The 72,089-nt window shown below is 38.7% G+C and overlaps 3 protein-coding genes, 1 long non-coding RNA gene, 2 other non-coding genes and 1 pseudogene across 6 annotated transcripts; 4 read left to right on the top strand and 3 right to left on the bottom strand.

Annotated features, from left to right (window-relative positions):
* The first annotated feature begins 27,325 nt into the window (after positions 1 to 27,325).
* On the top strand, positions 27,326 to 28,599 carry LOC147273163 (uncharacterized; annotated as a pseudogene).
* Positions 28,600 to 28,854: 255 nt separating this feature from the next.
* On the top strand, positions 28,855 to 34,283 carry LOC147273161 (uncharacterized). Its single transcript, XM_086228165.1, has 10 exons — positions 28,855 to 29,247; positions 29,311 to 29,351; positions 32,013 to 32,189; positions 32,363 to 32,567; positions 32,662 to 32,751; positions 32,861 to 32,968; positions 33,095 to 33,349; positions 33,433 to 33,474; positions 33,592 to 33,900; positions 34,014 to 34,283. Exons 1-10 carry the CDS (start codon positions 28,855 to 28,857, stop codon positions 34,281 to 34,283), a joined length of 1,890 nt encoding a protein of 629 aa, XP_086084291.1.
* On the bottom strand, positions 29,467 to 31,469 carry LOC147273162 (uncharacterized). The gene is made up of 3 exons (XR_015119766.1): positions 31,186 to 31,469; positions 30,424 to 30,482; positions 29,467 to 29,707 (listed from the first exon to the last, which is right to left on the bottom strand). It is a non-coding gene; the product is annotated as an uncharacterized LOC147273162 (long non-coding RNA).
* A 14,159-nt stretch (positions 34,284 to 48,442) lies between the features above and the next one.
* Positions 48,443 to 52,576, bottom strand: LOC147273160 (uncharacterized). The gene is made up of 3 exons (XM_086228164.1): positions 52,067 to 52,576; positions 49,563 to 51,142; positions 48,443 to 49,058 (listed from the first exon to the last, which is right to left on the bottom strand). Exons 1-3 carry the CDS (start codon positions 52,574 to 52,576, stop codon positions 48,443 to 48,445), a joined length of 2,706 nt encoding a protein of 901 aa, XP_086084290.1.
* Positions 52,577 to 52,612: 36 nt separating this feature from the next.
* On the bottom strand, positions 52,613 to 53,725 carry LOC147273158 (uncharacterized). Its single transcript, XM_086228163.1, has one exon. The coding sequence runs from the start codon at positions 53,723 to 53,725 to the stop codon at positions 52,613 to 52,615; it is 1,113 nt and encodes a 370-aa protein (XP_086084289.1).
* On the top strand, positions 53,247 to 53,350 carry LOC147273159 (small nucleolar RNA R71). Its single transcript, XR_015119792.1, has one exon. It is a non-coding gene; the product is annotated as a small nucleolar RNA R71 (small nucleolar RNA).
* A 3,001-nt stretch (positions 53,726 to 56,726) lies between the features above and the next one.
* LOC147273157 (small nucleolar RNA R71) lies at positions 56,727 to 56,833 on the top strand. Its single transcript, XR_015119794.1, has one exon. It is a non-coding gene; the product is annotated as a small nucleolar RNA R71 (small nucleolar RNA).
* The last annotated feature ends 15,256 nt before the right edge of the window (positions 56,834 to 72,089 follow it).

The following is a 72,089-nucleotide window of genomic DNA, read 5'->3' as shown; positions in this document are numbered from 1 at the left end:
TAACAAATAAACTAGATGAAATTACCCTAAGGTGGCCAGTCAACGGATGCAAACAACTAGTGACGGGTTCTAATAGATAGTGGAAATTTAATACGTGCAAACATCAAACTAACAGACCAAGAGACGGATAAACGATTTGTTAAAGCATGCAATCCAATAATCAACCTACAACTAACATGCAAGATAGAATAAATAAACCTACATAATTAAAATAGAAAAGAAAATCATAATAATATAAATAAATTCTCAATCCATGTTGAAAAGCAAACTAATTAAACAAAACAATTAAAAACTAGAATCAAACAAAAGAAATAAGAATTCCAAAACAAAAATAAAAGAACATCCCTAGAGAGTGGTGGCAGCAGCTCGACTTCTTCCTCCTCCTTCGGTTCAGCAGAAAAATAAAGAAAGAGAGATGATGGTGGCTGCGGCAAGGGAAGAGAAATAATGGGGGCTGCTAGGGTGCGTGAAAAGAAAGAGAGAGAAAGGAGGCTAGGGTGTGCGGCAAGAAAAGAGAGAGACTAGGCTAGGGTTTCTGAAATTTCAGAGAGAGCTCTTTTGAGTTATAAAGATGTATTTATAGAGGAGAGTGGGGCTGAGATTTCTCTTTCTCTTCAATGTGGGATAAGTGCATTCCTTGCACACCAAGACTTATAATTTTCGGCCAAACATGGGCCTTGGGCTGATTTGGGCTCTTTTTAGGCGTAACTCCGTTTTCAGCTCGCGGAACTGCTGCGCTATCTCCACTAAAATGACCATATCTTGAGCTAGAAAACTCGGAATCGAAATCCGTAAAATTCACTGCGAAGCTAACATCCGTATCTTTCCAACCATATATGGCATGCTACCTGATTCGTTCTGGAGAATTACAGATTTGCTGTCAAAATTGGTGCTCTATTTTCCAGGGTTTTGACTTCTTTTTAGCTAGGATTCCTTGGGCTTTCTCTTTGTAGGCGTGATGAGCTAGGGTTTCCTTTAAAAGAACATGGGCTGGCTGCAACAAGCAAGTGGCGTGATGGGCTTTAGGAATGCATGGCTTGCGCATGGCTGTATGACTTGGGCTGAATGGGCTGCAAGCATGCAAATAATGTGTTGGGCTTCCACCTCACCATTCTTATGGATTTCGACTTCACCTAGGCCCAAAGCCCAATTGACTTCATGAAATGATATGGTTGACCCTTGACCATTGACTTTGACTTCCAATTTTACCCCTCTCTCCTTCTTGGATTCGAATTTATTTCTTCCCTCCATTTGATTACATGGATGTCCACCACCTTCTAGAAGCTTCTGGAACCTTGACTTGATTGAGTTGACTTTGACCAACCTTTCCTAATCCAACTAGGATTTCTTGTAAATGAAAGATTCCTTATCCATTTTGCTTCTCGTAATGACCATATTGCCCCTGGAGTCTCCTAGTGTCATTAGGACTCCTTTCCCTAGTAGAGTTAGGTTTCCTAGTTCAACCAGGAATTCCTGTTCCAATCAAGATTTCTCATTTCTGGCTCGACAATGATGGTTCTGGACTTGATGTTTCCAAGTGTGACTATGAATCCTCATTTGACTAGGATTTCAGCTCTTTTCCTGGTTCGACCAGGAATTGACCCATTTTCCTAGTTTGACCAGGAAATGTCCTAAAACGGCTCCATTTGCTCATATTTCCTATTTATGCTTCATTCGACCTAAAAACACAAAAACAAGACAACAGACACAAAAAGATCGAGTTCTAACACTCTAGGTTAGGGAGTTAGTATCATAAAATAGTGTAAAATGAACACTCATCACCCCTGTTATGGAACTTCCAGTTCCAATCCGAACGATGGATGGCTTTGGCTAGGACATAATCGATGGGGGAGAGAGCTAGGAGGACCGGATGGGTTTAATCGATTGGGGAGAGAGGGTGGATTGCATGGGTTTAATTGATGAGGAAGAGAAGGAGGACTGGCATAATGAGTTTGGAAGAACGGGTTTGGAAGAAAGGGTTTTGATTTTTTGGTGAAAAAGGGGTTTCAAATTTTTAGTGATAAAAAGGAGAAGGTGGATTCCAGCATAAAATTTTGGTCTACATTTTGAGTTTAATTTTAACAACACACGGTGCACGTTGTTATATTTAATAAATTCCACAACATGCACGACTATGTTGCAGTGTAAGCATTTAACAGCGTGCAAAACTCACATGTTGTCAAATACTTCTACATAACACTAATGACAACGTGCATTAAAGGCACGTTGTAAAATACCTTATTTCGCAACGTGCATCAGCCGCACGTTGTTAAATGCTTGTTGTCAAAAGGCATTTTTCTTGTAGTGTTCCCTCGCACTTTCTGGAAGACAGAACGCTCATTCTCCAAGAGAGAACGCTCATTCTTCCTCCCTCCATCCCTCCCTCTCTCTGTCTCTCTCTCTATCGATCTCTAGACTCTTTGTCTCTGTCTCTGTCTCTCTCTCCTTCCACCGCCGACCAATCTGCTGATGAGTGTGCATTTTGCATCACTTTATGATACTAATTCCTTAACCTAGAGTGTTAGAACTCGATATTTTGTGTTTCTTGTCTTGTTTTTGTGTTTTCAGGTCAAATGAAGCAGAAATGAGAAAAAGAAGCAAATGGAGCCATTTTGGGGCATTTCCTGGTCAAACCAGGAAAACGAGTGAAATCCTGGTCATACCAGGAAAAGTGCAGAAATCCTAGTCAAATGAGGATTCCTAGTCACACTAGGAAACATCAAGTCCAGAACCATCATTGCGGAGCCAGAAATGTGAAATCCTGATTCGAACAGAAAATCCTGGTTGAACTAGGAAACCTAACCCAACTAGGGAAAGGAGTTCTAGTGACACTAGGAGACCCCAGGGGCAATATGGTCATTACGAGAAGTCGAAATGGATAAGGAATCTCTCATTTTCAAGGAATCCTAGTTGCACCAGGAAATGTTTTTCAAGGTTCCAGAAGCTTCCAGAAGGTGGTGGACATCCATGGAAATGAATGGGGGAAGAAATGAATTTGAATTCAAATCGAAATGAGGGGCAAAATGGGAAGTCAAAAGTGGAGGGCCCATGGGCGCTAGGGATGCCGAACCAAGTGGGCCATGCATGCACATGCATGGGCCCAAACCCTAGCAGCCCAAAAGCCATAAGCAAGGAGGAAGAAGGCAGCCCATGCATGCGCATGCATGCCATGCAAACCCTAGCAAGACAAGGGGCCATGCGCAAGCCCAAGGTGACAAGCCCAAGATGGAAGCCCATGGAGTAAAACCCTAGCCCATCTTGTGCAAGTAACTGAAGCCCAACATGGAAGCTCAACATGCAAGCCCAAAGCCCAAGGCTACCAGCCCATGCGCCAAGGAGGGACCCTAGCTAGGCTAGGCGTGAGCCACTTAAGCCCAAAGGGGGAAGCCCAACACGCAAGGCCTAGTTCAGCTAGCCCTAGCTGAAGCCGCAAGCAACTAGGAAAGGGAAACCCTAGCAACCGCAAGCTTCAGCCTCCTTGCCTCTCAAGGAATGTTCCCCTATTTAAACCCCCTTCATTCAGGACCTTTGAGCACTTCTGGCACCTACACACTCCAGCCGAAAAATTCCTTTCTCTTCTCCTAGTTTTATTTTTCTGTTTTAGGTTTTTAGTTTCAACTTCTATTTCTTGTAAGGTGAGCCGAATTCAGAGAGAGACTTAGAGAGAGGGTGGCGTGACAAGTGAGAGGGAAGGACCAGCCTGCTGCCGCAAGCCATAGCTCACCTTGCCGTGAGTTCCTCCTGCTTGCTAGGTGCCTCCTTCTTCCTCTCTCCTTGCCGCAGCCCCCATGTGTTTGCACCTCTGATTTTTGCTTTCTTTTTCCTTCTAGTTTCTATTTCTATTGATGGATTGTGCCTCTGAATTTATTTAATTAATTTGCTGGATTTATTTAGTTTGTCTCTTTATTACCTTTAGTGCATGGTTCTGATTTTAGTTAGTTGTTTATGTTTATGCAATTTAATTTATGCAATCTAAGTTAGTTGTTTAGTTGTTCCTTTAATTTTAAATTTCTGATTTCAATTCGTGTAAGCCTTTAAATTCATTAACTTTGCGTTTCTGATTTCCTTTTGCAAGCATGAATTGGGATTTTATTTATTGGTTGCTGTTTTGTTTTTATTTGTTTTATTTAATTATGTAGGTTAGTTATTTTATCTTGCATGTTAGTCGTAGGTCGATTAATGGATTCGTATGCTTTAACAAATCGTTTATCCGTCTCTTGGTCTGTTAGTTTGATGTTTGCGCGTATTAAATTTCCACTATCTATTAGAACCCCCGTCACTAGTTGTTTGCATCCTTTGACTGGCCACCTTAGGGTAATTGCATCTAGTTTATCTGTTAGGTTTAGCTGTGAAATAGTCAAAGACACTAAACCACAAGTAACAAGGGAATAAGGGATTATTCTTGGTAGTGGGGTTGGGCGACCTCTATAAGGAAATAGTCAAAGCTTATATGTTGTGCATGTTTGACGTTCTTATAAAACTTAATGACTCCTGCATGGGTAACAGCTGCCTTAGCTTGAACTAGGGAACATGTAGGTTAACTAGCTAAGGAAGGCCCAAGAAGCTCTTAGTTTATGCATTAGGAGAACAATGGCGAGAAAGTAACTAGCCAAACCTTTTTAGCTGTCAAACTTTAATATGTTGTGTTCAAATTAACTGTCATTAGCCTTGGATGGTTATTACATGCTTATCTGATTTGAAACTGAAAACTTAACATTGCAAGATAGAATAAAGTGTGTGTGCGTGTGGTGATGTGTGCGTGTGTTCCATCTTCCAAAACCCCCCATTTAGTTATGCTAGTGATTAATTGCATTGATTTATTGTGTATTAACCATTCCCTGTGGGATCGACCTCGTGCTTGTACGCTTTGCTACTGATGCGATTCGTGCACTTGCGAGTAAACTTAGAATGAGGTAATTGTTTATTTTGTTCTAAGAAAACACATCAACAAGTTTTTGGCGCCGTTGCCGGGGAATGGTGTCTAATATCAATGAATTGGTGTAATTAGTCGTTAGAATTAGGTTATATTAGTTAGATTTCAGTTTTTGTTAATTTTTAGTTTTAAATAAATGTCATGCCTTTATATGCATTCTTTCTACTGATTGTGTGTTTTCTCTTGATTAGGTGTGTTTTATGAACCCTGAGCTTGTTGCTAGGTTGGAGAGGCTCAAGAACGAAGCTTTAGGTGCATCGCAAGTCAGCCCGCAACCTAGTGCATCAGATTCGAGTAGTGAAGAGACTGAGGGTGTCGACATGGCTGAAGCAAATGAGATGGTGCCGCAGCCCCTGAGCCACTTTTCAGCGCCTTCGCTGCCCACTCAACCATCGTGCATTCGGTATGCCACCATAGCCACTGATTTCGAAATCAAGAGTGGTCAGATTCACTTGTTGCCGAGCTACCATGGGCTGAATGGGGAGGATCCGATCCACTTTTTGAAGGAGTTTTCTGGGGTTTGTGAAGCCGCACAATTGAGGGGCCTGAATGCTGATCAGTACCGTTTGAGGATGTTCCCTTTTGCGCTTAAGGACAAGGCAAAGAGGTGGTTGTATTCGCTGCCCAGTGGTTCCATTTCGACATGGGATGACCTTTCGAGCAAGTTTTTGAACAAGTTCTATTCCATTTCCAAGACAAATTCGATTCGGAAGGAGATCCTTGGATTTGTGCAGAAAGCGGACGAGCCATTCCATGAGACTTGGGACAGATTCAATGAGTTACTTACTAGCTGCCCACACCATAACCTATCTCCTTGGTATGTGATTTGTTGTTTTTATCAGGGATTATTGGAGAGAGACCAAGCCAAGGTGGATTCGGCATGTGGTGGTGCATTTATGTCAAAAACGGAGGATGAGGCTACAGAATTGTTTGAGTCGCTTTCTTTGAGTTCTCAACAATGGGATTCCAATCGGGCAAGAGGAGGACCAAAGAGAGGGTTATATGAGGTAGCTGATGTGCCGAACACCATGGAGGGACATATTTTGGAAATCAAGACTATGGTGCAGAAGTTATCTTTGGCTCAAGAGAAGATGATGAGTGCGCAAGCACAAGGGGGTGACGTGGAACAAGTGAACCAGGTTGGGAGCTATCCTAGGGTGCCGTATGACCCATATTCCAACACTTACAACCCTGGATGGAAGAACAACCCGAATTTCAGGTGGAGCAACAACAATGGACAGCAAGCTAGTGGGAGCACCAACAAGCCGTATGTGCACCCTAATGCCGAGAGGTCTAGTTTGGAGGACAAGATTGCTCAGATTGCTCAAAGCACCACTTCCCTTGCCCAAAGCACCAATGCCTTCATGAACCGTACCGAGCAGCAGATGCAAGCCAATTCGAAGGCTATTGCACACTTGGAGAGTCAAATGGGTCAAATTGCCACTACTTTGGGTCAGAGAGAGAAGGGGAAGTTGCCAAGTCAGCCCATCGTCAACCCGAAGAATGAGGAGCATGTAAATGCTATTTTGAGAACTACTCCAAGAAAAAGAGTTAGAGTGGTCAAGACTAAGGAGGTGATTGAGATCATGGATAGTGAGGAAGAGGAGGATCCAGAAATGATAGAGGAGAAAGCTGATACACGTGTGATTCCCCTCATTCCGGACATCGACATCACCAAATTTCCAGCAACCATGAGGGAATTGAAGTCTATTGAGAAAAAGGTTGAGGAGCAGGGGCATAGTCACAACGTTCCTAGGGAGATTTGTGGTTATCTCTTTGCATCTTTTCCAAGCAAGAAAAAGGATCCAGGCTCGTTGGTCATACCATGCAGCATAGGGGAGTATGAGATCGCCAATGCCTTAGTTAACAATGGCTCAGCTATCAATGTCATGCCGCTGGTTGTGTTCGAGAGGCTTGGATTTGAGGAGGCTGATTTGCAATCGTTTGATTTGGACATTCGCTTCGCCAACTCTTCAGTTCAGAAAGCTTGTGGTATGCTTGTGGATGTTTTGGTTAAATGTCGTAAATTACTAATTCCCTCTGATTTCATAGTGCTAGATGTGCCGAGACTTCCGGGCGACGTTTCTATTATTCTTGGGAGACCATTTTTGTGCACCTCTAACATGGAGTACAAAGCATTGGAGAGTACCATGAAGATTCGGCACTACACCAAGCAAGAGGTGTACTTGCTCACTTCCGAGATGCCAGAAAACGAGGAGATCACTTTTTATGGAGAGGAGAAGTCAGAGATGGAGAGCTTCTTCAGTTCGTTCCTAGGGAGTGCCGAGAGTAGTAATGGCAAAAAGAGGAAGAGGAAAGGACGCAAGTAAAGGAGATGGCAATGTCAGGCTGAAGACAGAAAAACAAGCGCTTATTGGGAGGCAACCCAAATTTTTGTTTCGAATAATGGAGGAGGAGTCATTGAGGACCAAGGAGGCCGCGCCTACCCTTGGAGTGTCCACGCTTGCGTACGCAAGTAAACAGTTTCTTTATTTCGCTTCATAAGACAATTTTTCATTTTGGTGTGTTTATTTGGTTTTGGATGTTTGCAATTTCCCGTTTCGCTTATTTTGATCATTCTTGCATTTATTTCATATACATTGAGGGCAATGTATCATTTAAGTGTGGGGGGAAGGGCAATTGTCATTTGTTAGTGTTTTTAGGTTAGAACAAGTGTTTAGAGTGTTTTAAGTGTTTTTGAGTGTTTTTAGAAAAAAAGAAAAAAAAAATTTTTTGTTTTTAGTGTTTTTAGGTGTTTTTAGGTTAGGAAAAAACTTTTTCTTTTGTTTTTAAACTTAGGGTGTCAAAACCCACATCAAAATGCACGTTTTCGTTAGATCTCATTCACCTTAGTGATGGATGTGATTCTTTAGAAGTGTGCGACATTGTTTTAAAAACAAAAAGTTTTTAAGTCATTTTGGTTGTTTCAGGTCGTTTTGAGTCCCCAACTAATTGATTTGAGTGTGCATGATTGTTATGAGCATGTTTTAGTATTGTGTGTATATTTGGTGTTCTTTTCATTCTGATAGTGTTCCATAACATATCTTGCAATTCTATGTCATTTGGCCTTGTTGATATGAATTTAGGTTGTGATTAGCATTACTAATGACTATATGCATAATAGAGTAGACTTGCATGACCTAAGTGAGCTTTTGAACCCTGTTCTTCAATTCTTGAGTGTTGCGCGCCACTCTGATTCTATCATTGTCATTTAAGTCGTTGTTTTGATCTCATTGTCTTTCATTTGGTCATTTGCTTGGAATATGCATAATCTTGAATCAATGAGCTAGAACTCTTTTCTTGTGTACACAAAGCATGTCGTATTTGCATAACTCTTGAGAAATGAATTTAGGCCCTGTTTGTGTACCCCATAGCCTGAAAGCCTACCCAATACATGTTTTATCCTTAGTTACCCATTTTGAGCCTTTTGAGCCGTTTTCTTTGTTACCCCATACCAAACCCTAAGTTTGGGGGTGCTACACCCCTTTTACCCGTTTTACCCTTTTTATGGTATTGCAAGTTGTTTATATGTTGATTGAGATGAAAAAGAAGTGAAAATGCATAGCTTGTACAAAAATGTGTCATAAAAGTATGTATACCGTGCCCAAAGAAAAGAAAAAGAAAAGAAATCAAAGAAAAGAGATGGGACGGTTTCAAAAGAAAAAAAAAAAAAAAGTGAGCAAAAAGAGTTCAAATTGAGCTATGAAGTGCAAAGAAGCAAAGTGTACCTCAGAATGTTCTACTGATGCTTGCAATTCCATGAAATTAGCCCTTTGTGTTTCCTTTTCATTTCAATACCCTATCCTAGCCTAAGCCTTCATTATAACCCTATTAAAGCCCTAGCTGATCTCAAGAGTGTGTATTATACTGATGTGGAGTCTATTTAAGAAGGGAGCCTATGGTTATTGATTCTATTTCAAGCATTTGTATTCCTTTCAAAAATGTGCCTTTATTTCATGTACATATTTGAGCTAATTGTTTTTGTTACATATTTTCTCTCACATATACTTTTGAGTGCACATATCAACCCAATTCTTGAGTGTTTATCATTAAGAGTATACCATAGTGGGGATTGGAGTTGAATCTATTATGTATGTATTGATTTAGTCTTGTTTGTCTAATACTTGGATTTGTGTCAAGGATGGCCTATATGACAATAGAGGAGCGAGGTATATTATTTGAAATGTTATTAGAATTTGAAGAATACAATTTATATGCCTTGCTTTCTTATGTGATTAATCGTTGTGCGCATGAATTCAGTTGTTGGGATGTTGGAGTCAGTCTTGAGTCTTTTCTTTCCTTTATTTGCTCGAGGACTAGCAAAATCTAAGTTTGGGGGTGTGATGAGTGTGCATTTTGCATCACTTTATGATACTAATTCCTTAACCTAGAGTGTTAGAACTCGATATTTTGTGTTTCTTGTCTTGTTTTTGTGTTTTCAGGTCAAATGAAGCAGAAATGAGAAAAAGAAGCAAATGGAGCCATTTTGGGGCATTTCCTGGTCAAACCAGGAAAACGAGTGAAATCCTGGTCAAACCAGGAAAAGTGCAGAAATCCTAGTCAAATGAGGATTCCTAGTCACACTAGGAAACATCAAGTCCATAACCATCATTGCGGAGCCAGAAATGTGAAATCCTGATTCGAACAGGAAATCCTGGTTGAACTAGGAAACCTAACCCAACTAGGGAAAGGAGTCCTAGTGACACTAGGAGACCCCAAGGGCAATATGGTCATTACGAGAAGTCGAAATGGATAAGGAATCTCTCATTTTCAAGGAATCCTAGTTGCACCAGGAAATGTTTTTCAAGGTTCCAGAAGGTGGTGGACATCCATGGAAATGAATGGGGGAATAAATGAATTTGAATTCAAATGGAAATGAGGGGCAAAATGGGAAGTCAAAAGTGGAGGGCCCATGGGCGCTAGGGATGCCGAACCAAGTGGGCCATGCATGCACATGCATGGGCCCAAACCCTAGCAGCCCAAAAGCCATACGCAAGGAGGAAGAAGGCAGCCCATGCATGCGCATGCATGCCATGCAAACCCTAGCAAGACAAGGGGCCATGCGCAAGCCCAAGGTGACAAGCCCAAGATGGAAGCCCATGGAGTAAAACCCTAGCCCATCTTGTGCAAGTAACTGAAGCCCAACATGGAAGCTCAACATGCAAGCCCAAAGCCCAAGGCTACCAGCCCATGCGCCAAGGAGGGACCCTAGCTAGGCTAGGCGTGAGCCACTTAAGCCCAAAGGGGGAAGCCCAACACGCAAGGCCTAGTTCAGCTAGCCCTAGCTGAAGCCGCAAGCAACTAGGAAAGGGAAACCCTAGCAGCCGCAAGCTTCAGCCTCCTTGCCTCTCAAGGAATGTTCCCCTATTTAAACCCCCTTCATTCAGGACCTTTGAGCACTTCTGGCACCTACACACTCCAGCCGAAAAATTCCTTTCTCTTCTCCTAGTTTTATTTTTCTGTTTTAGGTTTTTAGTTTCAACTTCTATTTCTTGTAAGGTGAGCCGAATTCAGAGAGAGACTTAGAGAGAGGGTGGAGTGACAAGTGAGAGGGAAGGACCAGCCTGCTGCCGCAAGCCATAGCTCACCTTGCCGTGAGTTCCTCCTGCTTGCTAGGTGCCTCCTTCTTCCTCTCTCCTTGCCGCAGCCCCCATGTGTTTGCACCTCTGATTTTTGCTTTCTTTTTCCTTCTAGTTTCTATTTCTATTGATGGATTGTGCCTCTGAATTTATTTAATTAATTTGCTGGATTTATTTAGTTTGTCTCTTTATTACCTTTAGTGCATGGTTCTGATTTTAGTTAGTTGTTTATGTTTATGCAATTTAATTTATGCAATCTAAGTTAGTTGTTTAGTTGTTCCTTTAATTTTAAATTTCTGATTTCAATTCGTGTAAGCCTTTAAATTCATTAACTTTGCGTTTCTGATTTCCTTTTGCAAGCATGAATTGGGATTTTATTTATTGGTTGCTGTTTTGTTTTTATTTGTTTTATTTAATTATGTAGGTTAGTTATTTTATCTTGCATGTTAGTCGTAGGTCGATTAATGGATTCGTATGCTTTAACAAATCGTTTATCCGTCTCTTGGTCTGTTAGTTTGATGTTTGCGCGTATTAAATTTCCACTATCTATTAGAACCCCCGTCACTAGTTGTTTGCATCCTTTGACTGGCCACCTTAGGGTAATTGCATCTAGTTTATCTGTTAGGTTTAGCTGTGATATAGTCAAAGACACTAAACCACAAGTAACAAGGGAATAAGGGATTATTCTTGGTAGTGGGGTTGGGCGACCTCTATAAGGAAATAGTCAAAGCTTATATGTTGTGCATGTTTGACGTTCTCATAAAACTTAATGACTCCTGCATGGGTAACAGCTGCCTTAGCTTGAACTAGGGAACATGTAGGTTAACTAGCTAAGGAAGGCCCAAGAAGCTCTTAGTTTATGCATTAGGAGAACAATGGCGAGAAAGTAACTAGCCAAACCTTTTTAGCTGTCAAACTTTAATATGTTGTGTTCAAATTAACTGTCATTAGCCTTGGATGGTTATTGCATGCTTATCTGATTTGAAACTGAAAACTTAACATTGCAAGATAGAATAAAGTGTGTGTGCGTGTGGTGATGTGTGCGTGTGTTCCATCTTCCAAAACCCCCCATTTAGTTATGCTAGTGATTAATTGCATTGATTTATTGTGTATTAACCATTCCCTGTGGGATCGACCTCGTGCTTGTACGCTTTGCTACTGATGCGATTCGTGCACTTGCGAGTAAACTTAGAATGAGGTAATTGTTTATTTTGTTCTAAGAAAACACATCAACATCTGCCGCCAACCAATCCAGTACTTGGTTGGACTAACGCTTTCTCTATCAAGCTTTCTCTTTGTGGTTCGATCCAGCACCTGTAATTAAGCCTATTCTCTTGATTATCTACCTATATGATTTTAGGGAAAGTGGGTTTTGGGGAAATTGATTCTCTTTATTCATATGTTTTTTTCTTTAGAAAATTTTCATGTGTCTATTCTGCTGCTTCAGCTGGGTTGGGTTCTTTGGGAAAGTTGAGTTTTGGGTCGAATCTTTGGGGGAAAAAATAAGGCTTCTACTTATTTTGGTCGATTGGTATTAAGATTTTTCCTTCTTATACATAAAAACCCACATTAATTATTTTTGCCAAGTTAGGCATTTTGATATATTTTTTTTTATCTTGAAATTTTCATGTGTTTATTATCCTGCTTTGACCTTTTGATAAATCTGTTTTGTATTGAAGAGTTGTTGAAAGTTTTTGGGTGACTGATCTTCATGTGTCTACGTTTCTTCATCTGGGTTTTTGCATTGTATAATAATTGAACATATTGAATAATATTTTTCATTAATTCAGAGGGTTAAAGCATAAAATACAGCTGATAATTTAAACACCATTTGAGTCTAAATTTTCTCAATACACCATTAATGACTCTTATGTATTCCGAAACACACTTTTAGAATTTTAATAGTACATTACTAAAAATAACTTAAATAACTTTAAAATTCAGAAAAAAATCAGTGGACTTGAAGAGTTGTTTTTCAGGTTTAAATAAAATCATTCGTGATATAGTCTTTGTATTTTCTCTAATATCTGTTGATGAGGTCCAGTTGAAGATATTTGTATTTCTTCAATTCTTTGCCCTTTTTAGTGTTTTGTAGCCGTGCCAACACTTAGCTAGGCAGCATGAGTAGAAAAATTGAATGAGTGTAGTGTGTGTGGATTTGTATTCTAATGTAGACGATTGTGTAGAAAGTAAAGAACAACCATTCCCTAGATTGGTACTTTTACTTGAAGATAGAAGACTTTCTACTCAACTTAATTAAAAAAGCTAAAGAGTGCTTGAAGTGCAATATATATTCAAGCTACAGAACAATGAAAATAATGAAAGAAACTAGGAGTGTTGTGAAAAGACCCATACAGAACACACATATTAAGTTTTACTTGCTAATTGAAGCTCAACTTTGTTTACACTTACTCAATTATATTTATTATTGTCATCATCATTATCACCATCATCATCATTATTATTAATATTATTACCATGATTATTATTTTGAAAATTTTGGTGCAACCACATGTCAGTAAATTTTAGTTCAAATACCTTAATATCTTCGAATAAGTTACAACTTAACATGCAATTTTTCATAATATTGGTTTCACTTGCAGTATTCAAGATGGTTATGATTGATGAACGTTTGTTATGTGGTTAGTAGTTAATCATTGGTTGTGATATTTTTAGGCCTGCTGCAATTGGATTTAATATTTTTAGGCCTGCTGCAGTTGCAAAACATATGGTAGCAGTCAGCACTAATCTTGCAGTATGACTATTTTCTTTCTTTTGTTGCATTTAGTTGATTAAGAATATGTCAATGACACTTGTTAGGTTTAACTATCCTCCTATATTATCTTTCTATGTTTCTGTTTCAGCTTGCAGAGAGGTTTGGGATTGACCCTAATTAATAATGCTTTTGCGTTTTGGGATTAGGTTGGTGGCCCATACAGTGGTAATTAAGTTGTTTACATTCTTGTGTAGATATTTGTAGCTAACTTAATGTCTAATTCAAAATTTTTGGACCAAACAAAAACATTCAAATATTTGAATTGTTGGTTGCAGTTTGCAGTGTTGTTGGAGTACTGTTGCTTTATCACTTCAATATGGGTTCTCAGTTGTTGAGAAGTATGTCACACATGGTTATTTCAATTATATATTTGAGTCACTCCTGAAATGTGTCAATGAAGTGATTTTTTTTCTTTTATAATTCTAAGTACTTATTTTGTACATGGTTTTTGAGATTTTCTAGAGATGTCATATATTAAACAATGTCTTAGGTGGGTTTTGTTTTTTTTTTAACTTCTTTTGGTTATGAGAAACAAAACTTTTATCAATTAAAAAAGAAGTACAACACAATGTTGTCCACTGTTAAGATAGACAATAGGTTATAACCAAAGACTTTAACAATCATTACAGCTAGCTGCACTAAAAAATAGCCTGAAAAGATGCATCTCTAAATTTTGAAGAAACCATTAATGCATAACAATGGTTTATTTATTTATTTATTTTATTTTTTTATGTCAATGTTGGACCTGTTTCATAGTTATAATGTTATTTATTTATATTTATTAAGTAACTATGTTATTTTGTTGTAACAGAAGTAGAGATTCAAGGGTAAATTGGTGTGAAGGTTGATTAAAGAAACCATTGCATTTAAAGAGATTTTTGTGCTTTCGAGCTTCAACTGCAAAGCAAGCCAGGTACTAGTCTTTCTTTACAGATTAACTCAACTCAACTCAGCAAAGCTATTCTTTGGTACTAGTCTTTCTTTACAAATTATATATCTATTTTTTGCATCTATGCTTGCATTGAATCTGCATGCTTTTAGTTTGTCAAAACACTGAGAGTCTAGAATAAAGCTTTAAGCTCTAGTAAGATACTTTCTCTGATGATATGGAATTAATTCTCTAATAGCTTATAATGTATTTAAATTTGTTAATTTTAGTTTTGGGCAATTGAGTGATTGATATGGAACCCGTTCTCTGATATCTTAGAACTTGTTTATGTAGATATTATGTGAATTTAAGATGGTGGATAAAGATTTGGTGCATCTTAACAGGTAACAATTACCTTACAATCTAATTGAACACTTAAAATCAAACAATCTAGGTAGGCTTATGAGTGCATTCATTTTGTTTTTGTTTTTTTGTTTTTTAATTTTAGAGCTACTAATAAGTACTTGCAAGGAGTATGGAATTTTGTGAAAAGGGCAGAAAATACTTCAGGGAACACAGAAAAGATTCTCTTCCCTTGCAGAAATTGTCGGAATTTAAGTCATCAATTTTGTTATACTGTTTTTGAGCATTTGGTGATAAAGGGAATGGATCAATCATACACAAATTGGTTTCACCATGGGGAAAAACCAGTTACAAATGAAGGAGTTGAAGAAATGGATATGTGTGAGGCATATAACTTATACAGGGCAGCATGCTTGAATGATGAAGGCTATATGGAGCCTATTGAAGAAAGAAGAGGAGATGATTTCATTGAACAATTAGATGATGCAGAAACCCCTCTATACCCTAGTTGTACAAATTATACAAAGTTATCGGCCATTGTAACTTTATATAGACACAAAACTGTAAGTGAATGGACTGATAAGAGTTTCAATGGGCTTCTAGAGATTTTGCATGGCATGTTACCAATGCAAAATATGCTTCTAACGTCCTTGTACTTAGTAAAAAAATTTCTCAAGAGATTCGATATAGGGTATGAAAAGATTCACGCATGCAAAAAGGATTGTTGTCTCTTTAGAAAAGAGTATAAGAACATGGAGAATTGCCCAAAATGTGGTGGTTCAAGATGGAAGGTAGATAAGCGTACAAAGAAGATTAAAAAGGGTGTGCCTTCTAAAGTTTTGAGATATTTTCCTATCATTCCCAGATTTAGAAGGATGTTTAGGTCTCAAAGCATGGCAGAAAATTTATGATGGCATTTCAATCATAAAAGTAATGATGGGAAGATGCGTCACCCGGTGGATTCTGTAGCATGGGACTTGGTTAATGATAAATGGCCATCATTTTCATCTGATCCACGCAGCCTTAGGCTAGGTCTTGCTACAGATGGCTTCATGTGAGACCTTGTATTTTTCAAAAATGTATTTTAAAATATTTTGAGAATTTATTTTAAGGATTTTGGGAATTTATTTGGAATTTAAAAAGGTTTGGGTTTAAATTTTTAATTTTTGTTGTAATTTGGGCTTGACCCAAAAGTTGACTTTTAAAATTAGTGGACTTTTGATTTTGACTTTGGGCACGTTGGATAGGTCTCGAGTCCACGAGTTCGTAGACACGTAGCACGTGTTGATCGAAGTTACGGTTTGAATTTTTAGGACGTTCAAAGTGAAGGGCATTGTTGTAACCCAGAATTTTCTTTCTCTCTCCTCATTTTTCCCTCTCTCCTCCCGTACACACGCACACACTCTCTCTCTCTCTCTCTCGAAGCTTCTCCCCGCGCATACACCCTTCCCAGCCATCACCGGCCACCCCCCTCCCCGGCGACCACGACCTCCGGCGACGCCACCCCCTTAGCCTCCTCTTCTCTCTTTCCTCCCCCAGTCTCTCTCTCTCTCTCTCTCTTCTCTTTCTCTGCACGCGCAGCCACTGCTACACACCGAAGCTTTTTGCTCCGGCCTTCCCCCAACAAACAGCGACCACCGGTGTGCTCCTTACACCGGCGCCGGCTCAACCCACCCTTCCCCGTTGCCGGTTGGCCGCCACGTGCAGCAAATCAACGTGAGAAAAGGGAATGCTAGCCACCGGCTTCCACCGCCATTTTCGGCTGTTTCCGGCGACTTTTGTTCGTTGGTCCAGTTGTCAAAAATAATCCTCGAGGTATGAGTAACCTTTCCCCTAAGGTGGGCACGTCCAATTTTGAGAAATTGGAAATTCGATTTTAGGGTTTATGCCTATTTCGAATTTCTTGAAATTGGACTCGAACTCGAGTTTTGTTTGTGCAATTGAAGGTTCTATTATGCAATTAGGATTAATTAGAGTTGATTTTGAGTAATTCCAGGTTCGTGCCGCTGCTAACACCATCGGAACCACCGCTTTTGGCGGCGGGTTAGTGATCGTTTGACCCGATTCCGCCCAATTGAGGTCCTAGAAACCCTTCTAGTTCCATTTGGTGAGATTTCGGTAATTTTTGTGTCGTTTGGGGCGGGGCAGCCACCGCGTGTGGTGGCGGCCGTCCATTTCGGTCGTTCGGCGGCCATTTACGTTCTGTTTGGTAATTGTGTTGGTTGTCTGGTCTTAACAGGTACGCGGGCACGGGAAATCTCATTCCCGATGCCGTTATGCTGCCGGATTTGATATTCGAGCAATGGCGCCGTGAAGGTCACTTCAGTCATTTCACGTGGTTGCACTGTGAGTGAAACTTATCAAATTTTAATGTAGAGTACCATTAATAAATTGTCTGTTTTGTGTGAATTGCTGCTTTATGTTAGAGGAGGTTAAGTATAGGATTTGAATCATGAGAATGTAGTGACGAGGATTTGAGACTAAGGGATTAATTGGGAATTATGGAGATGCTATGACGAAAATTGCTGAGTTAGAGAATAAATGTTGATTGTCGAGGTAAATGAATGAGGATTAGGCAATTATAATACAGTAGACTGTGAGTAGGAGTGGCAAACAAGTGAGGGGTCGTGAGTAGGAATCAATTTCGGAAAGGATTCGATGTAGCTCGAGGTAGACTGTGAGTGTATCTTTGGTTTTCAAAATGTTTTGCACATTTTATAATTCAACTCTTTTTGCTTGATTTAATTGAGTATGGATAGTTTATGGAAATGGCTTTTGGCATTATTTTGGGGAAGATTTATTATTGAATTTTCGTCTTTTGGAAAATGATTTTTAATCGAGCAGCTTTCATGATTTGAGAATGGTTTTATTTTAAGCGGATTTATTGGAAGAATTAAATTTCAGTTTATATCAGAAGGAGTATTTTGGAGATGTGGTTGTTTGAGATATCCTAAAGCGGTTTCAAACCGCCATATTAGTAATCCCTCAGCAGGTATAAAATTGCTCTGCACTCGCCTAGAGATGACTCGGCGATGTACGACCAGCACTCGCCCTGCACTTGCCTAGTTGGCGGTGTATGACCAGCATGACATTTGCTCTGCACTTGCCTAGTAGGCGGTGTACGCCGAGCATTTGCTCTGCACTTGCCTAGTTGACGGTGTATGACCAGCATCACAGCAGGTATAAATTTGCTCTGCACTTGCCTAGAGATGACTCGGCAGTGTACGACCAGCAGTTTCTCGGGTACTAGTGTAGCGTGAGTTTTCAGTTGTGGAGTATTTTGAGAAATTATATTACACCAGTAAATGTTTTAAATGACAGTTTCAATAAGACATTTCGTATTGTTTCAGATATTTTAACAATTTTACAGCTTGAGAGTATTAATTGTTTTTCAGAGTTTGATTTACGGTTTGAAGGGATTTAAAAATGGATTTGAAAGAAGAGATTTTGAAAGTAGTTTGAAAGCTGGAGGATTTCAAGAGCGACGTGAGTGAAAATGGATAGATGTTTGTTTGTCCGGTGTGTTGTATTGCTTTTGTTGTTAGGACTTGGGTTAGTTAGAACTTGATAAGGTTTAGGCTTGAATCTTGAGAAGGGAAGTGATGGTGATTATGCATTGAGGTTGTTAATTAGGATGTGAATGATTTGAGGTTGAGGTTAATAGTTGACGTTTAGGCAATTGATTTGCAGAAAGATTGTTATTTCTATTGGTGGAATTTATTGTGAATTGAGGAATTATGTCTATCTTGATGCTTGAATTATTAGTGATGAAATTATTATGTGATTGAGTAAATATTGGTTATTATTGTGGATTATTATTGAGTATCAACCACTGTACGTGAAAAACATTGTTCTTTATGTTCAGTGAATGACTAGTCAAATAGACAAAAAACTGTTATTTTCATGAAATGAATGAAGTGCAGTATACCTTGAGTCTTTGTTCATTCTTGACTTCTTCAATACAACTGATCTTGTCCTTAATCTAGCCTAGAGCTTGTGAGTGATTAAATAAAAATAAATACAATGGTTTTGACAAGGAAAATAGCCAATATAACAAATCCTAGAAACTAACAATCTCCCCCTTTGGCTTTCCTTGACAAAACATCAACCCATTCACCTCACAAGACTCTCAACACTCAGCCCAACACTATGTTATAATGTACCTGCAAGAAGAAATACTTGCACAACACAGAATATGATAGTACAGCAACCAATGCAGTTTTAAAGCAGCAAGCAATCAAATACATTCTCCCCCTTTTTGTCATGGAAAGACAAAAGGACATACATAAAAAGAAGAGTGAAGTGCAAGAGAGCATAGAGTTGGAAAATGTGCAAGAAAAATCAATGGCAACATGATCAAAAATGAACTGAAGTAAATGTCATAACTTCCCTGAAATTTGAACTCCCCCTAAAGATGAACTCCCTCTAAAGACTAACTCCCCCTAAAAGCTAACTCTCCCTAAAGCTGATAATCTGTAGCAGCTGCAGCATCTCAATACCGGGCTTGCAGAATATAGACATATAATATGAGGGGCAGTTAGAGAAGAAAATAGGCATGCAAAAAAGATTGAAATGCCCTTTAATGAACAGTAACCCAAAGAGCTGAATGGTCGTGTTAAAATGACTGTATGTGACGACTGCAGACCAGTCAAATTGACAAAGTTCGTACAGAACAGAATTGGGACATAAAGCAGTCATGGAATTTGACGAAAAGATAAAGGAATCCTAGAAGAGTTGGAAGCAATGACACACAAGAAAAATCTACGAGTTAAATGTGCTTCAGGGATTTTATTTTTGAAAAAAAAAATTTGACAAAACAACAAACACAATTGAAAAGAATTAACCACCAATGTCAACACTCTAATAGATATAGAAAATGAAGATTGCAAATTTTGTGCAAGAAAATAAGCATATTTGGGATATAGGTAGGTCAATGCTAGCATTCAAGACTTGTTCTAGATAGAAAAACAATGTCAAAGACAACCAAAGAGGTTGAATAAGTTTCATCCACAAAAAGAGATTAGAATTTGACCACTCAAGAGAATTTCTAATTTGGGAACAAATCTTGAAAGCAAAGTTTTTCAACTCATGACAATGGCTATGAGAAAATTATTTTCATTTGTTTTGTTTAGGCACATCCCAAGTTAAGTGCAATGATTTGGTCCAATTTTGCGACTCTTTACCCTAGAACACCATAAAAACACCTTATTTCTCCCTAGGGCCGTGACTTCTTTGGTCACACTTTTTTTTTTTTTTTGTTATTTTGTATGGTGCACATTTGTTCAAATGAGGAAAGTTTAGCTGAAGATGGGTCACAAATGAGGAATTATATTGAAGGGCTAAATTGCATCCTCAAACAAATTGTCTTTGAAAAGCATTTAACAAGTTTGATTGATTATGACAAAGTGTTAAAAAAAAAAAAATCTCAAGGCTAACATTTGACAAGGAGGGATTATGCTTATTGACATGACTCATGTTATGCAAGAACCTTTTTGAATATCAAAAAGAGTGTGACAAATAATGTTAAGACCTTTCAAAATGGTTATTAAAAAAAAACGAAACTACTTAAACCAAAGAAAGGAAACTTAAACAATGAAGCACATTTAACTACAAAGAATCATGCATGTGTACAAATGCCAATTGACTTCCGAAGACTAATGTGCTTTGGATTCTCTAAAGCCTTTGTAAAGATGTCTGCAAGTTGCTGTTCGGAAAGAACAAAAGTCAAAGTAAGAGTTCTACTCTCCACAAGATCTCGAATGAAATGATGTCTTATGTCAATATGCTTGGTTCGAGTATGTTGCACCGGGTTCTTGGAGATATCTATAGCACTCATGTTATCACAATAGATGAGAAAGGTTTTCTCATCAATTCCATAATCGGCTAACATTTGTCTCATCCAAATGAGTTGTGTACAACAACTCCCTGCTGCTATGTATTCAGCTTCAGCAGTCGACAAAGAGACAGAATTTTGCTTCTTGCTATGCCAAGACACTAAGTTATTCCCAACATAGATAGCACCACCCAAGGTGCTCTTCAAATCATCGCTACACCCAACCCAATCAGAGTCACTAAATCCAACCAATTTAGTGTTGGTATCATGGGTATACCACAACCCATAGTCAAGAGTCCCATTTACATATTTGATGATCGTTTTTGTTGCAAACAAATGAGATTCTTTGGGATCACTTTGGAACCTAGCACACACTCCTACCGCAAACGATATGTCCGGTCTACTAGCTGTGAGGTAGAGGAGACTTCCTATCATGCTTCTATACAAGGTTTGGTTCACTTGCTTACCACTTGGATCCCTATGAAGTTTGGAGCTTTTACTCATTGGAGTAGTAGCCACTTTGGAAGACTCAAGCCCAAACTTTTTGACCAAGTTTCTAGCATACTTAGATTGGGAGATAAATATCCCACTATCTACTTGCTTAACTTGCAGCCCTAAAAAGAAATTCATTTCACCAACTAGACTCATTTCAAATTCACTAGACATTACATCAATGAATCTCTTAACATGAAAATTTGAAGTTGAACCAAAGACAATATCATCCACATAAACTTGAGCAATCAAGACATCATTTTTTAACCTTTTTACAAATAGGGTCTTGTCAACCGACCCTCTTTGATACCCATTGGACAACAAGTGATGAAAGAGTCTCTCATACCAAGCTCTTGGAGCTTGCTTCAGCCCATACAAGGCTTTCCTCAATTTATAAACACCATCTCTCATGTGAGGATCCTCAAAACCTTTTGGTTGTTCCACAAAAACTTCCTCATTCAAGTAACCATTTAAAAATGCCGTTTTAACATCCATTTGATACAATTTGAACTTAAGATGACATGCAATGGCACAAAGTAACCTAACGGACTCAAGTCTAGCAACGGGTGCAAAAGTCTCATCAAAATCAATACCCTCTAATTGAGAGTACCCTTGAGCAACAAGCCTAGCCTTGTTTCTAACTACATTCCCAAATTCATCAGATTTATTTTTGAAGATCCATTTGGTTCCAATGACATTTGTGTTGGCTGGTCTTTCTACAAGAATCCACACTTGGTTTCTCTCAAATTGGTTTAATTCCTCATGCATTGCACTCACCCATTCCTCATGATTGAGTGCTTCTTTGACATTTTTAGGTTCAACAATGGACACATAGCACACATGAGCAAGTTCATTTGCCATTTATTTTCTAGTCCTAACTGGCTGGTCTAAAGAACCTAGAATTACATCTTCACCATGGTTACACCTCACCCATCTTGGTTTTTCATATTTGTCACTCAAGGTTTTGTCATTTTGTTCGCTCTCTGACTTATCAAACTCAACATTTTTTGAGTCATCAGTAAGTTCATCACTGCCTGACTTGGACTCTTCTTTAACCAAATTATCCTCTTTAGGATCAGATTGAGGGAACAATCCATCCTTATCTGCAGCCATTTCAATAGATGCATCATGATCATCTATTTTCACATTTATGGACTCCATCATAGAATTTGTTCGCAAATTGAAAACTCTGAAAGCTCTACTGTTGGATGAATAGCCTAAAAACAGACCCTCATCACTCTTAGAATCAAATTTCCCCAAATGTTCTCTATCCCTAAGGATGTAGCATGTACTCTCAAACATTCTAAAATGTGTAACCTTGGGTTTCCTACTCTTCCACAGTTCATAGGGAGTCTTTTTGGTTCCCGGCCTAAGGTAGACTCTATTTATGATGTAACATGCTGTGTTGACCGCCTCAGCCCAGAAATGTTTAGCAAGATTTTTGCTATTCAACATCACTCTTGCCATCTCAATCAAAACCCTATTCTTTCTCTCAACGATTCCATTTTGTTGGGGTGTTATAGGAGCTGAGAATTCATGTTTGATGCCCATTTGACAACAAAACTCATCGAATTGAGTGTTTTCAAACTCAGTTCCATGGTCTGATCTAATTCTGGACAGGGTTGACAGACTCGATATACCTTCACTTTTCAACAGTTTCACAATCTTGACAAAATGATGAAATGTCTCCTACTTGTCCTTAAGAAATGACACCCAAGTGTACCTAGAAAAATCATCTACCAGACTAGAATGTATTTCTTTCCACCTATTGACAAGGTTTGGACAGGACCAACTAAATCCAAGTGAATTAGTTCAAGTGTCCTAGAGGTGCCTATGTTTTTGACTCTTTTGTGTGGTTCTTTGGTTTGTTTCCCCATTTGACATGGACCACAAATAAAAGTTTCGGGCTTTCCTATCTTTGGTAGACCTCTAACAACCTCATGCTTAGACAACTTGTAAAGGTCATGAACATTAATGTGACCAAGTCTTTGATGCCAAAGAGAGCTAGTGTCATCAATAGCTCTATTGCAAGTATTCTCAATTTTTCCAACATTGCCATCAAACACATAGCAATCATCCCTAGACCTAGGGGCATTCAAGATCTCCCTTCCTTGGGAGTCAACAATTCTACATCCACTCTTGGACATACACACTTCACCACCCCATTCATCATAAAGTTAGCTAATACTAAGCAAATTAGAATTCAGCCCATCAACAAATCTTACATTTTTCAATTCGGGTATACCGGGAATGTGTACAACCCCTTTTCCACTCACATAGGACTTCTCTCCTCCTCCAAAAGTCACACTACCACCATCATAAGGAGCAAGTGAGGTAAAGACCTCCTTATCTCCCGTCATATGTTTGGAACACCCACTATCTAGGTACCAAATGTTCCTTTTGGTGGTTGAAAAAGCATTCAAGGTTACTAGACATTTAGTGGAGCTCTTCACAACCTATCTTTGATGTGGACTTGGCTTATTTTTGGGAAGTGGGGTGACAAGTAAGGCAATTTTGGTTACCTCTTTGAGTAGATTGTTCACTTGCTCTTGTAGAGAAATATTTCTCTTTGGTTCACTTGATTTCTTTCCTCTAAGTTTGTTGCAATTTGGTCTAATGTGACCCTTGACATGACAATAATGACAAATCGGGACAAACTTTGTTTTTCTAAGTGAAGTAGAACAATCAATTTGTGTGACACTTGATGTAGCTTGACTTGACTTAGAATGAGATGCATTTTGACCAATGTCAATGAAACCTAGACCCTTTTTGACACCATGATCAGATTTTGACTTGACAAAAATGGTCTTTGTGTTGGACATACTAGGACTCTTTTCATTAAAACCCAAACCGGTCTTGTCACCATGATGCTTTCCAATCCTAAGCATCCTATCAACCTTTTCAGCCCCAATGGTGAGCTCAACAATGCTCTCATTTGCTTCATGTACTTCTTTTTGAAGTTTCTCATTCAAAGATTTAAAGTAGATGTTGCTCTCCTTGAACACTTTGACTTGACTCTCAAAATTTTGTTTCAAGATAGCCACACTTTCTAATTCACTCTCTAATGACTCAATCTTCTCACACAATTTCAATTTACCATTCTTTAGTTTCTGATTTTCTTCCTTTATGCTAAGAGTTTCGGTGAAAAGTAAGTCATACTTATCACAAAGTGCTGTGTAAGACTCATAATCAGGAGCAGATTCTGAGTCAGACCCACCATCAACTTGTTCAATCTCCTTGATTGATGCAACAAATGCAACTTCATCACCCTCAATATCGGAAGAAGACTCACAATCATTTGAGTCCTCACTCTCACTATCACTCCAAGTGATTTTCATGGCTTTATTCTTACTTGAAGAATAATTCTTTCTATTATTTGCACATTCAATTGCTATGTGACCTATTCCACCACAAGTGTAACATTTCACATCTCTCTTGGTTGTTCTTCCTTCCTTAAAGTTAGACTTCCTCTCTTGTTTTCTCTCAAATGAATTCTCTCCTTGAGGTTTGAATTTGAACTCCTTAAAGTTGTTACCACTAGTCCTAGCTTCTCTCCCTTTATTTCTAAGAATTCGTCTAAATCTTTTGACAAAAAGGGCAACCTCATCATCGGACATGGATGATTTTTCACTCAAGTTTTCACTCATCTCTTTGACACTTTGCAAAGCAATATCCTTTGACTTCTTGCTGTCCCTTTCATCCATTTCAAGCTCCATCTCAAAAGTTTTAAGCTTTCCTACCAATTTACCAAATTTGAGTTCATCCAAATTTTGGACTTCTTGTATTGCATGTTTTTTAGATTGAAATCTCTTAGGTAGAGATCTAAGAACCTTTTGGACAATGGTAGACTCCTCATAAGGTTTACCTAGGGACATGACTTCATTTGTGAGGGCTTCCAACCTTTCATAGAACTCGGAAAATGACTCGGACTCTTTCATCCTAATTTCTTCAAATTTGGCATGTACCATTTGAAGCTTAAGTGACCTAACTTGTTTGTCCCCTTCATGAACAACCCTAAGTTTGTTCCAAGCTTGCCTAGCCGTGACACAATGTTGTATGTGTGCAAATTGTGAGGAAGATAGTGCAGTGACAATAGCATTTCTAGCCTTCTTGTTGGAGCTAGAGGCCGTGACTTCGGCTAAAGACCATTCGGACCTAGGCTTAGGAGTTTCAATCCCATCAACAGTTCGTGTGGGAGGAATCCACTCAACAGTGAGATACTCATATGCCAACTCGTCATAGGCATCAAGAAAAATTTCAAATTTCTCTCTCCAAGCAGCGTAGTTGCTGCCATCAAAGAATGGAGGAGAGTTGCAAGATCCTGCGACTCGATCTCTTTCCATCTAGACACACCTAGAAAACCAACAATACCCTAGGACCTCTCTATTTGCTTTTAGAGTAGCGCTCTGATACCAATTCAAAGTTTAATTTAGGTGATCTATTCACTTAATTAACTTGATTAAATTCACTTTCAGTGATCGGACCCCAATTTTAATTTTATATGATCATTCATGAACTAGTCAAACAGACACAACTCTGACGACGCAGTAACTAAAATCTGAACCTCCAGATTTACTTGTAAAATCAAATCAACTTCAGTAAATACCACAAGTCAGAACACACCTGGGAATTGAGTGACACCCTATGCACTCAAAGGATCATCAATGTAGGCCTCCCAGTGCTATCAACAACTAAAGTGGTGTGTGGACAGATTTAACAAACTTTCATTTAGCATTCATGGTTTAAGTTAACATGCTAAAGTGAAGTGTGTGATCTTGTGAAGATATTTTCGAATCAATAATCAGCAACACATAGGAAAACAGATCACAAACAAGCCACACAATTGTTCACCCAGAAAACCACTGACGGTTAAAAACTGGGGGTCTTTCCGGCTGACCAAGCAATCCACTAAAGAAGAAGTTCAATACAAAGGGAGCACACAGCACACAAGCTCAATCACTAAGTCCTAGACTAAGTGGCAGCTTTCTTACCCCTTTGTGCAACTTCCATAAGCAAGGCAATCGGTCATTCATGAAGAAGGAAGCTCCAACTCCAAGCTCATCAACCCATGACACCAATTCGCACCAAGCCCAGTAGATTCATCAATGCATGAACATGATATGTCAATGTAGGATTCTTAAAAAGAAGATCAACCTTCTCAAGCTAGAGGCATGAAGAGGTTGATATTGAATCCTTCAACTAAAATCTAAAATGAATGTGTTTGAAGAATATATAAAAAGATTTAAACACTCAAACTCATTTAGAATTTTAGATGAAACAAACAAGTTCAGAAAATCATTTTGATTTTTAAGAATTAAATGAACATTTTCTGACTTGATAAAATTGAGCACTCACCCTCAAAAATACCCAGGCATTAAACACGAAAAATACCCACAAAGAATGCTCATAGACGCACCAAAAAGATCTGAACAGAGTACCTCATATACCCGTACACACACACACCAATTCCGTGTTTTCCCGAGCCACGTGGAAGCCAATCAATGGCTGTCCACAAGAGACGAATAAGGGGTATATTCTCTTTGTCCTAGAGGGGTATCATAGTATTACTAAGGATAGGAATGAGGAGCTGTAAAAAGGAATTTTGCTTTATTTTGCAAAAATCAGAAATGGGGAAGATGATGAATAGTGCTGATGTGTGTAGGTGTGTGGCGTGAATGGCAAAGAAGCAATCAGGTCTGATTGATACAGTAGGGGAACAAAGCCATGTGCAATGCACATGCATGTTTAGTAAAAAACAGAACATGGGCTTTCAATGAAATGGGCTTTAAAAGTAAAACCCGAAATGGCCCCACTGTAGTGACTGTGACTTAAGTATCAACCACTGTATGTGAAAAACATTGTTCTTTATGTTCAGTGAATGACTAGTCAAATAGACAAAAAACTGTTATTTTCATGAAATGAATGAAGTGCAGTATACCTTGAGTCTTTGTTCATTCTTGACTTCTTCAATACAACTGATCTTGTCCTTAATCTAGCCTAGAGCTTGTGAGTGATTAAATAAAAATAAATACAATGGTTTTGACAAGGAAAATAGCCAATATAACAAATCCTAGAAACTAACACTGAGAAAAAAAGTTTTTGCAAGAGGTTATTTGACTTGAAGGTGCCTGATGGTTATAGCTTTAAAATTGGGAATTGTATATCAGTAGAGGAATGCAAGATTATTGCCCTCAAGTCTCATGATTATCTTGTTCTGATGCAACAACTATTGCCTGTAGCTTTAAAAGGATTGCTGCCAGCAGGGCCAAAAAAGGCAATAATTCGCATGTGTGAATTCTTCAACAAAATCTGTCAGCATGTTATTGATAGAGAAAAGATGCTATCAATTGAGAATGATGTGGTGAAAACCTTATGCTTGCTTGAAAGGTTATTTCCTCCTTCATTTTTTGACATTATGATTCACTTACCAATTCATTTAGGAAGAGAAGTACAATTGTGTGGACCAGTCCACTGCCGCTGGATGTATCCTTTTGAGAGGTTAGGAACACATATATATATCAATTTTTTTCTACTTAATCATAATATTCATTTTAGAAGTAGTACATATTTTAATATAATGGTTTCATGCTTCCAGACATATGAAAATATTCAAAGGATATGTGAGGAACCGTGCACGACCTGAGGGGTCCATTGGAGAATGCTATCTTGCAGAAGAGTGCATGGCATTTTGTAGTGAGTTTCTTAAGCACTCAATTGAAGTTGATATTCAAGAAGTACTAGAAGATTTTGGGAATGAGGTAATTCTTGAGGGTCGTCCAATTTCTGGAAAAAGGCAAATTACATTAAGTGATGAATTGTTAGAAATTGCACACCGTTGTGTGCTATTCAATACAGACGAGGTGGAACCATTCTTAGAGTAAGTAAATTACTCATAAAACTGTAGAATTTCAAACTACAACTATAAGTTAAGTAACTCACTTTTGCATTATACTATAGGATGCATAAAGAGGAGTTAAAGCAATCTAACAGAAGTCTTCAAAAAAATTCCAGCTTACTTTGGAAGAGACATACTGAAAAATTTGCAGCATGGTTAAAGGTAAAGGTGACATGCTATGTAGAAGATCGAATTTTATTAGCTACAACATATAAGGAAGTATATATTTGACTCAATTTGATTGTTTTTGACAGATTCCTATTAATTCAAGTGATCATTTAGAGATATTAAAATTGCTTGCCTATGGTCCTAGAAATGGGGCATTGTCCTTCACTGGATATGAGATCAATGGGTAGAAGTTTCATACAATAGATATTGAGTTGTTAACTCAAAACAGTGGGGTTTCCATCGAAGCAACAACCATGTGCAGGGCAAGTGCAAAGGATGCTGCACAAGTACCTGATATGGTTACCTATTATGGGATACTTACTGAAATAATTTTATTAGATTACCACTCATGTTATGTTCCGATCTTTAAGTGTCAGTGGGCAAATGTTGGTAATGGTGTTAGGAAAGAAGATGGATTTACCCTTGTTAACCTACACCAAGGTCAAAGTCAATTTGTGAGAGATCCATTTATCCTTGCATCTCAAGTAAAGCAAGTTTTTTATTCAAGAGAACATGATTCCTCTAATTGGTATATCCTATTAAAGGCACCACCGAGAGGTTTCTCTCAGTTGAAAGAGTATGATGAGAATCCAAATGTAGTTCCTACACCAAATGAACTTGAGATGGATACTGATGATTGTAGTGAGCAAGTTAGTTATGTGAGGGGGGATTGTGAGGGCATCTTTGTATAATATATGTACTCAGATTATCAAAGAAATGTGATGTTCATTTCATTCTATATTTTCTTCTATATGTGTTGTTTCTTACATTAGCTATATTTCTTCCCTATCCTTTAGTGTTTCAGTCAGAACAGTAAGTAAACATGTAGCATTTTTCTTTTGAATATTGGATGGTTTATTCTATTGATTCATTTTTAATCTGAAAGGAGAGTAGACTTCTAATTATTTATTGGTATTCTGCTTTCTCCCACCTACAGGTTAGCAAACATGGTTAAGGGTACTAAGAGATCAAAGTCCAAGAAAAAGGCAGTAGGAGATGTCACTTCTCAACCTAACCTCAAACCGATGGATATACAGCCAAATCCACAAGAATCTCAAGAGTTTCCTCAAATCTATGCAGCTCGTACTAGAGGGTCACTAGCCAGATTGGCACTAGGAGAAGGCACTTCAAAGCCTATTATCCAACTCAACCAAGATGCAGCCTTACAAGCCCATGATGCAGTTGCAGCCTCACAAGCCCAACCCCAAGATGCAGCTACAGCCTCACAACCCCAAGCACAACCCCAAGATGCACCTGCAATCTCACAACCCCAAGATGCACTTGTAGCCTCACAACCCCAAGATGCACATCTAGCCTCACAAGCCGAAGATGCAACTACAGTCTCACAAGCCCAAGATGCAGCTGCAGCACCAGCACCAGCACAAAATTCTCAATGAATTAAGAAAAAGAGAGGAAAAACCAAAATGAAGGACATTGCTTTGGATGCTGATGACAGGACCACCCCCGGATTTCCACCCTGAAATCCAGAGAGGTCCTGCGGGAATCCAAAATCAAGGAAAATCCTACCGAAAATTCGGCAAAACCTCCCTTGAAAATGGACTAACCCAGAAATTTCTAAACCTGTTAAAAAGCACTTCTAAACAGCAACCACCTCTACCACAACCAAAAAGGGTCTCAGACCCAACAGTTTCAAGAAAACCATCTTAAAATTTAAGTGTAGTTATCAGAGCCACTATTCTATTACAAGAAATTTTTACAAAATTTAAAATAGCGCCTACAAGGTCCGAGTAAGGAGGTGAACGTAAATGCCTCGAGGTTATTGGCGCGACCGCTCCTTGCCTGGGGAAAATTTAAAAAAAATATAACAAGGCGTGAGAGGAAACCCAGTGAGTGGACATAAACAAATTTAATGGTATAAAACCCTTTGTAAATTTATTTCTATACTTAAAACCTTAAATAAGAATATTAAAAATCAAATAATGAAATCTCACAACTTAAAATTCAATCAAAGTAAGATCTCAAGGATTGCATGAAACCACATTGTACTAGTACCCGGGGAACTGCTGGTCATACGTGCACGCAGAGCTTATGATGCTGGTCATACATGCACGCAGAGCTTATGATGCTGGTCATACACCGCCGACTAGGCAAGTGCAGAGCAAATGTACTATGCTGGTCATACACCGCCAATTAGGCCAGTGCAGAGCAAATGTACTATGCTGGTCATACACAGCCAATTAGGCCAGTGCAGAGCAAATGCTGGTCATACACCGCCGAGTCATCTCCAGGCGAGTGCAGAGCAATATACTTGTTAAAAGAGGATACTACTAGGACAGTTTAATTTCTCATCATTTTAATATCCAACAAAACATGATTTCTGACCGTTCAAGATTTATCTCATTCCAAACACGTCTCAATCTTTAAAGTTATTAGTCTAAACGGATATCATTTTAAAGAAACTTTAAATAACAATTCTCAACACAAATCCACCATTAAATCAATGAAATCAAAGACATTTAGAAACATGAACTTTTATAAAAATATAGTCCACTCACAAATTGGGAAATCTAGTTTCGATCCTCCGCCGGATCGTCACGAGCCACGGTCGCCTTGCCTAATAAAAGCCATAGCATACAATTAGACCCATGTCAACGACCAATAAAGTGTATGTGCATACAAGAAAACCCGACGTCCTAGCTACTTCACGTTCTTCCCTATGGTTAAAAGTCGCCTCTTTAAAACGATAACACTCTAACACTTATTCCCAAACATTCTCGTTTCGACCTGCAACACCCAAGATCGCCAACCAGCTTAGTCAAAGTATTCAAATTAATGCTAGGAACTCAGAATGACAGTGGGGAAATTCAGAACCTCCGTCGTCGCCGCTCAAAGTGGCAGTTCTAAGATCAAATTCCACAATTTCCTCAATTTTCACAACCTCTTTAAATTTCTAGATTTCCAATTGGGTTTCAATTGAATAAATATTGTCCGACGATGGTCCAAAAATAATCTCCAAAACAAAATTTACATGGCCAACCCGAAATGGCCCATAATTCCTCAAAAATCAAATTCCTAAATACCCAAAAACTATTCGTTTCTCCAATTTGTTTAAAATTCCCAAAACTAGTCATAAATTAAGGGTTCCTAGGAGTGAAAAATGTCCACACACGTTGAAGAACACCTCTAGAAACTGAAACTTAAAGGGAACCCGAAATGGGTTCTAAACTCCAATTTTTTAGAATCACAATTTTTCAAAATTGACAAACCATACTATATGGGTTTGGAAGCCCATGAAGAGAGGAGGAAAACCCACTAACCAATTTCTCGATCGGAGCTCGAAGGTGGTCGGAATCGGCAAGAGAAACCGACGGCGCGACAAGCTCTCTCCGGCGACTTCCTACGCACTGGGGTGGCGGGCCGGCGAGGGGAAGCACAGAAGATGACGGCCGGCTCACAGGGGTCACGACGGTGGTCTCGTGTCGCCGGGAAAATGGCCGGAGGCTGTCCTCCGGTTGTGCTGTCGCGCGCACAGAGGGGAAGAGAGAGATGAGAGTCTGCGAGGGAGAGAGAGAGAGAACTCAGGGGGGGGTGGTCGGCGTCGGGGTGCTCGCTGGAGGTCGAGGTCAGCGGTGGCTGGCTGGCGATGGTGGCTGGGAATGGGGTGTGTGCGCCGGGAGGAAAGTTCGAGAGAGAGAGAGAGAGAGAGAGAGAGAGAGAAGTCAGCTGAGAGAGAGAGAGAGAGAGAGAGAGAGAGAAAAGTCAGCTGAGAGAGAGAGAGAGAGATTTGGGTTTTAAAAACTATTTAAGTAAAAATTACACATATGCCCCTCGCTTCAAACGCCCATATTTCTCAAACCGTAACTCGGATCGATGCGTGCTACGTGTCTATGAAATCATGGAATCGAAACCTATCTAACGGACCCAAAGTCAAAATCAAAAGCCCATTTATTTTAAAAGTCAACTTTGGGTCAAGCTTAAATTAAAACAAAAATAAATAAATCAAAACTTTAAATCAAAACCTTTTTTATTTTTCAAATAAATCTCAAAATCTTTAAATGAAATTCCACACCTTAAAAAAAATCTCTTAAAAACATAGTTAAATAAAAATTTAAATTTCTAGTGAAAATTTGGGTCGGGTCGTTACAGCTGATGGTCGAGTTGAAGTTCATTTTACTGATGGGGGTGAAGCTATTGGAGATGGATCAGTCAGTTTGTCTTCATTTTTAGGACCACTTGTGCGAGAGAATGTACCTGTAACACTTGATGATTGGAAAAAAAATTGCGATACAATAAAAGAAATTTTGTGGAAATCTATTCAGGTAAGTGAAAATAGTTTAATGGTCTTCATGGGACTTGTGGATGATGTTATTAACTAGTTCCTCTTCCTGCCTAATTGTTTCTTGCTCTCTTTTGTCTCCACTATCATATATATTTTTTAAGATCATAATGATCTAATACAATCTTACTTATTCTACTATGTATAACTTGTAGGCAAAGATACAAGGTTGAGGAGGGATGGCAAAAAGACTATATATTTAAGGAGATGGGCTGCATTTGGAGAGCTTCAAAATCAAGACTAGTTTACCAAATACTCAGAGCACCAAATGAAGAAGAAAGGCTTAAACTCCGCCCTGATAACATTAAAGATATTAATGTCTGGAAGATTTTTGTAAAGAAAAAAACAAGTCCAGCCTTTAAGGTAAACATATTAATTAACTAATTATACTAGCTGCTTTTATGGTGAAATTTTTATGTGTAATTTATATAATTTTTTTTATATAAATTGTTCCCAGGCTACGAGTGAGAAGTACAGAACAATGAGGTGCAAACAAATCCCACACACAAGTAGTCGAAGGGGTTTTGCTCGATTGGTCGTTGATATGGTGATATATAACCTGCTTAATTTAATTTATTTTTAGCTAGGATTTTGTTTATTAATTAGTTCAAGCAGTGGTATTTGCGTTTGATATATTTTTATTATTTTTCTATCAGAAAAATAGTAGTGCAAACCCATCCTCCATTTCTAGAGTTCAAGTTTGGATTAAATCACGCACAAAAAAAGATAGTAAACCAGTGAATACATCAGCTAGTGAAACTATTGTAAGAAATATCCTTTATATACTTTACATTACCTGGCACCCCTTTCTTATGATATATATGCCTAATTTTGTATGGTACTTGGTTTTTAAAGTGCTTATATAATTTTTTATTTATTTCATCCTTTAGGAAAAGTTGGAGAAATTAGAAAGTGTTTCACCATCGTCTTCAACAACAAATGTGAAAGAAGATGCTCTAACCAAAGTCCTTGGTCCAGAGGTTAATGGAAGGGTGAGAGCAATGGGAAGAGGGATGACCCTTACTAAATTATCTTTCTTACAATGGAGGGACAAACATGTGGCCCAACTTCAAGAGGGGCAAATTGAATTGAAAGACAGGATAAAATATTTGGAAGGCTTAGTCCAAGGTTTAATGAACATTCAGGCAAGTAACAAACAGTCAGGTCTTCTTTTTTATTTAGATACAATTGTATCCTATTTACTGATCCAAACTTTATGCATTGTCAGGGTCAACAAAATGGGGAAAAGGAAAATACTTCTTCTCCATCGGTAAAGTTGCTACTTAATTGCATTATAAAAAAATTATATGTACATGGATTAATAGTATCAATAAAAAAACTATACCTAATATTTTGTTTTCTTGCGTTTGCCTTGTTATTTACTTAGAGTGTTAATAATAACTCACAAGCCAAGTGCAAGTTGTTGGATTGGCTTAGATCAGGGGATATAGTTGTTGAAGGGCGTTGGTCCTCAAGTGATCCAAAAGAACTTGTTCCTCACATTCCTCTTGGGCCTAATGCGATGAGAGTCTGGATAGATCTAGCAAAGCAACCTGAAGCATTTTTATGGAGGCCTACATCTTATATGACTTGTATTGAAGAAGTTATTGGTAGTACAGTTGCATGGCCAGCTGACAAAGTTGTTATGCCCATGAGTCAACAAGCTGGGGACAATGAGAATATATCTTCTCCATTGGTAAAATACTAACTTTTTCTAAATTTTCATACATTAATTTAACATGTTGAAATATCAATCTAAAGATAATTAATATACATTCATTTTGTTTGTTATGCTTTCCTTGTGGTTAGAGTATGAATAAAAATTCAAACAACAAGTGCAAGTTGTTAGATTGGACTGGATCTGGTGAAATAGTGGCTGAAGGACGTTGGTCTTCAAGTGATCCGAAACAGCTTGTACATCATACTCCTCTAGAACCGAATGCAATGAGAGTTTGGGTAGATTTAGCAAGGAAACCTGAAGCATTTTTATGGAGGCCTACATCTAATATGACTTGTATTAAAGAAGCTCTTGGCAGTACAACAGCATGGTCTGCAGACAAAGTTGTTATGCCACATTAGGTAAACATTTATCAGCTCAAATTTTAGTTCTAAACTAGATTTTGAGCAACATTGTCAACATTGTCAACATAGATTTTAATCAATTGTTTCCTTTCCATGGTAACTTTTCTGAGTCTATAAAACCGTGTTGACTGTATTTGCATTTTCTAGCACACTGGCCTTTCAATCTAATCATGTTTTGATTGGCAATACCAAAATTATTCACTATGTTTGATACAAGGGTGATACCATGCATTAGAGCTTGAACATTTTTGTTTTCATGGCTAATCTTGATGGAAATTTCATTGATGGAAAAAATTGAATTCTGGGTTAGATAAGGATTCGTTGGAATAGATGTCTTTGCAGATGCATTATATACCTTTTGAAATAGGGAAGCAGCCTTTATTTGTTTATTCTTATAATTATCATGTAGTGAATTAAAAAAATGGGTTTCTCTTTTAAATTTTGGTCAGGACAAAGTTGAATTCTAAGAATTGTTCCAACTCAGCCAAGCCAGAATTCCAAGAATTTTGCAAGCTTGGTTTGAAATTTGAGTTAAGTTGGATTTGGGCTTAAATCTTAGTTGTAGGGATTGGGCAAAGCTCATGGTTCATTTCTAGCCTCAACCATTTAATAGTAAGTTTGATAAGTGCTAAATTACTAGTCACAGCATCTCAGAAGTCAGATCCTTAACAAGATATCATGGGCCCAAACAATTTCCACTTTGAATGGTAGCTAGAAAAATATGATATCCATTGATTTCAAGATTATTTTACTTACATACAGGGCCTAAAAGTTCTTGGTTTAACTCATAGCAATTTAACTACATAAACACATTTTTTATCATTAAATTTAGATAAGTTTACTTTTTTCATCAGAGTAAATTATTCACTCTTAAATCCATATGTTACAGAAACAGTGTTGGCACTATAAATGTTGTCTTCAAATATGATTCAACTCACAAATGTTGATGCAATGCCTTTGCATAGTCATAGAGTTGTTATCAAAGAGGTCATTATCAATAACAGTACTGAGTCTACTGATAAACACTAATCTTATGGATACCTTTGTGGTGAAAGAAACTAGTATTGTGGATTATTGTAGAAGCAACAAGGCCCTCATGCCCTGTCTCAATGGATGGATAGGCAATCAGGCATGAAATTGATTAATCAAAATGCCAGAGTTGTTAAAGGGTCCAGACCCTACGTTGGTGGTTAACACAGGCCCATGACCCCAACCCTGAAAATTAAATTGAAATTGATGGATTTATGGTGAAATTTGAGCCAACCTTGGACATAATATAGCCCAATTGCCAATCAAAATTGAGTCGCCTAATAGCCCAAAACCCCTTATGCTCAAGCTCAACCGGTAAATGACATGCTTTCCCATAAACTAGACGAAATGGAGACATCCCAATGGGCGTCTTATAAGCTGTGTGATAAGTGACATGACCGCCCCCAGATTCCACCCTGAAACCCGGAGAGGTCTTGCGGGAATCCAAAATCAAGGAAAATCCTACCGAAAATTCGGCAGAACCTCCCCTGAAAATGGACTAACCCAAAAATTTCAAAACCTGTTAAAAAGCACTTCTAAACAACAACCACCTCTACCACAACCAAAATAAGGTCTCAGTCCCAACAATTTCACAGAAATCCAACTTAAAATTTTAAAGTAGTTATCAGAGCTTCTATTTTATTACAAGGAATTTCTACAAAAAAATTAAATAACGCCTACTGGTCCGAGTAGGAATATGGATGTAACTGCCTCGACGTGATTGGCTCGACCTCCACCAAAGCTACTACCTGGGGGACAATTTAAGACAAAACAAGGTAAAACATGAGACAAACTCAGTGAGTGGACAAACGTAAGAAAACCCTTCATAACCACATTTAACTCTAAGACCTCACGACACTCTTTGAAATCCTCCAGTTTTAAAACCAATTTCAAGCTTAAAAGTATTATAAAACTAATGAATCTCGAGGAAAAAATAACTCAAAACACATTTCTCAATAGAAAATCATTTAATTTATCGTAATCATAAAAATAATAAAATCGAAATCATTGTAAAACTCGAAAAGTAGTTCTCACTTAAAATCCATATTTAAACTCTTGAAGATACCAATTTCATTTCTCACCATGCTATATACCCTGAATAACCTGGCCATACACCTGTGCAGAATTCCTGCATCGCACAGGCAGGCAATATCCTGGCCATACACAAGCGTGGAGTAAATCCAACACGTGCAGGCAATATCCTGGCCATACACACGTGTGAATAAAATCAGCACGTGCAGGCAATCCTGGTCATACGTGCACACAGAGCGGCCCCCAAAGGGCGAAGCATCCTGACACACGGCCCAAAGCCTATATGTGTGCCGTGATGGGTCCAAAACCTGGAGGGTACTGCAAAGCTGGTTTGAAAACCATTTTTCATAACCAAAATCATAAATCTTTTTTCCACCAAAAACAAATATCATTGTACTTTCCCAAGAAAACTTTAAATCCATAACTTATAGCATAATTCCAATTAAAATCAAAGTGTATAAACCCAACCAATTTTTTTCGATTGAAATCGAAAAATTAAATAAACCATATGAAGAAAATCATAAGCTAAAATCATTTCCAAGAGATATTCATCATTTAAAACAATCTGTCAAGTGAAACCATATTTTTAAACTTATGTACAAAGGGAATTGAAAAACCGAAATCCGACATTTATTCACTAAATCCCAAATCAGACTCAAGATGCTTAACATAATTAAAATGATGGAATTTCATGAAATTCTTTTGAAAGGTCAAAGTTCACTCACATATATTATTTCTAAATCAAACTTAATTAACCAAAATAAAAACACAAATTTCATAAATCATTTAAGGAAACAAGGTCCACTCACAGAGATAGCCCTAGCTTTGATCCTCCGCCGGATCGTCAGGAACCATGGTTGTCTCGCCTCTAAAATACACAACAAAACTGTAAATTAGTCTCGGTTCAACGACGTTTAGAGTGTGTATAAAACCTAAGCGTCCCACCCGACTCTCGCTTAATACAACAATTAATAACTTACTCTTCTTAATCCATAAACACCCTCTCATTTACCTGAAAACTTCCCGGCTCAACTGAACATCACCCACACTTCCAAAACCAATCATAAACTTAAAAGGAACCTGCGTATGGCTTATCTCGATCAGGAAAATCGTCCTAGAGTGATTTAAGTATCAGCAAAGTCTCAAATTACAGTCCGAAACACCTTTCGGTTTCTCCAATCACTTCCAACCTACCTAAGATCAACAACCAACTCAACAATGGCTCTAAATAATCCTACATTCAAGAGATGACAGTGGGTGTTTGAGACCACTGCGATTGCCGCCCAAAGTGGCGGCTCCAAGACCAAATTTAGCTAAAATACCCTATTTCCTAAAATCTACTCATACTTTTCAATTCTAAACATCAATTGGGGTTCCCACGGATGAAAATTTCTAAACAAAACAACAAGAATAATCCCCCAATCTGAAAACCCAAGCAATCCCGAAATGGCATCAAACCCCAGAATTTACAAATTCTTAATTACTCAAAATTGAACAGCATGAGTTTAGGGAAATAGAAGCCCAAAGTAAAAGGAAGATGACTCACCAAAAATAATTTGAACGGAGGCCAGAGGTGGCTGGAATCGCCGAAGAGAAAAGGCGGCGGCTGGATGGTTTTATAGCTGGTTTCTGCGTGCAAGGAGGTTGGCCGGTGAGGAGGAAGGGTCGGCGTCGGCGAGGGGAGCTCGCCGGTGGTCTGGGTTGGTCGGGAGGTGGCCAGCGGCTTGGGTTTTGGGTGGCTGGGTGTGTGTGCACAGAGAAAAGGGGAAGAGAGAGAAAAACACGGGGAGAGAGAGAGAGTAGGCTCAGGGGAGGTGGTCGGCGCTGGGAGGAGTGTTCGCCGGAGCCAAAGGTTGGCAAGGTGGCCGGCGATGGTGAGTGGGGGTGGCTGGGGCTGGTGCGCGCAGGGGGGTGCGGGAGTGGAGTGAAGACAGAGAGAGTGTGGGGAGAGAGAGAGAGATAAAGGGAGGAGAGAGAAGCTTGTAGAAAATTCTAGAGAGAGAGAGAGATCTTTTAAAAATCTGATTTGTAACTTTTAAATCCCAATTTGTCAATTTTACAAAATTGCCCTTAGCTTTAAACGCCCATATCTTTCAAACTGTAACTCGGATCGACGCGTGCTACGTGTCTATGAAATCGTGGGATCGAAACCTATCTAACAGACCTAAAGTCAAAATCGAAAGCCCATTTATTTTAAAAGTCAACTTTGGATCACGCCTAAATTAAAACAAAATAAATAAAAATTTAAATCTAAACCCTTTTTATTTTGCAAATAAATCTCAAAACCTTTAAAATACAATTCAACATCCTTAAAAAAAATCTCTTAAAAACATAGTTAAATAAAAATTTAAATTTCTAGTGGAAATTTGGGTCGGGTCGTTACAATAAGCCCACAAGGCGTCAGTCAGTTTAGTAGACCAATCCTTCCTATTAGTGTTCACAGTTCTCTCCAAAATAAACTTGATCTCACGATTAGAGATCTCCACCTGTCCACTCGTTTGAGGATGATACAAAGTTGCTACTTCATGAGTGATCCCATATTTCTTTATTAGGGCTGCAAACAATTGATTACAAAAATGGGATCCTCCATCACTAATAATCACTCTAGGTGTACCAAACCGTGCAAAGATGTTATTCTTCAAGAATTTGAGGACAATACGGGTATCGTTGGTTCTTGATGCAACGGCTTCTACCCATTTAGAGACATAGTCGACCCCCACCAGAATATATTCCATACCAAGGGAAGAAGGAAACGGACCCATGAAGTCTATACCCCAAACACAAAAAATCTAAACCTCCATTAAAACATTTAACGACATTTGATTACGAGCAGAGATGCTGCCTATTCGTTGGCATCTATCGTAAGTGAGGTAAAATTGGTGACAATCCTGAAAAATAGTCGGCCAATAAAAACCTGATTGAAGAATCTTGTAAGCGGTTTTCTTTCCTCCTCCATGTCCTCCACATCCTCCACTATGGCACATCTTAATGATTTCTTTCTGCTCAACCTCAGTTATACATCTTCTCATCATTTGATCAGCTCCAAATTTGAACAAATAAAGATCATCCCACACATACTGCTTCACATCACAGAAAAATTTCTTCCTTTGATCATATGTTAGGTCAAAGGATAGCACTTCACTTGCCAAATAATTCGCTATATCGGCACATCATAGAATACACAAAACGGCAAAGAGTTGCTCATCAGGAAAGGATTCTCTCAATGGTAGGGTATCTTCCTTAGCTTGGTCCTCATTAACTAATCGACTCAAATGATCTGCTACCACATTCTCACAACCTTTCTTGTCCTTGATCTCAATATCAAATTCCTAAAGTAACAGAATCCATCTAATCAACCTTGGCTTGGCATCCTTCTTGTTCAGCAAGTACTTGAGAGCGGCATGGTCAGTGTAAATGGCGATCTTAGAACTAATCAAGTAACTCCTAAACTTCTCCAATGCGAAAATCACAGCAAGTAACTCTTTTTCAGTAGTAGAATAGTTCAATTGAGCATCATTAAGAGTTCTACTTGAATAATAGATCACATGTGGCAACTTATCCACTCTTTGACCTAGAACAGCTCCAATAGCATAATCACTTGCATCACACATCAGCTCAAATGTCAAACTCCAGTCGGGTGGCATGATAATGAGAGCTGATGTAAGTAACTTTTTCAACTTATTGAATGCATTCAAACACTCTTCGTCAAACTCAAAACTCACATCCTTTTGCAATAAAGTGCAATGAGGTCTTGAAATTTTACAAAAGTCCTTAATAAACCTCCTATAGAAACCAGTATGTCCTAAAAAGCTTCTCACCTCTTTGACACTTGAGGGTGGCGGCAACCTTTGTATTACATCAATTTTTGCCTTATCAACTTGTATACCATTCTTTGAAATCAGATGACCAAGAACTATCCCTTGTTGCACCATAAAGTGACACTTCTCCTAATTAAGCACTAAATTGGCCTCTTGACATCTTTTTAATACTAGGGATAAATTATCAAGACAAGAATCAAAGAAAGAGCCAAAAATAGGAAAATCATCCATAAATACCTCAATGATGCCCTCCACCATGTCAGAGAAAATAGCCATCATACGCCTCTGAAATGTGGCCGGTGCATTGCACAATCCAAATGGCATTCTCCTATATGCAAACGTACCAAATGGACTTGTAAAAGTTGTCTTCTCCTGATCTTCGGGTGTAATAGGGATTTGATTGTAACCACTATATCCATCCAAGAAATAATAGTGACTATGGCCAGCCAACCTCTCCAACATTTGGTCAATAAATGGCAATGAGAAATGATCTTTTCTTGTTGCGGTGTTAAGCTTCCTATAGTCAATACAAACACGCTAGCCAGTTTGTGTCCTTTAAAGAACCAACTCATTGTCCTCGTTCCTCACCACAGTAATACCACTCTTTTTCGGCACAACTTGAACAAGGCTCACCCACTTTGAATCACTAATAGGATAAATATTTCCAACATCCAGTAACTTGATTAACTCATTATGCACAACTTTTTTCAGGGTTGGATTCAGTCTCCTTTGAGCATTGTGGGTTGGCTTAGACTCCTCCTCAAGTAAAATCCTATGCAAATAGACTGTTGGTGAGATTCCTTTAATATAAGTGATGGGTGTGCATTTTGCATCATTTTATGATACTAATTCCCTAACCTAGAGTGTTAGAATTCAATACTTTTGGGTCTGTTGTCTTGTTTTTGTGTTTTCAGGTCAAATGAAGCATAAATAGGAAAAATAAGAAAATGGAGCCGTTTTGGGACATTTTTTGGTCAAACTAGGAAAAGAGCAGAAATCCAAGTCAAATGAGAATTTCTTGTCACAAGAGGAAACATGAAGCCTAGAACCATCATTGTCAAGCCAGAAATAGGAAATCCTAATTGGAGCAGGAATGTATGGTTGAACTAGGAAACCTAACACTACTAGGGAAAGGAGTCCTAATGAAGCTAGGAGTCACTAGGGGTAATATGGTCATTATGAGAAGTTGAAATGGGCAAGGAATCCTACATCTACAAGGAATCCTAGTGAGACTAGGAAAGGTTGGTCAAAGTCAACTCAATCAAGTCAAGGTTCCAGAAGTTTCTAAAAGGCATTGGACATCCATGGAATCAAATGAGGTGAAGAAATGAATTCGAATCCAAGAGGGAGAGAGGAGCGAAATTGGAAGTCAAATTCAATGGTCAAGGGTCAACTATACCATGTCATGAAGTCAAATGGGCCATGGGCCTAGGAGAAGTCAAAGGACAAGATGATGAGGTGGCAGCCCATGCATACATGCGCAAGCTTGCAGCCCATTCCTTGAAACCCTAAAGTCCATCACGCCAAGTCCAAGTGGCAGCCCATGCGCATGTTTAAGTGAAACCCTAAAGGGCCATGTGCTTGTCACTTAAGCCCATGCCGTGCAGCCCATGAGAGGACCCTAATCCTAGCCGCACCCCATTTACCTTGCCTCTCAAGGAATTCTCACCCTACCTCTATAAATACATCTCATTCTCTCATAATTCAGGATTCCCAAAGTTCAGAAAAGTTTACAAAATTCAGAGAAAAAGAGAGAGCAGTCGAGAGAGAGAGAGAGAGAGAGAGAGAGAGAGAGAGAGAGGCATTGAGAGAGAGAAGGAGAGACCCCTGCTGCAGCCCTGTTGTTGGGTCTCTCCCTTCTTCTTTCTTGCTGCAGCCCCCTCTTGAGATGTTCTTTTATTTTTGTTTTGGAATTCTTGTTTCTTTTGTTTGATTCTAGTTAATTAGTTTAGTTAATTTGATTTTCATTATGGATTGGGAATTTATTTATCTATTTCAGTTTTTTTTCTTTATTTTAATTATGTATTTGTTTATTCTATCTTGCATGTTAAGCCTAGGTTGATTTTCGAATATGTCATGCTCTAATAAATCGTTTATCCATCTCTTGATGAATTGATTTAATGCTTGCACTTATCTAATTCCATTTATCTATTTGAATCTGTTTGCTACCTGTTTGCATCCTTTGATTGGCCACCTAAGGATAATTGCATCTAGTTTATCTGTTAGATTTAGATGTGAAATAGTCAAAGACACTAAATCACAAGTGACAAGGGAATAAGAAATTGTTCTTGGTAATGGTTTTGTAGGACCTCTACAAGGAAATAGTCAAAGCTTGTATGTTGTACATGTTTGACGTTCTCATAATTCTTAATGACTCTTGCATGGGTAACACCTGCCTTAGCTTAGTACTAGGGAACATGTAAGTTAACTAATTAAGGGAGGCCTAAGAAGCTCTTAATTTATGTCTTAGAAGAACAATTGCGAGAAATTAACTAATCAAACCTTTTTAGCAGTCAAACTTTGATATGTTGTGTTTAAATTTATTTATCATTAGCCTTGGATGATTAGAGTGTGCCTATTTGGATTGATAACTGAAAGCTTAGCATTGCAAGATAGTTTAATATGTGTGCGTGTGGTGATGTGTGCGTGTGTTATCCATCTTCCAAACCCCTCTGTTTAGTTATTCTAATTGATTAATTGAATTGATTTGTTGTTTATTAACCATTCCCTGTGGGATCGACCTCGTGCTTGTAAGCTTTGCTACTAATGCGATTCGTGCACTTGCGAGTAAACTTAGAATAAGATGCATGTTTATTTTGTTATAAGAAAACAATCAACATTTATGTGCGTTCTTCACACCAAATATGGTTCAATAGGTCTAGAACACTAATTCTAACAAGAGAAAGTGCCTTGACATGTCTTTCTTGCCATCCGGGAATGTTTTGGTACAATTAGAACGAAATTGGACCAAATATGCACCAAAATTACGTTTTCGTGCAATCTTAACAGTAAAGGCGGTTCAAAAGGTCTAGAATGCTAATTCTAACAAGAGAAAATGCTTTGACATGACTTTCTTGCCAACCGGGAACCTGTTGGTGCAATTTGGATGAAATTGGACCAAGTGTGTAGCGAAATAACATTTTTGAGGGTTCATAATACCAAATGTGGTTCAATAAGTCGAGAACTTTCATCCTAACATAAGAAAATTCTTCGACATGTCTTTCTTGCCATTCGGGAACGTTTTGGTACAATTAGAACGAAATTGGACCAAGTATGCACTGAATTGACGTTTTCGTGCGTTCTTAACACCAAATGCGGTTAAAAAGGTCTAGAGCGCTAATTCTAACATGAGAAAGTGCTAACTTCGGGGAACAATTGCGAGAAAGTAACTAGCCAAACCTTTTTAGCAGTCAAATTTTGATATGTTGTGTTTAAATTGATTTATCATTAGCTTTGGATGGTTAGAGTATGCTTATTTGGATTGATGGCTGAATGCTTAACATTGCAAGATAGTATAGTGTGTGTGTGCGTGTGGTGATGTGTGCATGTGTTTCCAACTCCCAAACCCCGTGTTTAGTTATTCTAATTGATTAATTGAATTGATTTGTTGTTTATTAACTATTTCCTGTGGGATCGAACTCGTGCTTATATGATTTGCTACTAATGCAATTCATGCACTTGCGAGTATACTTAGAATAAAATGCATTTTTATTTTGTTCTAAGAACACAATCAACAATCAACTATAGTCCATCCTAAAGCTAACTGATTCTCTTTCAGTTCTCCCAAAAGCCTTTCTTCTTCACTTGTACTCAAATTGGATGCAATAATCATGGGCAAAGTCTCCTCTTCTCCCAAGAACACATATTTCATATGCTCGGGAGGTGGTTTCAGCTCCAATTTTGGTGCCTACTCAATAGTAGGAAGTGGTTTGGGATTAGTAGAAACCAAAGTCTCAAAATAGCTAGACCACTTACCTCTTTACGCGGGGAGGGGGGGTGGACGGGGGTGGGGGGCGATTCTCATCAAGTATGGTTTGAACTTCCTCCACTTCTTCCATGGATAACTCGGTTCAGCCATGACTACAACATCTTCTAATGGATCTTCTACAAATCCCACTTTGGTTACTTCTTGTACTAGTGGATCCAAAGAATCAATTCTCAAACAATCGTCTTCCTCACTCGGATATCTCATAGCTCCAAACACATCAAACTCCACTGTTTCACCAAGAACTTTTATTGTTAACTTTCCATTACTCATATCAATCTTGGTATTGGCTATGGCCATGAATGGTCTCCCAGGAATAATCGATAACTCTTTCCCTTTAGCCGGAGTGTCTTCCATTTCCAAGATGATAAAATCAGCTGGCATGATAAAATCAGCCACTTTGACTAGCACGTCTTCAACCACACCTTTGGGAATTTTGATAGAACGATCAGCTAATTGGAGTGTAATTCCTGTGGGTTTTAGTTCTCCTAAACCCTTTCCTTCGAAAACTGAATATGGCATTAAATTAATGTTTGCTCCAAGATCCAACAATGCCTTCTCAAACTTGTGATCTCCAACTACACATGGAATTGTGAAACTACCAAGATCTCTCAACTTAGGTGGGAATTTCCTTAGTAAAACCGCACTCACTTCTTCACTCAAAGCAACTTGCTCACGCTCTTTGAACCTCCATTTGTTAGTGCATAGCTCCTTTAAGAATTTGGCATATTTAGGAATTTGCTGAATTGCATCAAGCAAAGGAATATTAATCTCCACTTTCTTAAACATCTCCAAAATTTCCTTAGCTTGTTCATCCTTGAAATTCTGTTCGTTTTAAATTTTAATACTCGCAGTGCACGAATCTATATATAATATAGATGGCAAGCAAGGTCGATCCCACGAGGACTATTGTTGATCTTTAAATGATAATCCGAGTGCTAAAAAGAACCAAGAAAACAAGACACGAGTGGCTGCCCAAGTTGTCACGCCTAGGGCAGCTGCTCACTTGAAATAAACCGCACGCACACACACACGAATGGGAGGGAGTTTGTATGACTTGAAAACAGCAAATTAATCCTAAACAAAAACTAAGATGCGCGACTAGCAAAGAGTATGAAACAGCAAGTTATCTTGTGAAAATAGATTGATAGATGATACTAGGACTCTAGGACTTTACCACTAGACCTCATATCCAATGTCATGGTGCAATTTCTGAAACCTTTAATTCCTATTGATGAATGCATTCGCATATTCACCTATGGCATAGCATGAAATGCATGATTTCCCAAATGTATAAACTAGTGCATGGCATCTACCCTAGTTCTTGTACTCTATATGTGACCTATGCATGGCGTCTACATAGGAATGCACAAACAGAATTCATTAAGCTTATATGAGAAAATAAATGCAATTAAATCCCTAGTGCATGGCGTCTACCCTAGGTGATCTAAAATTGATTTCACACAATCAGATTTTAGCCAATTGCTAAGCCCTAGATTGTTTATCACTCACATTAGGGATTGATTGGTTGTCCTCACCCTAAATTTATTAAATTCTAGATGCAATAATCCTAGGGGATCAATCAAGGATTAGAAACAACTAGAGAACAATGATAACATGAAATCAAAATCATCAATCCATGGAATTAAATAAATAAGCAGCAATTACATAACTAAACCATTGAATATTCGGCCTAGGGCTGAATCCTAGGCCCTAGAAAACGTGATTAGTTCATGCTAGAAAACAAGAACAGCCACGAAATCATGTTTTTCATCTAACAATTACAAGAAAAGAAAAGAAGAAGAGAAAACACCCCAAGGAGAGCTCACGCCTCCAGCAGCCCCTTTCTCTCTATTTTCTGATTTTTTTTTCCAAGTGTGTGAACGTCCAAAATGAGAGAAAGAGATGAATTTATAAGGGTGTGCGGCAGCTAGGGTTTCAAGGCTAGGAAAATGCGGCTGCTAGGGTTTTGGGAAAGAAGGATGTGCGGCAGCTAGGGTTTGGGCTTAAGTTGTGCGTGCAAGGCCCTAGGGCTTCCCTCTCTTGCGCAAGGTGTAGCTGGTCCTTATGGGCTTCCATGTAGCTGATCTCCTCCCCTTAATGAGCCTCCAATAAATCAGGAATTAAAATGAAATAACTAGGGTAATATCAAATCTGATTTTTTTAGAGCCCAATTAGAAAAGGAGAGCCTTGTAAGGTGCGGCCAGCCCTTCTCTCTTAGCACACACGCCACTTCCTATGTGGTTTGGACTGGGCTTCCATTTCGTCATGCTCTTGGACCCTCTCTTGATCTTGGCCTTCCCTTTAAACAGTAAATATTCATTTAAGCTCAAAATGGACTGATTTGCATCCATTTAATTCCTATGGGCTTTCCACCTACGTACAAAAGAGAAAAACACAAATAAATAACATAAAATATAGGGACTAAGTACTAAATACATGAAGATAGAGGGCCTAAAATGCAAACATTTAAGGACCCAACAAATTCCCCCAAACTTAACATTTGCTAGTCCCTAGCAAAACAAAACAAAACTACACTAAGACTCTAAAACAACCTAAACGTCCACCAAAAATCTCAGGTATGCCTGATCATTCATAACTCAATCAAATAGATTACACACTAGTTCCAGAGATTACCAAATGCCAACACTAACTCACAATCAACAAGGTTAAGCATCATGTGCGTAAGACAATATCAACATAGTTTTCAATCTGAACTTTCAAGCAACTAGTGTCACTTCAATTCTCACAAAGATAGTCACTCACAAAATAAAGCACTGAGATATTGGTTAAATAGTGATTCACTCAAAAAGCATATGTGAGCGAGTTTATGCATACAAATTCAAATTACTCACATATATGTAAGAACGAAAGCACAAGTGAAAGAATAATGATCTCATGAAAGAATAATGATCTCATGAAAGATACCAAATACCCGAAATCAAATCAAAATACAATATGCTTCCATCCCATCTAATCTCCACATTAAGACTACACTTTACCTAAGATCATATAGGACTTTTACATATGGGTTGTAATGGGGCTAACGGTGAAGGGTTTTAATAGGAAAGGTATGGAAAATACAAAGACTTAAGGGAACCATAGAGAATCTGGTTTTACGTTGTCATTTCATTCTTATGCACTTTGGCAACAAGGCTTGCATTCTTGAATTTGCACACTTGTGATACACATGCCTACCCTTTTCACTTTCTTTTTCTCTTTTCTTTTTTTCCTTCTTCTTTTTCTATTTTCTTTTGGGCACGGCAACATATTTTATTCCTTTTCTTTTCTTTTCTTTTTCACATTATTCCCAAGCCTTGCACACAAATAAACAATTATTATAAACCAGTTCTCTACAATCCCTTAAGTATGGGTAGATACACACAATGGAAGGGCACTTCCCCCAAACTAGGGGCTGGCACGGGGAACATGGTTAAGAAACAAAAAGGCTGACAAGGCTCAACAAGGCAACTAGGGGTATAAATGAACACACAAAGGATGGCTAGAATGGCACAAACGAGACAAAGAAGGCCTAAATCATTTCCTAGGTTCCATGTAGTTACAACATGCTTCAATTAAATTGAGATGGAAGTTCTATCATTTGATTTAAAATGATGCACATTTCAAGCATTTGATCAAGTGAAAGATAATGAGATCATGCAAACTCTAGATATTCAATGAACGTATGGAGTATTAGCATATAACCCTCAAAACAGAAGAATTAAAGCTCGAATCTCACAAGGGGTATATAAGTTCACTAGAAGCCTAGATCATACAAGCATGCAATCATTTTCAGTCTAAACTATACTAGCATTGTAATCCACACAAAGATAGCTTAAATATGCTCAAAATGAGTTATATGTCAAAAGAATAATCAAAAGAACTGGTTCATCAATTCGACCAAAGTATGCATGATCAAAGCATTTGCAATTCATCATAGCGGTGGACAGGAACCTAAAGGCCATAAAAACAAAAATATTTTTGGTATTTTTCAAAAATTTGAACGAAGATCTCAAAACCTAAACCTAAAACTCTTCCCCCAAACTTAAATGAAACATTGTCCTCAATGTTTCGAACTATGCATGCAATGAATCATTCAAGTTAGGAAGACAAATACTCTAATGACCTAAAAACAGACCACAACCAACAAAAAAAACTAAAGGAAAGCACAAGGTTAAGAACTCCCTGATATCCATGCAAACAGCCATAGGGCAATGTTTCTTCTCTCCAAATATTGGGTTGCCTCCCAATCAGCGCTAAGTTTAGAGTCTTCAGCCAGACTTGGCAGTACATCACGCTAATGGAACAGGATCCTCCAAGAGCATGTTCTCCTCCAAACGCTCCATATTAGCCTCCAAGTAATGCTTAAGCCGATGGCCATTCACCTTGAATGTATTCTTTGTCTTTGTATTGCAGACCTCGATCGCACCATGAGGGTAAACATTAGTAACAGTAAATGGACCATACCATCGAGAACGAAGTTTACCTGGAAAGAGTCTGAGGCGAGAATTGTAAAGCAAGACTTTCTGACCCACTTCGAAATGTTTCCTCAAGATGGCCTTGTCATGGTAGGCCTTAGTCTTGTCTTTGTAAATCCTAGAACTCTCATAAGCCTCATTCCCGAGTTCTTCCAACTCACTCAATTGTAGCTTCCTATGCTCACCTGCCTCGTTCATCTTAAAATTGAAATGTTTAATAGCCCAATATGCTTTATGCTCTAATTCAACAGGTAAATGACATGGCTTACCAAAAACTAACCTGTACGGGGACATACCAATGGGAGTCTTATACGCTGTACGATAAGCCCATAGAGCATCTAAGAGGCGATCTGACCAATCTTTCAGGGAGGGGCTAACAGTCTTCTCCAAAATTTGCTTAATTTCCCTATTACAGATCTCAGCCTGTCCACTTGTCTGGAGGTGATAAGGTGTAGAAACCTTATGCTTGATACCATATTTGCTCAGCAAGGCCGCAAATAACCTGTTGTTGAAGTGAGATCCTCCATCACTAATAATAGCTCTAGGAGCGCCAAATCTTGCAAAAATATGATCCTTAAGAAATCTGAGGACAACTCTAGAATCATTAGTCTTGGATGGAATTGCTTCCACCCATTTCGACACATAATCAACCGCAAGCAAAATATACAAATAACCCTTGGAAGACAGAAATGGGCCCATGAAATCAATGCCCCAGACATCAAAAATCTCAACAATAAGAATGGGGTTAAGAGGCATTTGATTTCGTGAAGAAATGTTACCCAACTTTTGGCACCTATCACAAGTGGTGCAGAATGTATAAACATCCTTGAACAAACTAGGCCAGTAAAAGCCACACTGCAACACTTTAAGAGCCGTCTTCTTTGCTCCACCATGTCTTCTACATGCATCAGAATGGCAAAAAGTTAGTATAGACTGAAACTCAGATTCTGGCACACACCTTCTGATGATATGGTCGGGGCACCACTTAAATAGATATGGATCATCCCATATATAATACTTAGCCGTGCTGATGAGCTTCTCCTTCTGAGCTCTCTGTATATCACCTGGAAGTTCTCCTGTAACAATATAATTAACAATATCAGAGTACCAGGGAACATAAACAGACAATGAAAACAACTGCTCATCTAGGAATCGCTCATTCAGAGGGAGAATGTCTTCCTCTGCAGTAGAACTGTGCACCAATCGGCTAAGGTGATCCGCCACCACATTCTCTGAGCCCTTCTTATCTTTGATCTCTAGGTCAAACTCCTGGAGCAACAAAATCCATCTAATCAGCCTGGGCTTCGCATCTTTCTTCTGTAGAAGGTACCTAAGCGCTGCATGATCAGAAAACACAATCACTTTAGTTCCAATCAGATATGACCTGAATTTTTCTAAAGCAAAAATGACAGCCAAAAGCTCCTTCTCTGTGGTGGAATAATTCAGCTGGGCATCGTTGAGAGTCCGACTGGCATAGTAGATAACATATGGTATCTTGTTCACTCTCTGCCCTAACACAGCTCCCACAGCATAATCAGAAGCATCGCACATTAGCTCAAATGGCAAACTCCAATCAGGAGGCATAATGACTGGAGCTGATGTGAGAAGAGTCTTCAATCTAAATGCGGCTAGACACTCTTCATTGAATTCAAACGGCACCTCCTTGGCCAACAATCTACTCAAGGGCCGAGCTATCTGGGAAAAATCCTTAATGAACCGCCTGTAAAAACCTGCATGACCCAGAAACGATCTCACATCTTTAACTGTCAAAGGTGGTGGAAGATTACTTACCAGATCAACCTTGGCCTTATCCACTTCTATCCCTCTACTGGATATGACATGGCCAAGAACAATACCCTGTTGTACCATAAAATGGCACTTCTCCCAATTGAAAACCAAATTGCATTCCTGGCATCTTTCTAAAACCAAAGCAAGATTATGTAGGCATTTATCATAAGAAGAACCAAATACACTGAAGTCATCCATAAATACCTCTATTATATGCTCCACCATATCCGAAAAAATGCTCATCATGCATCGCTGAAAAGTACCTGGAGCATTGCACAAGCCAAAGGGCATGTGCCTGTAGGCAAAAGTGCCATAGGGACAGGTAAATGTTGTCTTCTCCTGGTCCTCTGGGGCTATAGCTATCTGGTTGTAGCCTGAATACCCATCTAGAAAGCAATAATGGCTATGACCTGCAAGACGTTCCAACATCTGATCAATAAAAGGTAATGGAAAGTGGTCTTTTTGAGTACCTAAGTTAAGTTTCCTGTAGTCTATGCAGACACGCCACCCTGTATGTACTCGAGTTGGCACCAGCTCATTTGCATCATTTCTAACCACTGTAACACCAGACTTCTTAGGAACCACCTGCACCGGACTCACCCATTTGCTATCTGATATGGGATAAATAATACCCACATCTAGCAACTTCAGCACCTCCTTCAGCACAACTTCCTTCATCACTGGGTTGAGTCTACGCTGAGCCTCTCTAGTCGGCTTAGCTCCATCCTCCAACAATATCCTGTGCATACACCTCGAGGGACTGATTCCCTTGATATCTGTAATACTCCACCCAATTGCTGTTTTGTGCTCTCTCAGCACTCTCAACAATTTCTCTTCTTCCTCTGCATTGAGGTTGGAAGCAATGATCACCGGTAATGTGCTTCCCTCACCCAAATAGGCATACTTCAGATGCTCAGGCAAATCCTTCAACTCTAGCTTAGGTGCTTGCAACACAGAGGGTACAAGTTTTGTATCAGAAACAGGTAAAGGCTCAAAAGTAGAAATATGCATACCTGAACAGCGGGGTACGACCTCTAAGTGAGCCAAAATGTTCTCAACCTGCTCATCCTCATGCACAGCCATAGGGCTATAAATCAAAGCTCTATCCAACGGATCACTGCTACAAGTCACATTAAACACCTGTTGACAAACCAAATCCATAACATCCACCCTAAAGCACTCATGCTCATCACTGGGTGGTTTGAGTGCCTCAAACACTCTGAACTCAATGGTCTGTCCCTGCACATTCATAGTTAGTGTACCCTGTTGCACATCAATTTTTGTACCTGCAGTGGCCATAAAGGGACGACCAAGTATCAAGGGTAATTGTGCCTCATACATAGGTACGGCCTCCATTTCCAAAACTAGGAAATCAGCCGGCAATATCAATCCATCTACTCTCACAAGTACATCTTCCAAAATTCCTCTGGGGTACTTAAATGATCTATCAGCTAACTGGACACTCATAGAGGTCGCCTTCAGATCACCTAAATTCAGAGTCTCATACACAGAAAATGGCATTAAATTCACAGAAGCACCTAAATCAAGGAGAGCTTTCTCAAACCTACAATCCCCAATGATACAAGGGATAGTGAAGCTGCCTGGGTCCTTGAGCTTGGGAGGTAGCTTCCTCTGAAGCACTGCTGAAACCTCCTCCGAGACTTTCACTGTCTCGAACTCTTTGAACCTTCTCTTGTTTGTGCACAAGTCCTTGAGGAACTTTGCATACCTTGGCACTTGCTTGATCGCATCTAGAAGGGGAATATTGATCTCCACCTTCCTGAATATCTCCATAATGCCCTTCAGAGGGTCCTCTTTCTTAGCCTTCTGCAACCTGCTAGGAAAAGGAGCATGTTTAGAAATCAACTTAGAAGGGTCAGATTGTACCTGAGGTAAGGGAAAACCCTTGGAAACTACCACATGGTTGCCTGAAGATGGCACTGAAGAGTCTAAGGTACCCTTAACAGGTTCGGCTATGATCTCAGGTGCATCTTCTGACTCGACACCTTCCTCCACAACTTCTTTCTCCTCTTTCCCAACTATCTTACCCCCTCTGAGAGTAATTGCATTTACCTGCTCATTGTTCTTGGGGTTAATGATCACTTGCCCTGGAAGTCTCCCTGGCTCTCTTTGATTCAATGCAATAGCTAACTGGCCCATTTGTTGCTCAAGATTCGCAATGGCCCTATCAGTCTTCTACATATGTGTCTCTGACTTCTGAATGAAAGACTGTGTGCTCTGAGCCATGGATGCAATCAAATCTTCCAAGGACTTCTTCTGAGGCTGTTGTTGTTGATAGCCCTGATGTGCCTGATGTTGTGGAAATGAACCTTGAGGCTGCTGCTGATTCTGGTTATTACTCCACCTGAAATTGGGATGATTCCGCCACCCTGGGTTGTAAGTAGGAGAGAATGGATCATTCCTGGGCCTCTGATTATATGAGTTAAACATGTTGGCCTGTTCTTGCACAAACTCAGGGAAATCGGCACCATGAGGGCAAGAAATCGTTTCATGTCCAGGTGTAGCACAAATGGCACAAACCTCCAATGATGGAGCTCTCTGATTTAGGGCAAGTATGACATCCATCTTGCGTTCCAGCCGAGCGATCTGCGCATTAGATGCAAGATTATTAGAAGTATTGACCTCATTAACACCAGCGCACTTACCTCGAGTATCTGAATGCATTGTTTCTCTTGCCATCTCTTCATAGAGGTCAGAGGCTTCCTGGGCTGTCTTATTCCTGATAGAACCACCTGAAAAATTAATCACAGCATTCCTACCCGCAAGGGTTAGTCCTTTATAAAATATGCGCATCAATAAGTTCAAAGGAAGTCCATGATGTGGACATTGAAGTAGCAATGTATTAAAACGCTCCCAAGCCTCTGAGAATGACTCATCTTGTTGAGAAAACTGCATAATCTTATCTCTCAGCATATCCGTCTTTTGAGATGAAAAGAACTTTTCTAGGAACTTCTTCTCAATTTCATCCCAAGTCCTCAGTGATCCAGGTTTCAAAGAATTCAGCCAAAACTTAGCTTTATCCTTCAGAGTGTAAGGAAACACCCTCATCTTGAGTTGATTCTCATTCACACCTGTCAAGGGCAAAAAGCTCACAGCATTAAATATATCTTTAAGGTGAGTTAGTGGATCTTCACTAGGTAAACCATGAAAAGAGGGTAGCATATTAAAGTGAGAAGATTTGAGCTCATAATTTCTTGCAGCAGGTGGCAAGGCAATGCTCGAAGGGGAAGCAGGGATGGTCGGGATGTCTAGATCCCCCATGTGTTCCACGTTGTCTTCCTCGGCCATAACTTTTTCAAATTGGTGAGAGCTTGATGAAGATGTAGGAGACGGTGTAGGGGATGGCAAAGGTAGACGTGTTGCTGCTCGAACTAACTCTGCCTACTCCTTTCACAAAACAACCTGATTTGGGCTAATCTCTCATCCAAATGAGTGTCCTCCATTGACTTGTTAGGATCTGGCTGGGACATGCACAAGTACCTACAAAATAAGAGACAAACACATTAGAACCACAATTGAACAACAAGAGAAAAGAAATTTTCGGACTTTTTTTTTTTTTGAAATAAATAAACTATGTAATTAAATAAATACGAAAATTAGAAAACTAAAACAAGTTAAAAACGAAAAACTAAACACAATCCTACAACTATGACTCACGGCACACGAACAAGGACAAAGGGAAAACAAATTAATAAAAGAAAACAGCAAATAATCACTAAATAAAAATACTAAAAGAACGCACTAAGATTGTCACAAAGATCAAATCTAGTCCCCGGTAACGGCGCAAAAAACTGTTCGTTTTAAATTTTAATACTCGCAGTGCACGAATCTATATATAATATAGATGGCAAGCAAGGTCGATCCCACGAGGACTATTGTTGATCTTTAAATGATAATCCGAGTGCTAAAAAGAACCAAGAAAACAAGACACGAGTGGCTGCCCAAGTTTTCACGCCTAGGGCAGCTGCTCACTTGAAATAAACCGCACGCACACACACACGAATGGGAGGGAGTTTGTATGACTTGAAAACAGCAAATTAATCCTAAACAAAAACTAAGATGCGCGACTAGCAAAGAGTATGAAACAACAAGTTATCTTGTGAAAATAGATTGATAGATGATACTAGGACTCTAGGACTTTACCACTAGACCTCATATCCAATGTCATGGTGCAATTTCTGAAACCTTTAATTCCTATTGATGAATGCATTCGCATATTCACCTATGGCATAGCATGAAATGCATGATTTCCCAAATGTATAAACTAGTGCATGGCATCTACCCTAGTTCTTGTACTCTATATGTGACCTATGCATGGCGTCTACATAGGAATGCACAAACAGAATTCATTAAGCTTATATGAGAAAATAAATGCAATTAAATCCCTAGTGCATGGCGTCTACCCTAGGTGATCTAAAATTGATTTCACACAATCAGATTTTAGCCAATTGCTAAGCCCTAGATTGTTTATCACTCACATTAGGGATTGATTGGTTGTCCTCACCCTAAATTTATTAAATTCTAGATGCAATAATCCTAGGGGATCAATCAAGGATTAGAAACAACTAGAGAACAATGATAACATGAAATCAAAATCATCAATCCATGGAATTAAATAAATAAGCAGCAATTACATAACTAAACCATTGAATATTCGGCCTAGGGCTGAATCCTAGGCCCTAGAAAACGTGATTAGTTCATGCTAGAAAACAAGAACAGCCACGAAATCATGTTTTTCATCTAACAATTACAAGAAAAGAAAAGAAGAAGAGAAAACACCCCAAGGAGAGCTCACGCCTCCAGCAGCCCCTCTCTCTCTATTTTCTGATTTTTTTTTTCCAAGTGTGTGAACGTACGTCCAAAATGAGAGAAAGAGATGAATTTATAAGGGTGTGCGGCAGCTAGGGTTTCAAGGCTAGGAAAATGCGGCTGCTAGGGTTTTGGGAAAGAAGGATGTGCGGCAGCTAGGGTTTGGGCTTAAGTTGTGCGCGCAAGGCCCTAGGGCTTCCCTCTCTTGTGCAAGGTGTAGCTGGTCCTTATGGGCTTCCATGTAGCTGATCTCCTCCCCTTAATGAACCTCCAATAAATCAGGAATTAAAATGAAATAACTAGGGTAATATCAAATCTGATTTTTTTAGAGCCCAATTAGAAAAGGAGAGCCTTGTAAGGTGCGGCCAGCCCTTCTCTCTTAGCACACACGCCACTTCCTATGTGGTTTGGGCTGGGCTTCCATTTCGTCATGCTCTTGGACCCTCTCTTGATCTTGGCCTTCCCTTTAAACAGTAAATATTCATTTAAGCTCAAAATGGGCTGATTTGCATCCATTTAATTCCTATGGGCTTTCCACCTACAAAAGAGAAAAACAAAAATAAATAACATAAAATATAGGGACTAAGTACTAAATACATGAAGATAGAGGGCCTAAAATGCAAACATTTAAGGACCCAACAAATTCTTTCTTTGACGTTGAGGGAAGGGTAATGGTGCTCTAGGTACAATTAGGGAGGTCACAGCTTGCTTACTTGCTTGAGTAGACCTGAGCTTCTCTTGCTTCTTTCTTTCTTCCTCCTCTTCCTTTCTCCATTTTTCATCCTCTTTATCCTTTTGAACTTGCTTGGGATCTAAAATCTCAACCTCATCATCATCATTGACTTGACCATCATCCTTTGTAGCTTGCGTATTGCCAACTTTATTATCAACAATTCTTCCACTTCTCAAAGTAGTAATTGCTTCTGCAGCTTCATTAGGAACTTGTGTGCCCTTCACCACTTTATCCAAGGTTGAAGTCACTTGATCCAATTGGGCTTTCAAACTAGAAATAGCATTTGATGTAGTGCTAAGTTGTTCCTCGGTCTTGTTCATGAAAGATTTTGTATCATTAGACATAGTAGTGGCACTTTGAGCTAGTGACGCAATCATATCCTCCAAATATGTATTTCTTTGCTCAACAGGAGGTGGTGAACTCGGCCTACTTTGAGGTCTCCTATGCAGATTAACAACTCTTTCTCCTTCATAAATCAACTCCTCTTGTGAAACCATAGAAACTTGATTTGCCATCATAACTTGCATCATTTTCTTGAGTTCAGCCACTTCTACTTCCATGACCAATTTCTTTGTATTTCTTTTCTTTCTATTCCACTACTGAGAATTCAATGCCAAAGTATCAAATAATGCCCATGCATCTTTAGAAGTCCTTTTCTTTAATGCTCCTCTACAAGTCATATCCAACATAGTGCGATCTTGCTCCATTAAACCCTCATAAAAATAGTCAATCTGCATCCATGGAGCAAAATTATGATGTGGACATGAATTCAAAAGTTCTTGATACCTTTCCCAACTTTCATGAAAAGCTTCATCTTCCTCTTGTGTAAACCTTAATATTTGCTTCCTTACAATGGTATCAGAGCCACAAACTTGTTGTTAATCATAGTCCCTGTGACATCGGAGTGGTCAGAATCCACCGATTACAAACATTGATCGACAACAGTTAGCTCTTACTTTAGTTTGTTTAATTTTTGAAAATATTTTGAGGGGGGTGGAAGTCCGTTGTAGCCGAGGATAGGCGATGAGGATGTTTGACACCGTTGAGAACTGAAAAGTATTTTCGAATTTTCACAAACTGTTTTAATGGCTAATCTGTTTAGATCACTGTCTCGTAGAACGGATGGGTCAAGACCCAATGAAGTTATGAGGATTAAGAACAGCGAAGAAGTGGTAATTAAAGATTTTGAAAAACAATTACAGAACTGGAAAATTCCCAAAGTCCCTATTTACGATGTTTACAGAAAGGGATCATTTTCTTTCAAAAGTGATTATGTAATTAAAACCTGTGAAAAAACAGTTGATATATCAGAATCTCATGAAAATTTCCAACTGTTTTCACAAGAGATGTTAAAGGAACATCAAAAAAGAGAATTTAAGTATTTACATATTGGTTTAGTACAAGTTGCAGTAAAACCCTTAACAAGAACAGGGCTAAAAACATCAGTACTAATATGCGTTCGAGATTGCAGGCATAATCGTTTTGCGGATTCACTATTGGGAGTAGTGGAATCATCACTTTGTGATGGGCCAGTATTTTTCAATTGTTTTCCAAACTTTTCTATCTCACTTGCAGATAAAGGAGCCTTAAAGGCTTTAACCCTAAATTTACAAACACAAGGGTTTGATATGATCTCAGGGTCACAAAACATGGCTGTGGTTTATAGAATTTACTATAAAGCCATGAATACTCTTTGTCCAGAAGCTCATGACTTAGAAGTCAAAGGTAAGACTACATTATTCCAGGCCAATCTAGGTAAGGCTAATGTAGTTGTTCCTAAAACTATTATGTGGAATGATATAACTCTTCCTGAAAGATGGACCTTACAGAATCAGGTCCCTGCTAGACCATTAGAGAATCAAGAGGTGGATCAGATCATTGAATACCAAGATGGAGATGTAGAAATCAGATTTTCTACAAGCAGGACATCAAGGATTGGAAGAGAAAGCACAAGTTCTAGGGGAGAAAGTTCTAGATTGCCTAGTGCAAGAAACTCATTCGTGGCAGAATCGGAGCATGATAAAATAATCATGGGAGGCTTGATGCAGACTGAAAACGGAATTAGTCAACCATGGTATAGGGTGGAAACACCTGGTACTGAAGCTAGTAGGCCAAGCCAGGTAAGAAGGCCTCAATCACCTACTTTTTCAGATTTGGAAGGTGATCTTTTTATAAATATGTTAAAAATAGAAAGCCCTTTTGAAATAGATCAAGAACTCCTAAGAAAGGAGTATATGCTTGATAAAAACAGTAAGAAAAGAGATTGGTTTGAACGTACTTTCAATTCAAAACAAAAGGAAATCATTCATAGAGCTTTTAATGCAAACATGACCCAGCATAAGAGGCACATCGCTTTCTTTGTTTGGTTTGAAGGCTTTGCTAGAAGGCAAAATGTTGAAGAATATAATCTGGTGATTAATACTCTAGAAAACCCTTTTAAGAATTACCTAACTAAAAAGGGAAAAACAGTTAGGTCAATCCATCCACCAGCAGAAACCCTAGAAATAAGTGGGGCATTTGCTGCTCCTTTCAAAACTGATATTTTATCCAGAGTGGAAAAGGTAACAACTGAACATATTGGAGACATTTTGTCCCAAGGGAATTATACCAATTTGTTCCTTCAATCTTTAGGAGCCCAAACTTCTAGAATTGAAAATACCTTAAAAAATTTTAAAGAAGAGGATTCTAAATTAGAGTCTGTTAAAGAGATTAAAAAAGACTCTATACAGGAAGTAATGTTTAAACCTCCACCAACCTTGGAAAATTATAGATTAAAACCTCCTGTTTCTAGCATCCAGCAAAAGGATGTGATGGATGAAATTCTTCAAAGATTGTCTAAATTAGACATAAAAGATAAGACTTCTAAAGCAGAAGGGTCAAAGAGTCCCACAATCAACGTCCTCTCTAAAAAAGAAGAAGAAACAGAAGAAGAAGACTTAGAACAAGTCTTCCTGAACCATCCAGAAGATTCAGCTAATGCTCAGGTAAATAAAATAAATTTTAAGAGAAATCCAATTCCTATGGCTCCAAGTAGGAATTATTACCATAGACCAACAACTGTCGATATGGGATTCGAGGAGAATTTCCATTTTGACACTGCCAGGTTTGATGCAGGATCCATTGTAGAATGGAACATCGATGGCCGTACAGAATACCAAATTATTGATGTTGTTAGGCAAATGCTAATGTATGCAACTGTTGGTAAAGCTGCAGGTAATTCAGAAAGTCAAGTGGCTTCAGCTATTGTGACTGGCTTTTCAGGACAACTGAGAGGATGGTAGGATTTCATGCCAGAATCTAAAAGAAATGAGATTTTGTTTGCTACTAAAAAGGTAGAAAAAGATGAATTTGGTGTTAAGTCAGAGACCACATTAGAAGATGGGGTAAATACTTTGGCTTACACAATTACTCTTCATTTTTTAGGATCTGTTAATGTCCAACATGAAAGGTCTAGGGAAGTTCTCATGAACCTTAAATGTCCAACCTTATCCCAATTCAGATGGTATAAGGATGTGTTTTTAGCTAAGGTGTATACTAGACCAGATTGTCACCAAGAGTTCTGGAGAGAAAAATTCATTTCAGGTTTACCGCCTTTATTTGCTGAGAAGGTAAGGAATAGGCTAAAAGCTAGAAATGGAGGCTTAATCCCTTATGCTTCTTTAACTTTTGGGCATCTTGTCTCAGAAATTTGTGCTGAAGGTTTAGCCTTATGCACAGATATGAAATTAAAAAGGCTTTTAGAAAAAGAAAGATCTTCCAGAGGAAAAGAAATGGGTGATTTTTGTGAACAGTTTGGATTTTCTAAGCCTTCTGATTTGTATAAAACAAAGAAAAGAAAATTTCACAAAAATAAAAAAATTTTCAAGAAAAAGGCAAGAGTGGGTTAAAGAACCCAAAGAGGAAAGAAATTTTAAAAGAAAAAGATTTTCCAAGAAAAAGAGTTTTTTAAAGAAACCTCCTATCTGTTTTAAATGTGGCAAAACGGGACACTATAAAAATGAGTGTCGTTTGAAAGAAAAAATTAATTCTTTGGAAATTAATGAAGAATTAAAAGATAGAATTTATAAAATTCTTCTAAACTCAGAAGAATCTTCAAGTGAGGATATCGCTGGATTAGAAGACAGTACAGATCAAGGTTACTCAAGCTTTAGTGACCAAGATTCAGACATCTCCTGTATCTGTAAGAAGGTAAAAAATCTTGAGGTAAATGTTTTAACTTCCCAGGATAGTTTTCTCTTAGATCTTATAGACAAAATAGAGGATCCTACCCAAAAAAGATTAACCCTAGAACAATACTTAGAAACTGTTAGCAAAAGTCAGCCTAGTAAGAGAAAAGAGAGCACTTTTCCCTCACTAATTGAACCTTACAGTTTCCAAAATATAATTGAAAGAATAGGGGTCTCACAAAACCTTAAATCTCAAGAACCAACAATCCCATATCTAAAGAAAGAAATCAATGAAATAAAAGGAGAAGTCAAAGCTCTAAAAGAGAGGGTCAACCTTCTAGAATTAGCTCAGCTCTCAGAACGGTTTCAAGAACAGGAATTCGAAGAAGAATTCTCTGCTGAGTTAAGAAAAGAAAAGGGAATAGTCATAGAAGAGTCAACTAGTCTTAATCAGATCAACCAAATTGACCAAGTAATTACTCAAAGATGGTTCATAGAAGTAACCATTAAAGTTGGGAAAAATTTTGAATTTACAACAATGGCTTTAATGGATTCAGGAGCAGATTTGAACTGCTTAAGGGAAGGGTTAGTCCTAGTGAAATATTTCTCAAAAACAACTCAGGCTTTGAATGCTGCTAATGGAAAGAGAATGAAAATAAATTATAAATTATCTGATGCAGCGGTCTGTAATCAAGAAGTTTGCTTCGAGACACCCTTCTTAATGGTAAGAGACCTTTCACAAAATTGTATTTTAGGAACTCCCTTCCTAAATATGTTATATCCTATGCAGGTCTCCAAAAGGGGAATTAAAACTTCAATCGGTGGAACTAATGTTGTTTTCTCTTTCGTTCAAGAACCACAGGTTAAGTTTATTAATAACATCAAGGACCAGATAGAGAAAAAAGAGAGGTTCCTGTTCTCTTTAAAAGAAGAGGTCCAGTATCGAAGAACAGAAGAAGTCTTAAAGACTTCACAGGCCCAGGCCCAAATCAAAAGCATAGAAGAAATGCTAAAAAGGGAAATCTGTTCAGATTTACCTAATGCCTTTTGGAATAGGAAAAGACATGAAGTCTTGTTACCTTATGAACCTGACTTTAATGAAGCCCAAATTCCAACAAAAGCAAGGCCCATTCAAATGAATAGTGCTCATCTGGACCTTTGCCAAAAAGAAATTAATGATCTCTAAAAGAAAGGCTTAATCAGGAAAAGCTCTTCACCCTGGAGTTGCCCGGCCTTTTATGTGGAAAAGGCTGCTGAAATCGAACGAGGTGTTCCCAGGTTGGTTATAAATTATAAACCCCTTAATAAGGCTCTCAGATGGATTAGGTACCCTTTACCTAATAAGAGAGATTTACTAAATAGACTCTGTGGTGCCACTATTTTCTCAAAGTTTGACATGAAGTCAGGCTACTGGCAGATCCATATCAAAAGAGGAAGAAAGGTATAAAACTGCCTTTACAGTTCCTTTTGGCCATTACGAATGGAACGTAATGCCTTTTGGATTAAAGAATGCACCATCAGAATTTCAAAACATCATGAATGAGATATTTAACCCATACTCTCATTTTACTATTGTTTATATTGATGATGTTCTGGTTTACTCTAAGTCCTTAGAACAACACCTCAAACATATTAAGGTGTTTCACAAAGTTGTAATGAATGCAGGGTTAGTTGTGTCTGCCAAAAAGATGGAAATATTTCAGACCAAGGTAAGATTCCTTGGACATAATATTCATTATGGAACAATTATTCCAATTGACAGGGCTATCGAATTCGCAGACAAATTCCCTGACGAAATCAAGGACGTACAAAACACAACTGCAAAGGTTTCTGGGAAGCCTAAATTACATTGCAGATTTTTATCAGGATCTTGCTAAAGAAAGCAAAATTTTATATAGAAGGTTAAGAAAAAATCCTACTGCTTGGACACAACAACACACTGAGGCAGTAAAAAGGCTTAAAGCCAAGGCAAAAGAATTGCCATGCCTCTTTATCCCTATTCCTGAAGCCTTTAAAATAATAGAAACAGATGCTTCAGAACAGGGGTATGGTGGAATCCTAAAACAAAGGATTCAAGGTAAAGAACAGCTGGTCAGGTTCACTTCTGGATGCTGGAAACCTGCACAGCAAAATTATTCTACAATTAAAAAAGAAATTCTTGCAATTGTTTTGTGTGTCACTAAATTTGAAAGTGATGTTTTAAATCAACCATTTTTAATTAGAGTTGATTGCAAGGCAGCTAAAGACGTTTTAACTAAAGATTTAAAAACATAGCTTCAAAACAGATTTTTGCAAGATGGCAAGCTATTTTATCTGCCTTTGATTTTCAAATTGAATACATTAAAGGAGAAAACAATTCCCTTCCTGATTTTCTAACCAGAGAATTCTTACAGGGAAAGAATTTGCAGGTACAACAGACCGAGCCAAAGCTTGAACCAGAAACTGGAAAGGGACCTAAAAGGACCCATACAAAGAAAAGATAAGCAAAAAATGGATCAGGAGGAACCTAAAAGGTCTCCTTATATCCCTTCAATGGAAGTTCCTCTGGGAACTATTGAGGATATATATGCAGAAATGAACCCAGCTGAAGTAGCAAGGTTAAATCTAATTGGTCATTTACACCCTAAATTTGAGGGTAAAAATCAATTTTTCTTTGAAGCAATCCTAATAGAAACAAGATCGGTTAAAATAACCCACAACTATAGAAATGACTCTAAAAGAGTTATAGGGTTCTCTCAGCTATACATCTTAAAGGTGTTAACTTTGAATGATTGGGGTTCTAATCCAATGTCTAAAAGACGTTTTAGAAATCCAAAAATTTATCCAAATTATTTTAGTTATTTTGATTACCAGCATGCCTGGGAAAATGCTTTGTGTTTACAAAATGATATTTTCTCACACTCCTGGTTTTTTAATTTTCAGGTCCGAGATAAGAAGCCCCTTCCAAACTGGTTTAAAGCTTGGTTTCTTATTTGGGGTCCTTCCATTGATCTTTTGCCTTTGAATCTTAAAGATTCTTTTTTCAGTTTTCGAAAATCAAATTTTGATTTGGAAGAATATTGGGAAGCCCTTTTATGGTTTTTCTACCTATACGATATGATTTGGATTTTAAAATGGGTTTATGAAATCTCCCCTCCAGAGGAAGATAATTTCGTCTATCTTCCTCACCTTAAAAGACAATTATTCATAAAATGGTGGGATAAGTACCAAATCCAGCGTTTGCTGTTCCCCAGATTTAAAATTAAATCTGTTAGTGAAGTTCTTGCAGGGGTAAAAGAAGCCTCTTCTTCCCAGTCTCAAAAGGAACCCAAAGAAACTGTTCCTGTCCTTAAAGGACTTCTCTCTCAGACCAAGGCAGCTAAAACAGCTGATCCCTCTCTCTCCCAAGCTGATATCAAGAGACAGCTCATGGAAGCACTTGATGAAGTAGACAAAATGTCTACATCAGATCATGACGAAGATGACACCCACCTCAATAATGAAGACGACTGTGAGGGAATATGCTCCCCTCTTTATCATTAAAGGTGTCGGCCACGTTACCTTTTCAAAAAGAAAGTCATTGTTCATCTTAGTGTGGGTCACTATTCATTTCACCACGTCACTTCTGGTTCCCCACTCCGGTCCAGTGCGTCTAAAAGGATAGGAAGGAATCTGCTTTTCCCCTCTATATAAGGAAGGCCTCTCCTCACTTCTAAGGCATCGAAAATTCCACCAAGTCCAAGTTTGATTTTAGAGTGTTTTCTTTGAGTGTTTACTTTGAGTGTTCAAGTGTGTTTTCCTTTTCAAGTAACTAAAGAAACTATTTGGAGGTCTCCTGTTCCAAATGAATCAGTAAGTTACTATGCTTTGTTCCTTTTTCTGTATTTTGGTTTGTTATCTTTGTATCTTTGAATTCCTTTTGCTTTGTGTTTGTATTTCATACTTGTATTCCCTTCCAGCTCATAAATATAAAAGGGATTAATTCCTGGGAAATGTTATGGTTAGCAAGAACCAAAAAGAAAATAAAAACATAAAATTAAACCTAACTAAAATGACTTAACTAAAATTAATCAAACTAGTAATCAACACCAATAACAATTCCCCGGCAACGGCGCCAAAAACTTGTTGTTGTTTTCCTAAAGCAATTTAATTAACCTTTTTCCGGCTTTAAGTTAACTCGCAAATGCACGAATCACGGAGTAGCAAAGCTTGCAAATACAAGGTCGATGCCTCAAGGAATTGTATTGATGCTGTGATTACTAACTCAATTAAATCAAACACCAACTCACACACACGATTAAGGGGTTTTTGGATTGGTTTTTAAGACTAGACTAAACTAACAATCAAATAAACAATAGCAAATTGAATTGATTTAGATAAAAAACAATAATGAAGAAGCACTAGGGTTTCAGAATCCACCACTAGCATACCATTTACCATACTATGGATACAAGAAATTAAGGACAAAACGCACTGATAAAGTTTGTCTACCAAAAGGCTTTGATTTTCCCTTCTAGCAATTCTTCTTATGCATAACTAAGGTTTAATTATGCCCTAGTCAGTTAACTAAACATGTTCCCTAAGGCTTGATTATACCTAGGGCTGTTAGCCATGCAAGAGTCATTAAGCTTTGTAAGAATGATAAACACATAGAGCATAGACCCACTTTAAGGTAACCTATGAGCATATATGATCCTTTTTCTCATGAATATGTTCTTAGGATACTCACTTGTTGCCAATTGAAATTATCATCCTTCTGAGCTTATTTAATTTCACAACAAAATCTAAATGCACGCAACCTAAGGTAATCAGTCAAAGACAATCAATTTAAATAGAGGTCCAAGATTTATCAACACATCATGTAATTAAAAACTCAATCATCCATAATAATAGTAAATAGCATAACTAGGGCTTCATCATAGCCCTAGCTAGAAGTTTAGCTACACATAACTAAAGTAAAAGAAAAAGAAAACATAATTAAAAACTAGAAAAACCGATGGAAGAGAGAAGGAGTAGCCACAGCAGCAAGGTGGAGGTGGCTCCACCCTTGTGCGACGGCTTGAGGGGCTGCAGCAAAAGAGACCTTCTTCTCCTCTAGGGTTTCAGCAAAGGAGGATAGAGGTTGGTGGCTTGCTTGAAAAATAAAGGAAAGGTAGCTAGGGTTTTGTAGCAAAGAGAGAGAGCAAGAGAGAGAAAAGGGCGTGTAGAGAGACACCACTTGTGAAGGATAAAGGTCTATTTATAAGGAACCTTAGGGCTGAGGTTTCACTTATTCTTCAATGTGGGATTCAGCTGTTTTCTTACAAACTAGGGAAAACACATGGGCTTGGGTAGCAAAAGATGCAGCAAACATTGGGTCTTGGCCTATTTTGGGTGTAACTCACTTTTTTGTTCGAGGAACTGCTGCGCTACCTCCACTAAAATAGCCATAACTTGAGCTAGACAACTAGGAATCGAGATCCATAAAATTCTCTGTGAAACTAACATTCATAGCTTTCCAACCATATATGGCATGACATCGGGTTTAATATGTGGAAGTACATAATTGCTGTTGAAATTTACTGTTCAGATTTCAGGGTTTTGACTTCTTTTTCAGCTAGGATTCCTTGTGATCTTTGACTGAATCTTCTTACCAAATTAGGATTCCAGCATAGAGAATGTGAGGCCCTGGAAAATTTTGGTGTTTGATTTTCAAAGGTTTGGAGATCAAAGGTTGGTTGTGAACCAATAGGAACTCTGTATTCGTTTTATGAGTACGTAGTACTTTTCTGAGTTCTGGAGTGTTTTTGGTTAATTTTCGAAGTTAAGGAATTTCAAAAATTAAAGTTTGTTGAGTGGGAAGATCTTGGCTGTTCATCTACTTTGATCTAATGGTCAGGATGGTGACAAGTGGCAACAGGTGGTGGCAAAGGAGGAAGCCACGCGAAGGCAGGAGAACTCGGTGGAACCTTGTGGAATGCATCACCGAGGGCTCGGCAGCCTTCACCGATCGCTCGGTACGACGGCGAGGGCTCGGCAGGCTGGCGAAGGCTCGGCGAGTTTACTATATATAGCCCCCCCCCCAGTTTCATTTCTCATCCGCAGCATCTCTCTCAGTTCTCTCGTTTCTCTGTTCTCTCTCCTCAGTTTAGAATTTTGTTTTTAATTTTGGTTTTTGGTTTCTCTTCGCCCGCGGAAGTGGTGAAGTGGTGAAGTACACATGGTGGTTTAGGATGCACGAAATCCAGGTGGGTGGACTTTGTGTATTTATTTTGTGGGTGATCCCTTATCTTGATCTTGTTATTTGTTTTGTGGTATTTAACTGTGTTATTTTCAGTTAATTGCTTGTGTGCTAAAATTTGGTTTCATTCTAAGATTTCAATCCTGTTTGTGATTCGAAGATGATTTTAAGCTTGTTGGCTTAATAGGATAATTGTGAGCGTGAGAACCTAACGGGAATATTTTAGTATCCGTTTTGTGATACGAGCTATTGAGGTTAATAGTTGTTGATTAGGTTTGTGAATAGCCAGTTGTGATCTATTGGGCTGAGTTGCCTAATTGTGATTTGAGGATATCTGTGATGACCGGATTTGAGATTAATGTACCGGTTGGTCAATATATTGTGGTTTGACACAACCTGAGAGTAACAAGTGAATTGGATAGGTTGAGATACCAGTGTGATTGTATGATGTGGCAGGTAGCTCAGACTTTACTGTGGGCCATTGTACGTGGTTGTTGCCAGATCGTACAAATGTGCATGAAGTATGTGTAGCAAGTGGCCAGGTTTACAATCAGAGATGGTCACTCTCTCTACCAGTTCATTTTTACGTTGAATCGATCGTGAGATTGTTGATGTTGGTGATTGGCCAATTTGGATTGGCCATTGTGTTGATTTGGTTGTTAGTGCTTTGTTAAGCACATGAACGCTTTAGTAAGCGTGATTGTTGGAGATGCTTGTTATCGGCTTAGTTCTTACTCTAACTGAGTTGGTGGTTAGTGTTGGTACCACGTTGGGTACAGAAACACTTGGAGATGGGTGATTTGTGTGTGACTTGTAGTCAATGTCTATTTGTGGTTGTGGGTGTGAGTTGTTTCACCCATATGAGCTTGCGAAAGCTTACCAGGTTTGTTCTTTAACTCGGTGCACCATTCAATGGTGCAGCGGTTGGTTTTGCAGGTTAAGTAGGACTAAGGAAGCAGCGTGAAGGAGATGTGGCAATTGGTAATTCAGAAGTGGTTTTTCTCTTTTATTTGTAAAAAGTTTTATATTTACTTCAGCTCATTAATATTCAAAACAGTTGTACAAGGTTACTATTTATTTATGAAATCTTGGGGGTTGGTTTTTAATCAAAGTATTTGATTCATTTATTCCGCTGAGTAGTTTGCATTTTGATCCAACCCGTTATTTTGTTTTTAAACTCAGCCTTACATTGATTGTTCGGTTCTAGATGCAGTTGCCAAGTTTGGTAATTCTATCTAGGGCTGAATGGTCAGTGTGGTGCTGTGGCGCATCCGAATCTTCCAGCTCGGGGGTTTGGGGCGTCACAGAGAAAGTCTTCTAAGGCAATGAATTAATAGGTGCATGGACTTCCTCTTTGGGCTCCTTAAGTGTCAACTTTGGGCTCCCCTCCTTGTGGGCTTGAGATAGGCACATGGCCTTGGTCTTCTTGGGCTAGGGTTATGCGCATGGCCCATGATGCATGGGCTGCATGTAAGGTCCATGTTCTTGATGATGTGGCATGGTTGATCATTGCCTTTGACCTTTGATCTTTGACTATGACCAAAAGTCAACCTTGACCAAAAAGATTCTCCCAAAGATTATGTCCAAGATTCCTTCAAGATTTTAGAAGATTCCTTCTAGAAGATTCCCTCAACATTCTTTTTCCATTATTTTCCATTTTTGGTCCTAATTTGCCCAAATAAACTTATTTTCCTTCTTCACACTTGAATTACCTACAAAACACTAAAACAAACCAAAATACACAAAAATGCCAAGTTTTAGCATTCTAGGAGTGAAAGTTAGTATGTAAAAATAATGCAAATTGGACACTCAATATGTTCTAGACTGATTGAACCACATTTGATGTTAAGAACGAACCGAAACGTCATTTCGGTGCATACTTGGTCCAATTTCGTCCAAAGTGCACCAAAATGTGACCGGTAGCCAAGAAAGACATGGGAAACACTTTCTCATGTTAGGATATTAGCGTTCTAGACCTATTGAACCACATTTGGTGTTAAGAACGCATCGAAACGTTATTTCGGTACATACTTGGTCTAATTTCGTCCAAATTGCGCCAAAACATGCTTAGTTGGCAAGAAAGACAAGGGGAAGCAATTTCTCATGTTAGGATTAGCGTTCTAGACCTATTGAACCACATTTAGTGTTAGGAACGCACAGAAACGTCATTTCAGTGCATACTTGGTCCAATTTTGTCCAAATTGCACCAAAACGTAACCGGTAGGCAAGAAAGACATAGGGAAACACTTTCTAGTATTAAGATTAGTATTCTAGACCTATTGAACCACATTTGGTGTTAAGAACGCACCGAAACGTTATTTTGGTGCATACTTGGTCCAATTTCTTCCAAATTGCACCAAATTGCTCCAAGTTGGCAAGAAAGATATGGGGAAGCACATTCTCATGTTAGGATCAGTGTTCTAAACCTATTGAACCACATTTGGTGTTAAAAACGCACGAAATAGTCATTTTGGTACATACTTGGTCCAATATTGTCCAAATTGCACAAAAACGTAACCGGTAAGCAAGAAAGTCATGGAAAAACACTTTCTCATGTTAGGATTTGCGTTCTACACCTATTGAACTGCATTTGCTGTTAAGAATGCACCGAAACGTCATTTCGGTGCATACTTGGTCCAACTTCGTCCAAATGGCACCAAAACATTACTGGTAGGCAAGAAAGACATGGGGAAACACTTTCTCATGTTAGGATTAACGTTCTAGGCCTATTGAACCACATTTGATGTTAAAAATTCACCAAAACATCATTTAAGTGCATAACTGGTTCAATTTTGTCAAAATGGCACCAAAATGGCATCAAAATGTGACCGATAGGCAAGAAATACATAGGGAAACACTTTTTCATGTTAAGATTTATGTTCTACACTTATTGAATAACATTTGGTATTAAGAACGCACACAATTGTCATTTCAGTACATACTTGGTCAGAAAGACTTTGAGAAACACTTTCTTATGTTAGGATTAACGTTCTAAACCTATTAAACCACATTTGGTGTTAAGAACGTACAAAATCGTCATTTCGGTATATACTTGGTCCAATTTCGTCCAAATTGCACAAAAACGTGACTGATAGGTAAGAAAGACATGGGAAAACACTTTCTCATGTTAGGATTTGCGTTCTAGACTTATTGAACCGCATTTAGTGTTAAGAACGCACCGAAACATCATTTCGGTGCATATTTGGTCCAATTTCATCCAAATTGCACAAAAACGTGACCAATAGGCAAGAAAGACGTGGGGAAACACTTTCTCATGTTAGGATTAGCATTCTAGACCTATTGAACCACATTTGGTGTAAAGAACACAGGAAAACGTCATTTCAGGGCATACTTGGTCATTTCAGGGAAAACGTCATTCTAGACCTATGCACCAAAACGTGCCCGGTTGGCAAGAAAGACTTGGGAAGCACTTTCTCGTGTTAGGATTAGCATTGTAGACCAATTGAACCACATTTGGTGTTAAGAACGCACAAAATCATCATTGGTCTAATTTTCTCCAAATTGCACCAAAACGTGCCTGGTTGGCAAGAAAGACTTGGGAAGCACTTTCTCATGTTAGGATTAGCGTTCTAGACCAATTGAACTACATTTGGTGATAGGAACGCAGGAAAACTTCATTTCGGGGCATACTTGGTCTAATTTTGTTCAAATTGCACCAAAACATGCTTGGTTGGCAAGAAAGACATGGGAAAACACTTTCTTATGTTAGGATTAGCGTTCTAGACATATTGAACCACATTTGATGTTAAGAACGCACGAAAACGTAATTTCAGTGCATACTTGGTCCAATTTCGTCCAAATGGTATCAAAACGTGACTCGTAGGCAAGAAAGACATGGGGAAACACTTTCTCAAGTTAGGATTAGCGTTCTAGACGTACTTAACCAAATTTGGTGTCAAGAATGCACCAAAACATCATTGCGGTGCATAATCGTCCAATTTCGTCAAAATGACACCAAAATGTGACCGGTAGGCAAGAAATACATCGGGAAACACTTTTTCATGTTAGGATTTGCGTTCTAGACCTATTGAACCTCATTTGGTGTTAAGAACGCACGAAATCGTCATTTCGGTGCATACTTGGTCCAATTTCGTCCAAATGGCACTAAAATGTGACCAGTAGGCAAGAAGTACAAGGGGAAACATTTTCTCATGTTAGGATTAGCGTTATAGACCTACCCGAAAATGTCATTTCGGTGCATACTTAGTTTAATTTCGTCCAAATAGCACCAAAATGTGACCGGTAGGCAAGAAATACATGGGGAAACACTTTCTCATGTTAAGATTAGAGTTCTAGACCTATTTAACCACATTTGGTGATAAAAATTCACCAAAACATCATTTAAGTGCATAATTGGTTGAATTTTGTCAAAATGGCACCAAAATGTGACCGGTAGGCAAGAAATACGTAGGGAAACACTTTTCATGTTAGGATTTATGTTCTAGACTTATTGAACCACATTTGGTGTTAAGAACGCACGAAATCGTCCTTTCGGTACATACTTGGTCCAATTTTGTCCATATTGCACCAAAACGTGTTCAGTTGGCAAGAAAGACATGGAGAAATATTTTCTCATGTTAGGATTAGCGTTCTAGGCCTATTGAACTACATTTGGTGTTAAGAAAGCACGGAAACGTCATTTCGGTGCATACTTGGTCTAATTTCGTCCAGATTGCACCAAAACTTAACCGGTAGGCAAGAAAGATATGAGGAAACACTTTCTCATGTTAGGATTAGCGTTCTATACCTATTGAACCACATTTGGTGTTAAGAAATCACATAAACGTCATTTCGGTGCATGTAACGACCCGACCCAAATTTTCACTAGAAATTTAAATTTTTATTTAACTATGTTTTTAAGAGATATTTTTTAGATGTGGAATTGTATTTTAAAGATTTTGAGATTTATTTGGAAAATAAAAAGCGTTTTGATTTAAATATTTATTTTTGTTTTAATTTGGGATTGACCCAAAGTTGACTTTTAAAATAAATGGGATTTCGATTTTGACTTCGGGTCCGTTAGATAGGTTTCGATTCCAAGATTTCATGGACACGTAGCACGCGTCATTTCGAGTTACGGTTTGAAAGATACGGACATGTGAAGTGAGGGGCAATTTTGTAAATTTATATAAGTGGGTTTTAAATACCCAAAATCAGAAAATTTTTTTCTGATTTCTCTCTCTCTCTCTCTCTCTCTCTCCAGAAAATTCTACACCCTTCTCCCTCTCCCTTTATTTCTCTCCACCCCCGCACTCTCTCTCCCTGGTTTTCCTCTCTCCCGCACCCCTCCCCGGCGCTCACAACCCAACAGTCACCACCCTCGCCGTCGACCACCACTCGCCGGCCAGCCTCACCAGCGTGACCCCACCCCACCGCGCCGACCACCACCCTCCAGTCACCCCTTGCAGCCCAGCCCACTTGCGCGAGCGAACAAGGTCAGAGGAGGCCCATTTTCCACCGCCTGTAGTCGCAGGCCATTCTGGCCACCTGAGACCTCCGGTGAGCCTTCCCGACGCCGACCATCTTCCCCGACGCCTCCTCCAGCCAGCCCAACCACCTCTGCATGCGAATCCAGCTCGGAAAGGGCAGTCTTGACCGTCGGCTTCTCCTCCCTTCTCCGACCAGTTTTCCGGCGCCAATCACCTCCATCTTAGGTGGGTTTTCTTCCTCTTTCTTTGGGCTTTCATTTCTTCTAGTTTTGTAGCTCAGAAATCTTGAAATTTT

The sequence above is a fragment of the Dryas octopetala genome, chromosome 9, assembly GCF_963921425.1.
Source record: "Dryas octopetala chromosome 9, drDryOcto1.1, whole genome shotgun sequence".
Lineage (NCBI taxonomy): Eukaryota > Viridiplantae > Streptophyta > Magnoliopsida > Rosales > Rosaceae > Dryas > Dryas octopetala.
The sequence above is the reverse complement of the archived record's forward strand: the minus strand, read 5'-3'. Positions and strand labels throughout refer to the sequence as shown.

Coding starts and splice junctions, on each gene's coding strand:
- LOC147273161 (XM_086228165.1), top strand. CDS start 28,855: ATGGTTAAGGGTACTAAGAGATCAAAGTCCAAGAAAAAGGCAGTAGGA. Junction 33,350..33,432: donor AAGGTTTAATGAACATTCAG/GCAAGTAACAAA, acceptor ATGCATTGTCAG/GGTCAACAAAATGGGGAAAA. Junction 33,901..34,013: donor AGAATATATCTTCTCCATTG/GTAAAATACTAA, acceptor CCTTGTGGTTAG/AGTATGAATAAAAATTCAAA.
- LOC147273160 (XM_086228164.1), bottom strand. CDS start 52,576: ATGGGCCAGTTAGCTATTGCATTGAATCAAAGAGAGCCAGGGAGACTT. Junction 51,143..52,066: donor CAGTGAAAGTCTCGGAGGAG/GTTTCAGCAGTG, acceptor ATATTGTTGGAG/GATGGAGCTAAGCCGACTAG. Junction 49,059..49,562: donor GTGCCAGAATCTGAGTTTCA/GTCTATACTAAC, acceptor CCTCCAGACAAG/TGGACAGGCTGAGATCTGTA.
- LOC147273158 (XM_086228163.1), bottom strand. CDS start 53,725: ATGGCCGAGGAAGACAACGTGGAACACATGGGGGATCTAGACATCCCG.